This window comes from Cornus florida, unplaced genomic scaffold (assembly GCF_030987335.1).
Source record: "Cornus florida cultivar Cherokee Brave unplaced genomic scaffold, ASM3098733v1 CherokeeBrave_3.0.0_Hap2_Chr07, whole genome shotgun sequence".
Taxonomy (NCBI): Eukaryota; Viridiplantae; Streptophyta; class Magnoliopsida; order Cornales; family Cornaceae; genus Cornus; species Cornus florida.
The window spans coordinates 24,696,311-24,768,399 of NW_026775577.1; the positions used below are offsets into that span (position 1 = coordinate 24,696,311).

Below are 72,089 nucleotides of genomic sequence, written 5' to 3' on the forward strand. Positions count from 1 at the left end.
AACTTATAAATCAATCTATTAACATAATCCAAACATAGCCAATCAACTTTAATTGAATTAATAAACAAGGTTCATTAAATTTTATCTAATCTTTAGTAATAAAGAAATTCTTTTAATTGCGTCCAATTAAATTTCAGGCAATATCTTACGCAACTATAATAATCTAATCATAATTATCATTCAGAATAATTTTTTTTTTTCCACAGTTTAATAAAACATACAAATTAAGTTTTCAAGATTAATCATTAGCAAGTTACAAATATATATAAGAGTACAATGCAAGATTAACTTGCCTGGTATAAATAATTCTTCTTTCTACGCAACTTCCTGATTAAAACACGACGTCAAATCACTCTTTTTGGTCCCTTCTTCTCCCGTTATCGTACTAGTATCTCTTTTTTTTTATATAAATAAAACGTATTAGAGAGTTATAGAGATATAGGGAGTCTGGTGAGATAAATTAATTTTTTTATTATAGAGATATAGGGAGTCTGGTGAGATAAATTAATTTTTTTATTTAAATTTAAATTATTTAACAAACTTTATCACAATCACCTGTTTAAATTAAATCAGAGATAACTATTAAATTATATTAAGTAAATAAATATATGATATAAATATATATATGTATTTTACACGGGTCTTACACATTGATTCTCTGGCGTTATACTTTCACACCAAAAGTTGACTGAAGAGTCAACAATCAGAAACATAAAGCAGAAGATCGAGAAACGCAATTCCTCTTAATTTTCAGTGAATTGGGTTTTTGTTTCTGTGCAGAGGAAACACATATCGATGGCGTTGGAGCTTGTTGGAGGGGCTGTTTTGGGAGCAGTAGTTGGTGAATTACTAAGGGCTATTCTGGATGTGAAAGACCAAGCCATCAGCTTCAGGTCCAGACTCGAACGACTCGAATCAAGCGTCAAATCAATCGACTCTATTGTACGTGAGATCAAGGAGTTGGACAGAGAATTGGTTCTTCCGGTGGAAGAAACCAAAATGTTCACCGATCGGTTGAGAGAGGCCGTGAATCTGGTTCACAATTGCTCGACAACAAAGTGGTGGAATTTCATCATGAAGTTTTGCTACATGATGAAGCTCAAAGAATTGGATGAGACGGTTGAGAAATTCTGTCAGACCCTTGTGCTGCTGAGAGATAGCAGGAAGAATCTGGTGAAATTGAATGAAATGCAGTCGGGTGTGTATGTGGGTCCGTGTGGAGCTCCAGAAGTTTTAGAATTTATTGTTGGATTGGATGTGCCTCTTCAAGAATTGAAGACGAGGTTGCTAGAAAAAGGAGTACAGGTGGTTGTGCTTTCGGCTCCTGGAGGATATGGAAAGTCTACGTTGGCAAAAAAGCTGTGTCATGATGCTGAAATTAAAGGTGTTGATATAAATATTATCGCTTTGTTATATGTCTAATTTAATTTGGTGAATTTGATGTGCATTAGTAGAACCAGTGGTGCATTTGGATGAAAACTGATGTTAGTTAAGACTAGAGGTAGGGGAGATAGAAAAAAATGCCAAAACAACTTTCTTTTAATCTTAAAATCAGTTTTTAACTGCAAAAGATAAAGTTGTTGACAGACTCCCCAATCTTTGGTGCAGTACTTTTATGTGTGAACTTTCTAAAACTCATGCTAAAGTGCAAAAAAAATTCTGAATTTTGTTTGAATTTGTAAATATCCTCTTAAATTATATTCTGTGCATAAAATTTTCTAAACTATATCATTTTGTTGCAATACACTGCAACGATTATACTATATTTCATCAAATATATTTTTCTTATCTAAATAAATTATAAAAAAATTCATACTAATTTGATGATATATTTTTTATTAAATTTGTATAAGTTTATCTTTAATTTTTTAAATTAATTATTTAAATAACATTTTTAGTAGAATTTTTTTAATTCTTAATGAATATATTACATGAAATGAAGTTATTTTTTTTCAAAAATATCTTATTAATTTTTCATCAATATATTGTATGAAAAAGGATGATATTTTTTTATGATAAAAATGTTTAAATTGGTTATAATACGTTTTATTATAAATAATAAAGTTTTAATAATAAGTTAATCAATTCAGAAAATGGTATTTACAAATTTATTTATTTTTTACATTTTTATGATAAATTGATACTAATAATAAAATTAGGGTAAATAGTATAATTAATATTTACACAAGAGAAAGGATAATAAAAATAATTTAATAAAAAATAAAAAATTTTAATAAAAAAAGATAAAATAGTCTTTTACAATAGATTTGTCTTTAATTACAATAAATTGATAGTTAAGGAGATAGTTTTTAGTTTAGAGAAGTTAATTTACAAAAAGGCAAACAACAACTGTTGTTTTTTTTTTTTTCTTTTTTGGCTTGATCCTAAAACTTATAATGATGTTTTAGTTTCGTCCTTCTAGCGGGTTTTACAGAGCTCATTTTTTGACAGGCATATTTGCGGATAATGTTTTCTTTGTCACGGTTTCGAATACACCCGACCTCAGGGTCATTGTTGGAAAAATGTATCAACATTGTAAGTCTTTTCCGGTGCCTGAGTTTCTAAGTGACGACGACGCGATCAACCAACTAGGGATCTTGCTGCAAAGTAAAATAGGATTAGGTTCTGTGTTGGTGGTCTTGGATGATGTGTGGCATGAATCAGATTCATCAGAATCCCTTATTGAGAAGTTCAAGCTCGGGTTAATCGGAATACCAGGATACAAAATATTGGTTACATCAAGAACTAATATTACAAATTTTGTTTCATATAAATTGGACCTATTGAGTGATGAAGATGCTATGGCTCTTTTCTGTCGCTTAGCATTTCTGCCAGGTAGGAGCATCAACATGCCAGACAATCTTGTCGACAAGGTAGAATACAAACCTTTTTATAGTTGATTTATTAATTTTGTTGTTACTCGTACCTTAAAATTCATGTGTTTGCAATATAGATGTGCAGTTATGCTTGCATGTTACTCGTACCTTAAAATTCATGTGTTTGCAATATAGATGTGCAGTTATGCTTGCATGTTTTACTAGTGTATCACAATTTTTTACACAGGAAACTGTTCTAGAAGTATTTCTTTTTGCAACTGTTTATTGGATAATTTCATTTAATTGAAGTTCAAGAAGCAGAGCATCTTTTTTTTTTTCTTAGTTGGGTACTCACACACACCGCCTCCACTGAGGTTCGAACCCCGACCTCCTTTTGGGAGATAGAGGCCTTGTACCACTAGGCCACAGGCGTGTTGGTATTTAATTGAAGTTCAAGAAGCAGAGCATTTTGTTACTTGCCTGCAAATCTCCATTAGTTACATCCACTTAAGTGAAAATCAAGAAGTAGACCTTGTATTTACTAATCTGCAATTCTGCATAACTTTGTTTTCTTTGCAAAAAATTGCAACTGATTTAATTTGCAACATCAAATTGCAGATAGTGAAAGGATGTGGGAATCACCCACTGGCCCTTTCACTGGTTGGTAGATCACTCATTGGAAAATCAGAGGAGACTTGGAAATCCAAGGTGCAGCAATTGTCTGAAGGACAATCCATTATTGATTCCAACAGTCGTCAGTTTATTAGTCTCAAAACTAGTATAGATGCCTTGGACAAAAGCATTAAGGAGTGTTTCCTGGACCTAGGTTTATTTCCTGAAGGTCAAAGGATCCCTGTCATGGCTCTAATGGATATGTGGGCGGAACTGTACAACCTGGATGAAGACAGCAAATATGCCCTTGCCAACATTTATGAACTAGCCTCCAGAAATTTGGTTAATCTTGTGTTCACAAGGTATTCCCCATTAATATTTTGTATTATTTGCACAATTTGGCTGCTCTCAGACTTGAATCCGTGGTGTTACTTCATAGTTCAACTTTCTGTTAACTACAGTAATAATAATGTCCTTAGCTTATTTGACATGCTTGCAATCAACATATTATTATTATTGTAGTTTTTTATGAACTCTCTCACACATAAGGTAATATTTGGAGAGAATTTAATAAGAGGAAAGGTATTGGAGTTTTGAACTATTGGGATATTCCAGCTACTTTTTTATGTTTTTTTTTTTGTATTGTCAGTCATCTCTTGGATGCCTAATTTCTTTCTTCTTAGTTTTCCCCAAATTGATAGAGTAGGAATGGCTCTAGGATACTTGCTATTACTGTATGCCTAAAAAATGAATTTCTTCATCAGCAATCTGGTTTAATCCCATTCATAGGAAAGGTACAAGTGAGCTTGATGGCTACTATAATGACCATTTTGTCACGCAACATGGTCTGCTCAGAGACCTGGCTATCCACCAGAGCAGCCAAGGGCCCATAAAACACAGGGAAAGATTAATTTTGAACATAAGAGGAGATGACCTCTCCAAGTGGTCCATTGAACAAATACAACGGTCTCATGCCCGCCTCTTGTCTATCTCTACAGGTTTGATTATCTTATGTTTTTAATTTGACAATATTGTATTTATTTCTTTCACCCCCCAGTTCACAATGTGTGGAATATTGCCTGCAGATGAAACATTCTCCTCTAGCTGGTGCAACATGCTACTACCTGAAAAAACACTCTCCTCAAGCTGGTGCAGTTTTTCAACATTACTTGGTTGTTTATCCAAGCTGGTTCAGCCATCTTACATTCAACTACCTGAGGTTGAAGTTGCAATATTGAACTTCCGGACAACAAACTACAGCCTGCCCAAATTCATAGAGAAAATGGATCAACTGAAGGTTCTCATCATCACAAATAATGGTTTCCTCCCTGCTGAACTAAGCAACTTTGAGCTACTTGGGCATTTATCCCATCTAAAGAGAATCAGACTAGAGCATGTTTCAATTTCTTTCCTTAGTGAGTCCCAATTACCGTTCAGAAATTTGCGGAAGATATCTTTCGATATGTGTAAAATTGCCGAGACCTTTAGGAACTGTACCATCGAGTTTGCCTTTATGTTCCCAAATCTTATTGAGATTGATATTCACTGTTGCAGTGATCTAGTAAAACTGCCTGAGGGGTTCTGTGATATTATCCGCCTTAAGAAGCTCAGCATCACTAAATGTAATGACCTGATTGCACTTCCCCAAAACCTTGGAATGCTAACAAATTTAGAAGTGCTGAGGCTTCATTCCTGTACTGGACTAATGGGTTTGCCAGACTCAGTTGTAAGCCTCCATAAATTAAAGTTCCTTGACATATCGGACTGCCTAGACATAAGCGACTTGCCAGAACGGATAGGTGAGCTGAGCGGTCTGAAAAAGCTGGACATGAGAGGTTGTTGTAGACTGCATCAGTTGCAACCATCAGTAAAGGATCTTGGGGAATTAAGAGTTGTGATATGCGATGAAGACACTGTCGATCTTTGGGAACCTTTTAAGATTCATCTCAATAATCTGACGGTATCTGTGTTTAAGGAGGACAAAAATTTAAACTGGCTTCCCAGTCTACACCATTGAGAAACCCTAGTTTGAGAAAATTGTGTAGAACCTCAGGTATGTTTACTTGTATTCATTTTTTTTCTTCTGAAGAAATAAATATACAGACTGAATATATATATATATATACACATACATATATATAGATTCCACTATCACTTCACCTGCACTGTCAAGAGTCAAACTGAAAAACTATTCCCTACCTCTGTTTTCATGTTGAGTAACACCATCGCTTCTTATCATTGCGTGATTTCCTTGGTGCTAGCTGCCCACAACTTAGGATAAGTGACTTGATGCCTCCGTAGTCTGCTTGGGCATCTGTTGCTTTGTTGTGGATGACTAGTGGGTTTTGAACAGCTCTTGAAGTATTATTGTCGCTATTGTTATTGTTATTTTGATTGTTGTTATATATATGGGTAAATTAGTCATGCACCCAACTGACAAATACTTGCACAATAACCTTAACGAGATTTGAATCCTCTATTTTTCATTTGAAAAGGAGGATATACAACTTGAGTACCTCTTGAATTACGGTAAAAGTATTACTGTATATCTTTCATGAGGTTTTGTTTGACAGCACCACCATCAAACATATGCTCATCTTTTTTTCCTGTACACTCCACTTCAGCGGTTGTCATGTAAAACTCATGCTTTAGGAGAAATGTCATTTTATCCTCGTGTTGTAGAACTTTGTCATTCTGCTTTCTTGTGCTCCATTGTGAAAATTGTAGCTGATCATATCATGTGAAACACTCATTTCTGAAATATCCCAAGTCAGTCTTACCAGCTCCCTTTTGTCTTCTCCTTGATCCCATCTCTTTTTTTTTTCATAGTTGATACAATGATACTCACACACACATGCCTCCATGGAGGCTTGAACCCTTAACCTCTCTTTGGGAAGCAAGAGCCTGATACCGCTAGGCCACTGGCCGGCCCATTGATACCTTGATCCCATCTCATTTATTATCTCTTTGTGTAATCTGATTTGGGTTAGAATCTATAGTTCTTGCCATGATGCTGGGTCTCATTTGGGAAGCTAATTTTCAAGTTCTGTAGAAATTTCCGTTATTTTGAAACCATTAGATGTATAGTTATCCTTCCTTTATTTTTATTATTATTATTATTTCTTTCTTTCTTTATTTTTTGTTTTCTTTGAAACCAGCAAGATGATCCAAGTTATTAGTCTGTTCTTCCAAACTAGAGTGTGCTTGTGTTCCTAGCTGGAATCGAACTAGATAGATTACAAAACACAGCATGATATTACAGTATGCAGCTTGCAATTGATATCTATTCACAAAAAAGCTCAGTTATTATCATGCTTAGTTCTCAAAAGATCGAGCTAGGACATGAATAGGCTATCATTGTAGGACATGAGTAGAAATCTCTGTTTCATGCTCGAATACATGTTTTTTTTTTTTTACCATTACACTCCTTGGCTATATATTGCCTTCCCGAAAGGACAGAATATACCACTTTCCTCTGAAAGAACCCTAAACTAAGAGTCGTGGAAGAGAAATTCTACAGGGACCAGAGAGTAAAACTATTTTAGAAAACTAACAGGCAAGTGGAACTATGACCTATATCTAATATAATATGATTTATATTAGAGAGGTTGTATCCCAGGTTGATAAAGCTGATGACTTTGCTTACATGATACATCATTTAATTAGAATGCTGTTGAAATTGGTATAATATGGATCGGAGTAAACTTATTTCATAATATATTGAACCAAGATGTATCGTACAATTATTATTGTGGTATGGTACGAGTTGTTAAGAACTGTAATTGCTGAGCTGTGACACGCTCTCTTTTCAATGTTTCAGGTAAGGCATCAATGGAGTAAGATTGAGATTTGGGGGATGCTCGTCGTATTTGCTTTAGTCTTGTTTCTTTGATTCTAGTATGAGAGAATTGATTTGTGAGGAATAATGTAATTATGGACTTGTGTTTTCAACTTTTCACAATAATGTAATTTGGAATTTGTGTGTTTTCTGTTATTGTTGTTGTGGATGTTTTGAAGTGAGAGGAATAATGTAATTATGGACTCCTGTTTTACCTGTTATTGTTACTGAGAATGTTTTGAAAACCTTTGTGCGGGTTCATGTAAGGCTTGATTTGATTTAGTTATTTTAAATTAATCATTCAATATTTTGCAATGGATGGTGAATATGAAATTGGTCATGCCAGGTATGGTGTGGTGGGATGAGTAGTCCCATTGTAGAGATTAGGGCATCACGAAACATCTTCTCAAATTTAAATGACAGGTTCAATCTAGAACAACTGATATAGAAGTTTATTTCCATTGTTGTTTTGCTGTGTTTTTATTTATTTTTTGATTCCATTGTTTGAGTTCAAATGGGGAACCAAATTTTTTGTTTTCCCTTTCTCTTGGCAAAAATGAAATAGATTAACAATCGTTCAGAACCTTAATTTTGATTTTTAAAATTTTTTTTTCTCTGGTGACCAAGAGATATTAACTGTGCTAATTTCTTTACATTTTTTTTAAAAAATATACCATGTATACGGAGAAAGGAAACAAAGACATTGTGAGCTTATTGTTGAATAATATTGTTTCTGGAACAAAGATCATTAAAATCTAAGAACAATATTCATAAAATCAACTTTACACAGTGAAAGTGGAATGACAAGAATTCTCTATGTTTTTCTAGTAGCTGTCGGAATAGGAAGAAAGAAAGAGATGATATCTTGCTGAAAAACAAAAAGCAATGACGTCCAAGTACGTAACTAAGGCAACTTTTATTAAAAAGTACTATTCTTAAAGTTGTTTGGTGTAGGGCAGACTGTTGTTTGGTGTAGGGCAGACTGTTGCTTGGCAAACAGAGAGATCTAAAATATGACCTACACCAAATGTGACTTCCAAATGATCTAAAATATGACCTGTTTTTTTTAAAAAAAGACTAAATGTCAAATCCTAGACAATAAAAAATAAAATAAAATAAAATAAAGCCTATTATTATAAGATGGTCTCTGGGAAAGATAAAAAATGATAGGGCCCCACTATCTCTGTGGGCCAAGGTTGAGGTCGCAATGTATTAAAATTTTCAATTATAAGGGGATTTTTAAAAACAACGGCCTGTTAGGTGAAACGAGACTCAGGTGACGGTCGTCCGGGAGTCATACTTTTCAAGAGCTCAACGACCTGAGACTCACACATGCTCTATTGACTGATTCAAAATGACAATTTAATTCCTTTGAATTTTCTGAAATTCCAGAGGATACATTGATTCTCCGACATACTTTCACACCCAAAACTTGACTGATTCAAAATGACAATTTCATTCCTTTAAATTTTCTGAAATTCCAGAGGATACATTGATTCTCTGACACTTTCCCACCCAAAACTTGACTGAAGAGTCGACAATCAGAAACATAAACCAGAAGATCGAGAAACGCAATTCCTCTTGATTTTCAGTGAATTGGTTTTTTGTTTCTGTGCAGAGGAAACACATATCGATGGCGTTGGAGCTTCTTGGAGGGGCTATTTTGGGAGCAGCAGTTGGTGAATTACTGAGCGCTATTCTGGATGTGAAAGACCAAGCCATCAGCTTCAGGCCCAACCTCGAACGACTCGAATTAAGCGTCAGATCAATCGGCCCTATTGTATGTGAGATCGAGAAGTTGGACAGAGAATTGGACCTTCCGGTGGAAGAAACCAAAATGTTCACCGATCGGCTGAGAGAGGCCACGGAGCTGGTCCGCAAGTGCTCGCAGATCAAGTGTTTGAAGTTTTACAAGAGGCCTTCCTACTCGAAGAAGCTCATTGATTTCGAAGAATTGCTTTTGAAGTTCTTTCAGACCGATGTGCAAGCTATGCTGGCAAGAGATGGCAAGAAGACTCTGGTGAAGGTGAATGAGATTGGCACGAAATTGGATAGAATGTGGTCGGGGATGAGGAAAGGTGGGCGGGTTTGTGATCCCAATGTGTTCATAGGTTCGTGTGGAGCTCCGAGAGTCCAGGATTTTGTTGTTGGATTAGATGTGCCTCTTCAAGAATTGAAGATGAAGTTGCTCAAGGATGGTGTACAGGTGGTTGTGCTTTCGGCTCCCGGAGGATGGGGGAAGTCTACGCTGGCAAAAATGCTCTGCCATGATGTTGAAATTGAAGGTATTGATATAGGGATTATCTCATCTTCTTGGCTTTGTTGTTATGCTTATTTTTTATTTATCACACCCACTTCCCCCTAGGACCTAGGAGACTCAAAACTCTCAACCTTCTACTTTGAAAGATGAGAAAATACGACTAAGCGAAAGTTGAAAGCTTGGAAGATTTGGTGACACTTTACTATATAAACTTAAATTTTTCATTGGTGTTACATCATGTACTTCTAACTTATTTGAAATACCATGCTTGGACAGGAAAATTTAAGGACAATATTTTCTTTGTCAAGATTTCAAAGACACCCAACCTCAAGGTCATTGTTCACAACATGTTTCAGCATAAGAATTTTCAGGTGCCTGAGTTTCAAAATGACGATGATGCGATCGACAAATTGGGAAACTTACTGAGCCAAAGTGAAATAGGAACAAGTCCTAAGTTGTTAGTCCTGGATGATGTATGGTCTGGATCGGAATCCCTTATTCAGAAATTCATGTTCCCAATACCAGAATACAAAATATTGGTTACATCAAGATCTGTATTTCCTAGATTTGCTTCATCAACTTATAAATTGGAACTGTTGAATGATCAAGATGCCATGGCTCTTTTTCGTAATTCAGCATTTCCTCAAGATGGGAGCTCCAACATACCAGATGATCTTGTCAATGAGGTAGAATACAAACGCTTGTATGGATAAGAGCTAATATATTTTTCCATACTTGTCTGATAGAATTATGTGTGTGTACGTGCACACAGTAAAACTATGCTTACATGTTTTACTTCTGTGTCAGCAATTTTTTTAACGATCTGAAACTATAAAATATGCAGCCTTCAACACCATGATTTTTTTATTTTTTATTTTCTTCAGAGTTTGTATATCCAGATTATTTTTTTTCCATTTTCGTTTTTTTTCTAAATGAAAAAAATCATGGTTATTATATCTCATAGTTTGAATATTGTAATAGTTAGTGAAAACAGTCAGTTATTTCTAGCCAACAAGGGACGGAAACCTAGGCAAAAATTATCCTTTCAATTAAAAGTATGAATGTTAAATTTGTTTAATCGAACAAGAATAAGTAGAGCTTCTGTTTACTCATCTGCAATTCTGCATTAGTTCCACTTAATTGAAGATCAAGAAGTAGAGTTTATGTATACTTGTCTGCAACTCTGAATTACGTCTCTTTGCAAGAAACTGCAACTGATTTAATTTGCTGCATCATATTGCAGATAGTGAGCGGCTGTAGAGGATTCCCGCTGAGCCTTACAGTGGTTGGTGGATCACTATGTGGAAAACCAGAGTTGTTCTGGAGACGCATGCTGAAGAAATGGTCTGAAGGACAATCCATTTTTGATTCCAACAGTGAATTGCTTATTCCTCTCCAAACTAGCGTAGATGCCTTGGATGAAGAAACTAATGCCAGGGAGTGTTTCCTGGACCTAGTTTCATTTCCTGATGATCAAAGGATCCCTGCCACTGCTCTTATTGATATGGGGGTGGAACTATACAACCTAGATGAAGACGATGCTCTTGCCAACATCTATGAACTATCCACCCGAAATTTGGTTAATCTTGTGCTTACAAGGTATTCTAGATTCCTATTTTTCTTTAAAATGATCTATCATGGTTTGTTTGATGACGTCTTGTGTTTTAGGTTGCAAAAAGAGCCATAATGAAATGATGGTCCAGTCTATTCAAGGTGTTAGGAGGGGTGGACTAGATATAGGATATAAATTTTGCTTTTTGACCTTGTTTTTTATTTTTTTATTTTTTTTAATTTTTCTAAATCTCTTGCACAAACTAATTTCCTTGAACTCTAATATGCATTAATTTTTAGTTCTGTCAGTTTATGCATATGCATGTGCATGTTCTTATTGCTAAGTCCTAATATGAAGAATAAATGTATGTTTTGTTGAGAAGGCTTAGGTAGCACCAGTTAAGGGCTTTGAGGTGAGATGAGAAGAGAAAAATGACTATAGGGGTGAAAGAATACCAGGAAGGATGATGAAAAAAAGGCTTCATGACCTATTAGTTGATTAAAGACATGGCCCTAAATAGCGATGATCCGCAAAAGGATCCTTGTAGTAGACTCAAAGTGGTTACAAAAAAACATTTTATGGTTTAATGTTTTTATCATTATTGTCTTTTTTTATTTTTTATTTTATTTTATTTTTTTTTATGAAAGTTATCATTATGTTGTTATGTCACTTAACTCACTTTATAAATGACTATTAGGAATTGTGGTCCCCATTAATAGAGGAAATTGGGAGGGATGAACTGGAAATGTATGTGGCCTTTGCTATTCTTTGCACAAAAGGGTTGCTCTTATACTGAAAAATTAAAAAGTGTATGCAGTCAAACTCAAAAAACAGTTTCCATACTTTAGAGGTCAATTTTATTGATGATTATAGTTAGCAATGTCCTTACTCCTTAGCATCATCATCATCGTAATTATTATTTTGATAATTCTGTATGAACGTCTTTTCAGAGGGTAAATCACTATGGAGAACTGAATAAGAGGATGGAAAGTATAGGAACTTTGAATTGTAGGGATATTATAGCTGCTGTTTATCCTGATTTTCTTGTTAGGTGTCATACCGATGCCTGATTTTTTTTTTTTTTTTTCATTCCGAAATTGATTGAGTAAACCTGATTTACTACTCCCATTTGCAGGAAAGATGCATGCGAGTTTGATGGCAATGAGCATTTTGTCATGCAGCACCGTATGCTGAGAGAGCTGGCTATTTACCAGAGTAGCCAAGAACCTGTAGAACAGAGGAAAAGATTAATTGTGGAAATAAGAGGAAATGTTCTTCCCAAGTGGTCAATTGAACAAATGCAACGACCCTTCAATGCCCACCTCTTGTCCATCTCTACAGGTTTTCTTAGTTCACGTTTTCAAACTAAACCTTCAGCAGAATATTTGTTTTTTTTTTCTTTTTCCCCCAATTCACAATTTGAAATTTTGATTGCAGATGAAACATTCTCCTCAAGCTGGTGCAATATCCAACTACCTGAAATTAAAGTTCTAATATTGAATTTCCGGACATGGAACTACAGCCTGCCTGAATTCATGGAGAAAATGGATAAATTGAAGGTTCTGATCCTCACAAATTATGATTTCTGCCCAGCTAAGCTGAGTAATTTTCCTCTACTTGGTTCTCTGTCTGGTCTAAAGAGAATCAGACTTGAGAATGTTTCAGTTTCTTTCCTTAGTAAATCCACATTACAATTCACGAATTTGCAGAAGATATCCTTGATTATGTGTGAGATTGGCGATGCCTTTACAAACTGTACTATCGATATCCCCCATATGTTCCCAAATCTTTTGGACATTGATATTGACTGTTGCATTGATTTAGTTGAATTGCCTGAGGGGCTTTGTGATGTTGCCTGCCTTAAGAAGCTCAGCATCACGAAATGTCATGATCTGGAAGCACTTCCTGAAGGATTTGGAAGGCTAACAAGTTTAGAAATGCTGAGGCTTCATGCCTGTACAAACCTTTTGGGTCTACCTGAGTCAATCGGAAGCCTTCAAGAATTAAGAGTTCTCGACATATCTGACTGTATAAGCATGAGTGAATTGCCAATGGGGATTGGTGGGTTGTGTGGTTTGAAAAAGCTCAACATGAGAGGTGGTGAATTTCGTGAGCTGCCGCCATCAGTAAAGGATCTGTCACAATTAAAGGATGTGATATGTGACAAAGATAGTTCCGCTCTCTGGGAACCTTTTAAGACTTGTCTCACCAATCTGAAGATAAATGTGCTTAATGAAGACTTCAATTTGGACTGGCTCCCCAATCTTCGCTTCTGAGAAACCATAAGAAAAATGGTGTTTAACCCGAGGTCTGTTTATTTTTATTTGGTTGTTCTCGAGTAGAATTATTAAGTGTGTATATGTGTGTGTGTGTGTGTATATATATATATATATATACACATTTATGGTAGAGATTTAAAGAAAAATAAAAATGTTTTTGGTGATGGGACCCACCACCTCTTTTAAAGACAGGCTATTTAGGCCTCCCATTTTCTCTCGTCTTCCTCTCTCTCTCCCTTCTCTTTTTTTTTTTTTTTTTTTCACAAACTTAAATTCTTGATTTCTCCGTTTTCTTTTGGAATTTTTGGATGCTGTTTGTGGCAAATTGAAGAGCACGACGAGATCTATGATTTGATCGGAACCAATCTTCGTTTAGTGCACATTGGAATTTCAAAAATTAGGATTTGGATTGGGCAATTTTTGGGACTTTTCTCTCATTTGAGGTAGGGATGTCCTAATCCACAAAAACCCTTTGACTTTTACGAATTTTCTCTATAATTGAATGTATAGCATGCTTAATTGTGATTAACTGTTGAAAAATCGTTATATTGTTGTCAAGGATTTGTATATCTATGTGAAATTCTATGTATAGATGATATATGTGTAAGTGGTTTGTGGATTTGTTGTGAGAAGCATACTTATATGGATTTGTTTTCATATTTTTTGTGCTTAACATGATAGATTTTTATTTACTTGGAAGCATGATATGTTATTTGTGTTATTGTAAAGCATGTTAGGTGGTTAAGCTTAAATTAAAAGTATGATAATGAATATTGATATGGTATGAAAATGCATGATACATTCATGCATAAGCATTGGAAAGAAATGGGAAAATGATTTAAAAAGGAAAGAAAATGATTTCGGGAAAAAGGTTTTTGATGAATGGTGCGAAACCCGGTCGCCTAGGAGATTGCCTATGGGGCCGTGGCGTTAATATGACCTAGAGGGAACTTAGGAAACCCCTTAGCGCGGTTGAGTTAACTGGGCCCAAATTATGCCTTAGAGCTTGCCTTGTGGTCAGGGACAGTTAGCCAATCCTTCTCTCGTGCCGCCATGGAGCTGTCATGGGACGGGTTGCATTAACGATTTGGAAATGATGACTAAAAAGGTTTTGGAAATGGGGAGCGACATTGCATGACATTGCATTTCATGGCATGGCATGGTTCGTTTATGATTTAAATTATTGTTGTTGATGTTGTGGTTATATTTTTCCCGGAAATAGCATGATCCTGATTCTTTTCCTATTCCTTGTTTAGATTTACGGGGCTACAAGAGGTGTGTCTTAGGCATCACCTACTGAGCAATTTTGCTCACCCCTTATTATTAACATTTCTCAGATCATGGCAAATGAGTGGCGGATGACAATCCACCACCAGTTTAGTTGGGTTGACGGAATTGGACTCTTTTGTGCTTAATGTGTATATTAACCCTTTTTGTTGTAAATAATATTAGGAATCATTTTGTATCTTCTACAAGGTTAGAAATGGTCTTGAGACCACAGATGATATCTTGCGTCGCCATGAGTACCTAATTCCTATCTTAGGCCATTGATGTAACACGATCCGATTATTATGGTTTGATTGTTCATACTTTGGGAATTTAATAGTTTATATATTTTGATTACATGATTTTGAGCAATTGAGCCAACTCAATTGGTGTTTTAACAAATTAATAGTTTCTGAATAGTTACTACCTTATCTTAGATATAACTGTTTATAAACTGTTCTTAACCCATTCTTATTGGACGATATTTGGTGGAGCCCTGTCGGACATAAGAATGGAAATCATGTAATGGTATTTGGTGCGACCAAGCGTGTGCACAAAATAATGCACAACACTTAAGGTTTTGAAATAATGTCAAGTGGGCACCATATTTTATAATTAATAAAACCACTAAACACTTATACTATGGAGAATGAAGTGAGCATGGATCGTCCCAAGAGATCGAAACAATTTTAGGTTTTTAGAATTGAATTTTACTTAGTGCTTATGTGATCGCTAAAAAGGGTTTTGTTTGTGATTAAAACTAATTTTAAACTAAATGATGCAAATAAAGAGTAGAGTTTAAAAGATTAGAAAGAGACTTAGGGTGTATGATTCGCCACTAAGCACATTCCCTAACTCACTCACTTTCAACTAATTGAGGAAATAAAATGTATAATCTAAATGTGGCTAACAATTGTAACGAAAAGTATGAAGCATCAATTTAAAGCTTGAATCGTTTACCTAATGACAATTAACTAAGTGTAAATCAATTCACCAATTCAAAGCATGATCTATCAATTCAATTGCAATTTCAACTCACATAAATCTAGAGGATAATGTAATTGTGGCAAAAAGTATGGAATTCAAATATAAGTATGGGTGGTCTACTTACCTAATAATTAAATTGCAATTAAATTAATTAAACTTAAATTAAACTAATTAAATATGAATTTAAAACTAATTAGACAATAAATTAACCGAAACTTGTAGTGCCATCCATCAAATAGAAGTAATTTTCTATCAATTTGAAACACAATTACAACTAATCAACACCATGCATAGCCATTACAAGAATCAATTAACAAAGAATTCATGTGTAAAATTTGTTTATCAATCAACCACACATAAGACAATATGAGATTAATACAGATAATCAATTGAAAGAATTTAATTCATAATGTTCAAGACTATACACTAATTACATAAATTAATCCCCAAAAAGTTAAAAGAGAGAAATAATAGGTTACATGCTTAGGGTTTGTCCAACCCTAAGTAGAAGAATCAGCCACTCATGGTTGATGGATTCAAAGATAGAACAAGTTCCATCATCTGCTTCATCTTCTCTGAATTTTTCTTCTTCTCTGTGCTTTTTCCAAGAACCCTAGTTGTTTCTCTCTTCCGTGTTTTTCAGAGAGAGCGTAATATCACAATACAGACTAAAAATAAAACCTAAAAAAAATTCTCCTCAATTAATAAATATAAAACTCCTTAAATAAAATAAAAACTAACCCTAAACTAATGGCTCACTGGGCCTTAAGTAACAAACCTTATTAAAGCCCATAAGTTACAAAAATAATCCCAAAATAAGAAAATCCCGTAATGCTGCCAGGTACTGGGGGATTGATCCCACAGCCTTGGGGATCGATCCCCCAAGGGCATTTTTAGTTCTGTGAATAATGGGGGATCGATCCCCCAGAGTTGAAAATTCCCTTTAAGCCTTATTTAGCTCTATTTTGGCCTTAGGCTAATTGGTTTGCTTCTTCATCTTTGGGAACATCATCAAAGGCCCGAGATTGACCGCTTTTGAAGAATAAACACACTATACGAGTAATGGGCTGCGACCTCTTTTTGCCATTTTCTGAACTTTTTCTGAATGTCTTTGCTTGACTCCAAAAAGCCTTTAGTGAACCAAAATTAGTCCGTTTGAACCTTGTTGACCTGAAATTGACAAAAACATAAATTAGAACTAAAACATTAAAATAAGATAGATGCAATGACTAAAATACCCTAGTTTAGGTGCTAAAATGTGCAACATTAAGCACTTATCAGTATTCAAACATTTTTCTTGAATGAACTCTTTCATAATCTATGCTTAGGAAAGACGAGTTATACTACAACATTAGTTAGAAGTAGGTAGGCAGATAATTCGTGCCAACTTTTGATAGGTTATAGTTAGCTAATTTCAATGAAACCTCTTTTTTTAAAACCGAATTAAATGAATGTTATTGAGTTTAATTCATATGATATATAAATTGTTAAAATCCTAAGGTTGAACAGTTGACCATAGTAAGAGGATCGTGGTGAAGTCAATCCCTAAGTATCTCTACCCTTAATCTTTTCTTTTACTTTATTTATTTTCTTTTATATTATTGAATTGCAACATGACACACAAAATCACATCTCCTTTTTAATTAAAATAGTATTAATTAAAGACTCGATAAACCACAACAGTCCTTGAGGTTCGACACCCTCAACATAGCCCTATCCTACAAGGATTCGTTCTATTGTGAGTGGTATTTTATTATTGATAAATAAAAACACACATCACCACCTACTGAGCAAATTTTTTCACCCCTTATTATTAACATTTTTCAGGTCATGGCAAAGGAGTGGCGGACGACAATCCACCACCAGTTTAGTTGGGTTGACGGAATTGGACTCTTTTATGCTTAATGTGCATATTAACCCTTTTTGTTGTAAATAATATTAGGGATCATTTTGTATCTTTTACATGGTTGGAAATGGTCTTGAGGCCATCCATTTGTATTTTCTGGTCACATTATGATTTCAATATCCATGTAAGGCCTTAAGGCCATATTTTTTATGTATGACGGATTTGCTTAATTTTAATGGTGTATCGGACTTATGTATGGCCTTATTTGATTTCATTACTACCTAATTGTGTTAGTTTCATCATTAAATGGAAGAATTGGGACAGGTTTAGGCTTTGAGTAAAGTCACCAAGGGACCAAAGTAGTGCCAAAGTGCACAAGATCATAAACTTAGGCTGTTTGGGGTAATTTTAAAGTTCTAGGCATCTTGAACCGATTCAGCCCCATTGAACTGGTTCAAGGGGGGGTCTTTGGTTCAAGAATGGGCACACTGCCCATCTTGAACCAGTTCAGCCCCAGTGCACTATTTTACCTTCTTTAGTTATCAGTTGGAACTCTTGACTTCGTACGGTCATAACTTCTTAGTTCTGATCCCAAATAGGGTCATTCTTTTATCCATTTTCAAGAATTTTGAGTTAGCTTTTCAATGAGACCAAACTCATCTTCAAATTCTATTCATGTTGAGAGTTATGGTTGTTTTAGTGGAACAGTATCGGAATTTTCCTTGAACCGGGTAAGGGTACTTTTGGGAATTCATATCCGATAATCGTAGAACTTCATCGAGTTTCATGGAATGACTAGAATAATTGTTTAGACTTCATTTGACTAGTTTGAGGTCTTATTACCCTCTTATATTATAAAATGACCATTTTACCCCTAGTGTGTCCTCGGGTTTGGTTAAGGACCCGGTTAGCGATTCGAACCTACGGTTTTGGTTGTTACAAAAGAGTATGGATAATCTTACTGTTTGGCCTATAAAAAAATGGGGTCAGTTCCAATGGAACCGGGTGGGCATACCAGGAACTACAGTAGTTCCAAAGAGAGATCCAAATAATATTCTAGAAGGAAGACTGCGAAACCAGACGATTGTGAAGAGGTTTGGAATAAACACATTTGGGTTTTTTTTCCCTTTGATAAAGGACTTCGGGATGGTTAACTAGTTAGGAAGAACTACGTTACTTATGAAAGTAAAGGAATTATCTAATGAAAAGAAAAGTGCAAAACTAAGACTAATCATATTGAAAGTGCAGTGTAATGAAAAGTAAAATTGTATTGAAATGATGTGTTTGGCATTGAACAGGCCTTCTAAGTTATAATATCATGCCCTATTTATAGAATTTAGTAATGGTAGCTTGCATGTAACCGCTCGCTTCCTAGGCTGCCATATGTCCCATGATTTTACATGTAACCGTTTCTAACCGCTCACTTCCTTGGTAGCCAAATGTCCCAAGACTTTCCATTAGAACATCGTAGTACCTTTCCATTGGAATCGACTCGCTTCCTAGGCTGCCATGTGTCCCATGACTTTGCATGTAACCGCTTGTAACCACTCGCTTCTTAGGCTGCCATGTGTCCCACAACTTTGTATGTAACCGCTTGTAACCGCTCACTTCCTATGCTGTCATGTGTCCCATGACTTTGCATATAACCGCTTATAACCGCTTACTTCTTTGGCTGCCAAGTGTCCCAAGACTTTCCATTGGAACGTCATAGTACCTTTCCATTGGAATCGACCAGCTTCCTAGGCTGCTATGTGTCCCAAGACTTTCCACTGGAACATCGTAGTACATTTCCATTGGAATAGACCAACTTCTTAGGCTGCCATATGTCCCATGACTTTGCATGTAACCACTCATTTCCTAGGTTGCCATATGTCCCATGACTTTGCATGTAACCACTTATAATCGCTCACTTCCTAAGTTGCCATGTGTCCCATGACTTTGTATGTAACCGCTTGTTTCCTTGGCTGTCATATGTCCCAAGACTTTCCACTAGAACATCGCAGTACCTTTCCATTGGAATTGACCAGAGCAATCGTCCTCTGGAAAATGGAAAAATAGGGTGTAAACATTGCCCCCCAAATTTAATGTACCTGATATTCTTTGAAGAATTGTAAGGCATATCAAATTTTAGATGTGAGTGAGAATTTGCCATGTGATATTCCTATTGTTTTAGGAATTGAACAACTAAACTTTTCAATCAAAATGTACCATTGGTCCGAAAACTTTAAACAGCTTATTTAACTACGACGAAGATTTGAACCTTCACATCCAATTTCGTTGTCCTTCGAGGTCTGGAGGTTTACGGGGAGGATGAATTTGTACATCTTCAGGCCAAATACATAGTTGATTGGCCAAGTTTTACCCCCCAAAAATCACAAGATATGAATTTGGGACAAATAAAATAGTAGCAATTTTTTTCCAAAATTGGAAAAAAAATACTATGACCGTTATATTCTTCATGTGGAAGAATATACAACGATTAAAAAGTTTGTGCCATTTCTGAAGGAAAATCAGCTGGCTGTAGAAAATCTTCTTCCAATGGAAGAAGTGGTAACGGCTTCTTATGGAAATTTTTGTCGACCTTCCTCATGGCCAAGCCACAGTCTTGCTGGGAGAAGTCAGCACATTGGCTTGTATTTTCTGGCCAACTTTTGGGTAGGTTGGCCATTAGATGCCCCCCAAACACCACTGGAATTGGGTTTGGGTCTGCCAAAGGAATACTCTTCCGGCAGATTGAATTTACTCCTTGATCAGGAGGTTTCCTCGGAGGGCGTTGCTTTTAAAACGCCATTGGAAAAGCCATAAGTGGCCTTGGTGGTATGTTTGTAGGTTGCTGAATGTTCGAAAGTGGAACATTCTGTTGGACATGAAATTGAACTTTCTGGACTGCTGCTGGTAGAGGGTTCTACACCTCAAGTGGAACCTGCACATGTGATGGAAGTGGTTGAGCTACTGCTGGAGGAAGGTTTTACACCTCAGTTGGAACCTTTACCCGCGATGGAAGTGGTTGAGCTATTATTAGTGGAATCGACTTCACTATTGCTAAAGGGTACTGCACTTTAGGTAGAACCTGTATATGCGATGGAAGTGGTGGTGGAATCGACTTCACTACTGGCAGAATCGACTTCACTGCTAGTGGAATTGACACCACGGGTGGTGGTTGTTTCTGAGCTCGTGGAAGGGTTTTACGCGTTGTTGACACCTTTGCCATTCTCGGAATCTTTCCTTGTATTCTCAGGAAAATTGCTCACATTTTTCTTCCACCCTTAGGTACCTTTGGTAGTGCTCTTCACGTTCTTTGACTATTTCTCGGTAGTACTCGTCACGTTCTTCGTCCCTCATTCGGTAGTACTCTTCACGTTCAAAGCTCAGATATGCCACAAGAAAGATCTTTTATCGGTTGTCCCACCGGGCGTGCCACTATTTTTGGCCTGTAAAAAATCGGGGTTGGTTTCGATGGAACTAGATGGGCATGCCAGGAACTGCAGTAGTTCTAAAGAGATATTCAAACAATATTCCAAAAGGAAGACTGTAGACCAAGCGATTATGAAGAGGTCTGGAATGAACAACTCTGGGTTATTTTTGCCTTTGATAAATGACTTCGGGATGGTTAATTGGCTAGGAAGAACTACGTTACTTATGAAAGTAAATGAATTATCTAATGAAAAGTAAAGTGCAAGACTAAGACTAATCATATTGAAAGTGCATTGCAATGAAAAGTAAAATTATATTGAAATGTTGTGTTTGGCATTAAGCAGACCTTCTAAGTTATAATATCATGCCCTATTTATAGAATTTAGTAATGGTAGTTTGTATGTAACTGCTCGCTTTCTAGGCTACCATGTGTCCCATGACTTTGCATGTAACTGCTTGTAACAACTCACTTCCTTGGCTGCTAAGTGTCCCAAGACTTTCCAGGAACGTTGTAGTACCTTTCCATTGGAATCAACTCGCTTCCTAGGATGCTATGTATCCCATGACTTTGCATGTAACCGCTTGTAACCACTCGCTTCCTAGGCTGCTATGTGTCCCATGACTTTGTATGTAATCGCTTGTAACCGCTCGCTTCCTAAGATACCATGTGTCCCATAGCTTTGCATGTAACCGCTTGTAACCGCTCACTTCCTAGGCTGCCATGTGTCCCATGACTTTGCATGTAACCGCTTGTTACCGCTCACTTCTTTGGCTGCCAAGTGTCCCAAGACTTTCACTGGAACGTCGTAATACTTTTCAATTGGAATCGACCAGCTTTCTAGGCTGCCATGTGTCCCATGACTTTGCATATAACCACTCACTTCCTAGGCTGCCATGTGTCCCAAAACTTTCCACTAGAACATCGTAATACATTTCCATTGGAATCGACCAAGTTCTTAGGCTGTCATGTGTCCCATGACTTTGCACGTAACCGCTCATTTCCTAAGTTGTCATGTGTCCCATGACTTTGCATGTAACCACTTGTAATCGTTCACTTCCTAGGCTGCCATCTGTCCTATGACTTTGCATGTAATCACTTGTAACTGTTTGCTTCCTTGGCTACTATATGTCCCAAGACTTTCCATTGGAACATCGTAGTACCTTTCAATTGGAATTGACCAGAGCAATCTTCCTCTGGAAAGTGGAAAAATAGGGCGTAAACACTTACTGTTCAAAACATTCTTTTGCGAATTTAAAATTATACAAATCATTATTTTATTCCTTGAAGATATATATATTTTCCGTGTCTTGTTCAAATTTATTCAATTGAACATTAACCTACATGATAAAACTACATGTGTTGCTGTCCTTTTTGTGATTCAGCCGTCGAGACTGTGGATCATCTCCTGTGTACATGTCCATTAGCAATACTTGTTTGGAAACTCAGTCCCTTGAGAATTGATTTTTGCTCCCCAAATCCCACCTTTTGGCCAAAGAGGTGGACTAGTATTTGTGATAGGTGGAAGGAGTTGGTTAATGCAGCTGAATGCACCGGTTTGGCGGCTTATAACGGTTGGACAATTTGGAAGTGTAGAAATGATGTGGTGTTTAAACGCAAATGATGAGACCCATACGACGCTGCTCAAAAGGCTCTCCTTAATTTTCAAGAATTTTAGGAGATCTCTCGCTAAAATGGACTGCTCTCTATCCCTTCCTATTATGTTCCTTCTCCATCAGAGGTGTGGACTATGCCGGAGTCTGGGTGTTTTAAGCTCAACTTTGATGCGACTTTTAATCCTTCAACGAGATTATGTGGTGGTGGCATGCTTTTGAGAAATCTTCTGGGTTTCTCCATTAAGGTGGTTCATTTTTTTTTAGATAACATTGGTAGTCCTTCAACTCCGTGAGTCTTTGCTTCTCCTCAAAAGTTGGGGCTATCATAATGTAATAGTGGAAGGTGACTACAATCATGTGATGCAGTTGAATGTTTATGTGGAAGCTCAGAAGGTGGTTTTCTTGGATGTTCTTTCTCTTCTTCAGGTTTGTGTTGGCTCTTCCCTTGTGTGGATTCCTCGTGGAGGTAATGTTGTGGCTCATTTAATTTGTAAAAAGGCTCTTGAAGCCAGTTGTGGTGATTTGGAGTAGCGCATTTGGCCCTGATGTTTGTTAAATGCTATTCTTCCTGATTGTATATTTCCCTCTGTTTGAATGTATGATCTGTTTGTTGGTGAAAAAATTAAATTAAACCAAACATGGGTGTTATAAGTAGAATTGTATCACTTTAAGCCATCCTAGGTCGATTTCACCATCTGATTATAATATTACCCCAAAATTGAGCCGCAATTAGAGTTGTGCGCTTACTAATTTTGATTACAGTCAACGTCAAAAGAGTTCCAAAGACTCCAAATCCACCCAAAATGTGTCGGGGCAGAGTCAGATGACCGAAACTCCTATAGAACCCAATCAAAGGGTTCAAAACACGGTTTTGGATCATGATCAATCTAAATGTACTATTCAATTCAAAGGAACAGCTAATTTTGAGGATTTACAAAACAAAGATTTTCGAGCCTACATTGCTCATCTCGATTTTCCAAATCCCTGTTTTACCATTATCAAATTGATCTTTCCATGTGAAGTTCAAAACATTTCACTCAGACACTTTCAAATTCTTCTTTCAATCAAGCTACTTTTAGCATTGGGTCGCACAAAAATCACTGAAGTAGTCTGATTATAAGTATCAATTCTTGATTTTTCAAATCTCTATCGTCCTATCATTAACGTATTAAATTGATGATTATGATGAAATTCGGGTCATTTACCCAAAATACTTTAAAATCCCCTCTCATTAGCTACTTTTACCATTTAATGTTGACGAAACCTCTAGAATGGGCCGATCACAACAAAAACACTTTTAGAAGGGTCCAAATTTGATCAAAATTGAATTTTTTAGCTTAAAATCACATAAAAATGTGAAAATATAGGTTATTATCCTCAAAAACATGAATTCGGCATCAGCAAAATGAGGATGATAGAGGAGCAACATATTGGATTGCAGCCCAAAATGCGCTTGCAATGGGATTATTGCATTTCAAGACATGATAATAATAAAATAAAAAAAGAAAAAGAAAAAGGAATCATATAGTTTTGGGTTCTCAACTTCCCATTCGACTTGTACAAAGCTTCTATAAATAGTCTCTTCCCTCCATTAGATTTAAATTTAGGTGGTATTTGATAAAACTAAAATTAATTATTGAAAATTTTAAGAATTGAATTTTAAGTATTGAAGTTTTCATGTAGTAATTAAAAAATAAATTTTTAAATTTTTTTTTTTTTTTGAAATTTCAACATTCAGTAGTGATAAGTGATATTCTATCACTATCATGGGTCCAGAGGCCTTGTAGCCAGTAGTATATCCTCTGTCTCCCAAAATAGATGATAAGAATTTGAGTAATGTGTAGTGTGTCTGAGTTTATCACCAATAATAATAAAAAATTCTCTCACTTAAAAATAACGTTATCGAACAACAACTTACTGCATGCAATAAACCTCCCATGTGTAATCCCAAAGGGTTCTGAGCCTCCAAACGATCTCCAATCTTCCTCCACTCGAATTAGTGCCTCGCAATTTATTCATTTAATGATATATATCTAACTGTCGACTATGAATCATTTTTCTATGAAAGTTTTGATGTCCAGACAAGATCCACCTCCATTTTCACTTTCAAATTTAACTAAATTGCACTAAACCTTCTCAAAATTACCCTCTTAAAAACTCGTGTCAGTCACATGCCATCTTAAATTTGAAGATGTGACAATCCCTAACAGTGGTCCATTAACCGAGAATGGCAAGTGATTTTTTTTAGTGATTAGTTGGGGGAGGAGAAATTAAAAATAGGATTGTTTGGATAACACCACCACACCTTATTGGCAAGTGCTTTAACCTTCAGAAGAAAAAAAATAAAAATAAAAAATAAAAAATACTAATTTACTCTCATACAGAGGAAATATGCAAGTGAGCAAAGGAGTTGCCTAACTCGATTACAAGTCCTAACACGTTCTGCATCCGACTGTTAAGAAGAAGAAAATGCACTCAAGATTGCTCGATTTTGAACATCAATCATGGAAGTCGAGCATTTAAAGAATATTCATGCGTGATGAAGATACGAGCAAATTTCAAGTACCTTTACCAGAGGGTCAGTACCAAGTTAAAGATGTAGATACCCAAGGAAAGCATCAATCCAAGGTACGTGGCTTCAAATTGGATTACAGTGGCCCAAATCTATGTTCTTGAGTAGTATTCACCAATAGGTTATGGAATTTCAATACATTATATGTTTATTTTCTTCCCCTGGTATATAATAATGTATAAAGCACAGACTGCAGACAATATCAACTGTAGAAATGTGAGAACTGAAATCATAATTTTTCCTTATGATATTAATGAAGCCTTGGAATGTCATATTGAAGTTTTAAGTTATTGTTGATTGGTATCACCGTCCAATTGTAAATATCGTCCCAATTAGGCTTTGTTTGGATACACAGGAGAGAAAAGAAAAGAAAAGAAAAGAAAGGATTATAAGAGAAAAGAAAATAAAGGAAAATAAATGAAAGAATAATTATAATTTATATTCATGTTTGGATAGATATGAGAGAAAAGAAAGGAATTTGCAATATTGTTGTTTAGATAACACAAAGGAAAGAAAAGAAGGGAAAGGATAATAATGAAATTACTATCTTACCCTTTTTGGTAGGATTAGTAGGGCGAACTCATTTCAGCCTCTCATTGCCTCCATCTCTGATCCTCTCTCTCTCCCCAACTGCATATCGGCATATCATTTCAGATTGTTCCAAAAATCAAAACCCATATATTCCCCCCCCCCCCCCCCTCTCTGCAACTGCTAACTTGTATGTATGGGTTTTATTTTAAATTTTTTTCTAAAATCAACTAATCAAGGTCTGTAATTCTTGTTTTTCGGATGAATTAGGTTACCCTGGAGAAACAAATTCCATTATTTAATACCAATAAGACCTAAAATTCCATTATGATATTAAGTAATAATTTATTTCAACACTTTGGAAGTAGAAAATTTGTGAGGGAGAAAACAAACATAAGTCACCCGGATTTTCAGAGAGCAACAGATTAACAGAAGCTTCTTCCTTATTTCTTGGGCATGATTTACTTTGCGAAGAAAGAATGCATGTTCTTTAACTCCCTTTACACCAAAGGTCGAGGGCTCAGCTCCAACAGCAATCACAAGCTTGTCGTATGCAACTCTGAATCTGTTGGGCTCTTTAGGAAGTCCCACATTGCCAATTGCTTCACAGTACACCTGATTTCAGATTGTTAAAAAAATTAAAACCCATATCTATCAATTTCTATCACCTGCTATTCTAGTCCAGTTCAGTAGCTGTTCATAAATCAAAGCTTCAGCCGGCTGTCTCTCAACTCTCTTGCCCCTTCTGTAATTTGCTTCATTTCTCTCCAAATCCCTTCAAATTTTGTCAATTTTGGAGGAATTCCAAATAAGGGATTCAGAGGGATTGCTATCCTTCCAAATCTTTTCTTTTCTCTCATATTCCTCCCATCCAAACACACTCATCACTATCCTCTTTCTTTTATCTCCAAATCCCTCTATATCCCTCAATCTAAACGAAGCCTTAGAGTTTTCTGCTCACTAATTCTGATTTTGGTTGACATCAGTCACAAAGACTCCAAAGCCACCTCAAATGTGTAATTCTATCAGTTATTAACGTTACGAATCATTTACACATTGTGAAAATTGAGTCCCAATTGGGGTTTTTGGTCAGTTCGAGAAGACCTAAAACTCCTATAGAACTCAATCAAAGGGTTCAAAACACTAATTTTTAATCAAAATTCGTCCGGATCACATGGTGCAATCTTACCATCATTTACACATTGTGAAAATTGAGTCCCAATTGGGGTTTTTGGTCAGTCCGAGAAGACCTAAAACTCCTATAGAACTCAATTAAAGGGTTCAAAACACTAATTTTTAATCAAAATTCTTCCGGATCACATGGTGCAATCTTACCATCATTTACACATTGTGAAAATTGAGTCCCAATTGGGGTTTTTGGTCAATCCGAGAAGACCTAAAACTCCTATAGAACTCAATCAAAGGGTTCAAAACACTAATTTTTAATCAAAATTCTTCCGGATCACATGGTGTAATCTTACCGTTCATATCATCAAAGTATCAAAATTGATGATTATGAGAAAATGTGGGTCATTTTTATCCCAAATGCCTTAAAATTCCATCCGTTTGGACTACTTTTCCCATTTGATCTTGAAAGAAATTCTTGAGATTATTCGATTGGGATGGATCATCAAAAAAGCTTTTAGAAGGGTCCAAATCTAATCAGAATTTAATTTTAGTCAATAAAAATGCAAATATAGGCACAAAAATAAAAATAAAAATAACAATGAGGGTGCAAAATGGTACATCTTGAGGTGTGACACAATGGATTGCAGCCCTGAGCCCACAAATGAGCATGTAATGAAATTGTTGCATCTCCAGACGGATAATTTTTTTTTTCTCCAAAACTAAGTAGTTTTGGATTCTCTTAATTGCGATTGGCCCAAAACGTCTATAATTAGCCCGTTCCTCCACTATATTATAAACTAACATACAAAAGAGCCTTCAAACAGTCTTCAAGCCGCCTTCACTCAATTCCAACACATCCAAGACTTCTATCCCGTCCTCCACTCTTCCAAAATTTCTATCATTACAGATACAAGGCGGAACCCTATTCTATAATAGGGGGGTTGCACCAACATAAGGAATGATAAGTATTTCACCGTTTATTATGAATAATTTTTTTTTTTATAAAATTTTTAATGTTTGGACAAAGTGCACCCAAAGTCACACAATCTTTCTCAACGAATGTGGCTCTCACGTCCTGAACGCGTTCTCAATCTCATACTCCATACATGTTCTGACTCAAATTTTCACTATTTATTATTTAATTCTGACGCTCTTCCTCCCTCCCCATTTTATTAAAATTAATTATATTTCACTATCCCTAACTATTAACTTCTTGTAAAATACGTTCTTAATGTGTGAATCAAATGACATCCTAAAACTTGTAAAACATGATAACAACGAAATGAGGTCATCCACAAATTCACAACGGAGAAACACGCCAAATTTGTAATTAGTTTATTTTTTAAATTAACCTTTTTAAATGAAGGATGACACTTTTGTCATTTTAATATACAACTAAAGTCTGCGTCAAAGATTGATTTAAACGAATGGTCGTTAGTGGAAGTAAGACTCCAGGCGAAAGCGCGCGCGTGAGAACTCGGAAGTTTCGACCCCATTTCAAAAATCAAAACATGCTTTATTCACAGATACAAAAACACAATTACATTTCTTTCCTCTTTTTTTCATGATTTGAATTTCCTGGAAAAATCAGAGAAACTTCTCTCGCACACTTCCACACCCAAATCAAAAACAAAACACAATTCCTCTTGATTTTCAGTGAATTGGGTTTTTTCTGTGCAGAGCAAAAACACATAGATGGCGGCGGCGTTGCTTGGAGGGGCTGCTTTGGGAGCGGCATTTAGTGAAATTCTGAAAGCTATTCTTGATGTCAAAGACAAAGCCATCACCTTCAAGTCCAACCTTGACCGACTCGAATCAACACTCAATTCACTCCAACCAATTATGCTTGAAATTGAGAAATCGAACAGAGTATTGGATATTCCGGAGGAAGAAACCAAAATGTTCACCGATCGGTTGAAAAAGGCCGCCAAGCTGGTCCGCAAGTGCTCGCACACCAAGTGCTTGAAATGCTTCAAGAGGCCTTCCTACTCGAAGAAGCTCATGGAATTCGAAGAATTGCTCGTGAAATTCTTTCAGACCGATGTGCAAGCTCTGCTGACAAGAGATAGCAGGAAGACTCTTGTGAAGGTGAATCAAATTGATGCAAAATTGGATAGAATGTGGTCGAGTATGAAGAAAGGTGGGCGGGTTTGTGATTCGAATGTGTTTCTAGGTTCTTGTGCAGCTCCAAGAGTTATGGATTTTGTTGTTGGATTAGATGTGCCTCTTCAAGAATTGAAGATGAAGTTGTTGAAGGATGGTGTACAGGTTGTCGTGCTTTCAGCTCCCGGAGGATGTGGGAAGACTACCTTGGCCAAAAAGCTTTGCCATGATGTCGAAATTGAAGGTATTGGCCTTGTTGTTATGCTATACTTTTGTTAAATGTCATGTACTTCAGGAACTACTTAGTAATTTGTATATTGAATTACATTGAGTCATGCTATAGGCTAAATTTATCTTAGGGCTTTAGATTTGTGTCATGGTTGAAGACCATTGATTTGGAAGTTTCATTTCTTCTGGAAGTTTAGTAGCGTTGATTATATTTCAGTGGTTGCAAAGTGTTATGTGATGGAACAGATTAGTTCCAATTTTATAAATTAAAGAAATATGATCACAGTCCTGTTCTTAGTTTAGAGACCATTAGTAATGTGTGTGTGTGTGTGTGTGTGTGTGATACACTTGTTCAATTTTGATTTTTAGAGTAGCTTACCATACACCAAAATACATAAGATCATCGATCATATATATGTATTTCAGATTTTGGTTTTTCATTTGATTGGTATGTGTGTGTGTGTGTGTGTGTGTGTGTGTATGTATAATATATACACACTTACCAATCAAATGAAAAACCACACCAAAATACATAAGACCATCGATCATATATATATATGATCAATGCCTATATCAGAAATCTTAAAACTGTAGAACTGAGCTGATGATCAATTTGGTTTGATTTGGTTCCAATGGTTCGGTTAGGTTTCATTATTTCTGGAACATTTGGAATCGGTTTGGTCCTGTTATCCCAAAACCAGACCCTAAGAAGCATGGAGAGGAGAGGGATGCGGGACACGAACACGATAGGACACATATATACATCAAATTCTTAAAAAGTCTGACTCGGACATGGCTAATATAAATATAAATTTTTATTTATATATCTATTGAATAAGGAAATTATAGAGCTTTAATTACTTTATAATATCTATGCTAAAGTTACTTAGAAGGTGAAACTATTTGAATATCAAAAAGAATATATTTTATTATTTATGATATTACTATTTTATTTTCTCATTGAACATGTATCTATTTAACATGTATTTGGTTGATTCCTCACTTTTATTTGATTACCAAATTCTTACTTCAAAAGTGAAAGTTGTTACTGGACTTTTGAAAGCTTGGAAGCTAGGTGATACATTAATCTATGAAATATAAACTTTTAATGGTGTTACATTATGTACTTCTAACCTATTTGCAAATACCATGCTTGGACAGGAAAATTTAAGGACAATATTTTCTTTGTCACGGTTTCAAAGACACCCAACCTCAAGGTCATTGTTCACAACATGTTTCAACATAAGAATTTTCAGGTGCCTGAGTTTCAAAATGATGAAGATGCAATCGACAAATTGGGAAAATTGCTGAGCCTGAATGAAATAGGAAAAAGTTCTAAGTTGTTGGTCCTGGATGATGTATGGTCTGGTTCGGAATCCCTTATTCAGAAATTCATCTTCCCAATACCAGAATACAAGATATTGGTTACATCAAGGTCTGTGTTTCTTAGATTTGGTTCTACGTATAAATTGGAACTGTTGAATGATCAAAATGCCATGGAACTTTTTCGTAATTCAGCATTTCCTCATGGTGGGAGCTCCAGCATACCATATGATCTTGTCAACAAGGTAGAATACAAACGCTTGCATGGATAAGAGCTAATTTTTTTTTTTTTTTTTTCTTTCTTACTAGTCTGATAGGATATGTGTTTGTACACACAATAAATTTATGCTTGAATGTTTTACTATTGTATCACTAATATGTTTTAAGGATCGGTAAATATAAAATATGCAGCCTTCAATACCATGGTCTTTTTGACTTCATAGTTTGTATATCCGAATAGTTTTCTTCTTTTCTTTTTTTCAATGGAAAAATCATGGTTAGTATATCCTAATAGTTTGATTATTATAATAGTTGGCGAAACAGTACTCGTTGACTTCTGGCCAACTAGGGACTGGAACCTTGACCAAAATTATCCTTTCAAATTTGAAGTATGAATATCAAATACAATTAATCAAACAAGAAGAAGTAGAGCTTCAGTTTACTTATATGCAAGTCTGTTTTAGTTCCATTTAGTTGAAAATCAATAAGTAGATATTTTGTATACTTGTCTGAAATTCTGCATTACTTCTCTTTGCAAGAAACTGCAACTGATTTAATTAGCCACATCAAATTGCAGATAGTGAGAGGCTGTAGGGGATTCCCGCTGGCCCTTACAGTGGTTGGTGGATCACTATGTGGACAATCTAAGTTTATCTGGGAACGTACACTGAATCAATGGTCTAAAGGACAATCTATTTTTGATTCAAACAGTGATCTGCTTTTTTGTCTCCAAACTAGCGTGATGCCTTGGGTGAAAAAATTAATGTCAAGGAGTGTTTCCTGGACCTAGGTTCATTTCCTGAAGATCAAAGGATCTATTGGGGTGGAACTACACAACCTAGAGGAAGGCTGTGCTCTTGCCAACATCTATGAACTATCCACCCGAAATTTGGTTAATCTTATTCTTACAGGTATTCTAGATTCCTAATTTTCTTTAAAATGCCCAATCATGGTTATTTTGATGATGTCTTGTGTGTTTGTATGCAAAAATGTTGCCATAATGAAATGATGGTCCATTCTGTTCGAGATGCTCAAAGGGGTGGACTGGATATAGGCTGTAAATTTTGAGTTTTTGACCTTTTTTTAATTTTTTTAAAAATATTTTGCACAAAGTGATTTCTTTGGACTCCAATATGCATTAGTTTTAGTTGTCAGTTTATGCATGTGCACGTGCTGATTTACTACCATTCACAGGAAAGATGCAAGTGAGTTTGATGGCAGTGAGCATTTTGTAATGCAGCATGATCTGCTGAGAGAGCTGGCTATTCACCAGAGTAGCCAAGAGCCTGTAGAACAGAGGAAAAGGTTAATTATCGACATAAGAGGAAATGACCTTCCCAAGTGGTCAACTGAACAAATGCAGAAACCCTTGCAAGCCCACCTCTTGTCCATCTCTACAGGTTTGCTTATCTCACATTTTCAAGATGAAACCTGCTGCAGAATATTTGGTATCTTTTTTCTTTTTCCCCAAATTCACAATGGGTGAAATTTGATTGCAGATGAAACATTCTCCTCAAGCTGGTGCAATATCCAACTACCTGAAGTTAAAGTTCTAATATTGAACTTCCGGACAAAGAACTATAGCCTGCCTGAATTCATGGAGAAAATGGACCAATTGAAGGTTCTGATAGTCACAAATTATGGTCTCTGCCCAGCTAAACTGAGCAACTATCCTCTGCTTGGTTCTTTGTCCAATCTAAAGAGAGTCAGACTAGAGAATGTCTCAGTTTCGTCCCTTAGTAAATCCACGTTACAGTTCAGGAATTTGCAGAAGATATCCTTGATTATGTGTGAGATTGGCGAGGCCTTTACAAACTGTACCATCGATATCCCCCATATGTTTCCAAATCTTGTGGAGATTGATATTGACTGTTGCGTTGATTTAGTTAAATTGCCTGAGGGGCTTTGTGATATTGTCTGCCTTAAAAAGCTCAGCGTCACTAAATGTCATGATCTGGAAGAACTTCTTGAAGGATTTGGGAGGCTAACAAGTTTAGAAATGCTGAGGCTGCATGCCTGTACAAACCTTTTGAGGCTACCTGAATCAATCGGAAGCCTCCATAAATTAAGAGTTCTTGTTATATCTGACTGTTTAAGCATGAGTGAGTTGCCAATGGGGATCGGTGGGTTGTGTGGTTTGAAGAGGCTCGACATGAGAGGTTGTGAATTTCATAAGTTGTCGCCATCGGTAAAGGATCTTTTAAAATTAGAGGAGGTAATACGCAACAAAGAGGCTTCTGATCTCTGGGAACCTTTTAAGACTCATCTCACCGATCTGAACATAAATGTGCTTGATGAAGACATCAATTTGAACTGGCTTCCCAATCTTCACTTCTGAGAAACCATAAGAAAGTGGTGTCTAACCTGAGGTATGTTTATTCATATTCTTATTAAATATTTGGTGTTTGTGCGTCTCAAGTGGGGCTAAATTTTTTATATGTTATGCTCCATATACAAATGAATAATTATGAAAATTTTCTTGCAAATATCCCGAGTAAATTGCTGGAGTAGCTTTTTAGATTGTCTGTTTCTCTCTGGTTATGGCGGCTAGTTGCACAAATCTTATATTTATGGAATCCTTGTTTCATAAGCTTCCCATGCATATATTATTTGCAATTTTTGGATGTACGGTTTGTAAGATATAAATTTTTGAAGTTCGGATGAATTATTTAAATAAAACAGCAATAAGGGCATTTTGGTCCAAACATCCAATCTTTTAACCCCTTGGATAGTTGGAGGGGGTTATTTGGTAAGAAAATAGTCGAGGGGTTTACTGAAAAGGCCTATAGTCGAGGGAAGTTTATTGTACTTTGCCCTATATAATAAGATAGCAATAATTAGTATTCGATTGTCAAATGATCATGTGCATAATAAGACTGCGTTTGTTAGGATGTAAAATATTTTTTAGAATTTTTTTTTAAAAAATTTCTTGTGTTTGGTTGTCGTAAAATATTTACGAAAAAATAAAATAAAATCTAACCGACTCACTTCTTCCAATGGACTTGATCTTAAAAATAAAAAATAAAAAAAAAATATTTACGTCGAAACAAACCGATGTATAAGAAAATCATCACTATTAGGTGGAACCCATTCCATGACAACGATTGATGTACCGAAGTAATTTATAAAAGACAAAATTTTAATTCCTGATTTTATGCAAGATCTACTCACGGGTTCCGTTTGTTTGAGCGTAAAATATTTTTTGAATAATATTTTCTGTGTTTCTTATTCTTTGGTTGTCATAAAATATTTATGAAGAAAAAAATATTAAAACTTAACAAAAATAACTTATTTATCAATTTTCGACTAGCTGTTTTACACGTCCCACGCGATGGAGTCGACCATAACTTCGACCTAGATCTTTGCCGAACACCAAAATAATATATATATACACATTACCCGAAAAAAATACGTCGAAACAAATGGAGCCTTAATAAATATTTTTTAAAAAAAAGAAAAGAAAAAAGTGTCATTATACTTGGTTATTGAAATTTTATGGGTCTAGTAGATATCTCGATAGTCAAGTGAGTTTGTGCCTTCGTTGGATTTTGGAGTGCCAAGTTTCGACTCTTTGCATCTATTAATGTAACTTCTAACCCTTCTTACCTCGAAAAAAAATATAAAAAAATTTATAGGTCTATTGTTGCATTCGGCTACATTCCATTACTGAGGTAGCGCTAATCTTCGCAGCTCCATCCAGAGAGCATTCCACGTGAGCTAAAGAGAAGAAAAAACCTTAAATTGTACGAGTCAACGCTACTGTTTTGATTCAAACATTCTTTGTGGTGTTGTTAACGCCCCATACAACCTACACACGCTCTCCCCTCCAAACCACTTGCGAACACTTCTAAATGGCGTAGAATCTATGGCGAAGGCCGAAACTTTATAAACATGTGGCGGACACTTGATGAGTGTTTATATATTAAAAATAAGGGTAAAGTACAGTCACACCTCTTGAAATTTGGTAAAAAGACACTTAGATGAAACTTACTTATTTTTTAGACAAAAACACCCCTAAAAGTTCAAATTAGACAAAGACATCCTTTTACATTACATGAGAAATTGACCAAATTACCCTTTGACCGTCTATGAAACTTTTTTAACTTTACAATTTAATAAATTGGACCAATCTACCCTCATGAATAATTTATGCATAAAAAAAGTAACCAAAAAAAAAAAATTATATTTTCACTTTTTTTTTTTTGTTATTTACTGTATAAATGTCTCAACTTCTTAAAACTGTAGACGTCTAAAATAATTATTTGATCCAATACATATATTTCAAATAAATTATATTTTGTTTTTACTTCTTTTCTTTTTCTTTTTTATTTTTAAATTAAGATGCTTAATTATTTCATCTAAAAAAATTAAACTAATCTCTTTTCCTTGAAAATAAAAAATATGATACCAGTATAACTTTATGCATCTTAAATTATATATAAAATATTATGCATTTTTCAACATAAAAGTGAAAAAATAATAATAAAACAAAGGGGAAAAAATAATAATAAAACAAAGGGGAAAAAAAAAAAAAACAAAGGGAAAAAAATAATAAAACAAAGGGAAATAAAAAAAAAAAAACAAAGGTATGCATAAAGTTATACTGGTACCTATTTTCTTTTATATTGGGAAATGCATAATATTTGATACATAATTTAAGATGCATAAAGTTATACTGGTATTATATTTTTTATTTTTAAGGAAAAGAGATTGGTTTAATTTATTTAGATGAAAGTATTAAACATCTTAATTTAAAAATTAAAAAGAAAAAAAAAGAAGTAATAACAAAATATAATTTATTTAAAATATATGTATTGGATCAAAAAATCATTTTAGACGTCTACATTTTTAAGAAGTTGGGACATTTATAAAGTAAAAAAAAAAAGAACAATATAAAGTTTCTTTTTACTTTTTTTATGCATAAATTATTCATGAGGGTAGATTGGTCCAATTTATTAAATTGTAAAGTTAAAAAAGTCTCCTAAACGGTCAAAGGGTAATTTGGTCAATTTTTCATGTAAAGGGATGTCTTTGTCCATTTTTGAAACTTCAGGGGGTGTCTTTGTCCAAAAAACAGGTAAGTTTCCTCTAAGTGTCCTTTTGTCAAATCTCAGGGGGTGTGGTTGTACTTTACCCTAAAAATAATTTTTATTTTTTCAAAAACTTGACGGACACATATACTTAGTGGATACATTCCGAACATTCGACTAAACACATCTCACTTCTATCTTTAATAAAACTCCCACGTGACATTTCTAAAAATAACATTACTAGAACTTGAGAAGTATGAGACACCTTAAATTCATAATATTCTATAGGGAAACGTCTGCATCCAACTGTGGCGTCTCGCAATTTTCCATTTTTTTCGGTATTTTTCAAATTTATTCTTTTTCTCTCGCCTCGTTTTGCATGTCATGCACTGGTTAGTGTGCCACGTAGGCTCCGAATGGGGTTTGGGGAATTTCTTTGAGTTCAGGACTCTTAAAAATGTATTTTGAACCATTTAGGCATTTTTCAGAATTTCAAGTCGGGAGGTCTCGGGTGGGTCCCACACCAGGATTTTTCGTACTCGGGATCATTTTTCGGGGTCATTTCATTTCATATATTATTATTTGGAGTGTATCCATGTGCTTGTGTGTTTCATTTCACAATTGTAACATGTTTAGTATGTGTATGTGCATAAAGGGGCGAAATTGACATTTTAAGGGTCAAAGTGGACCCACAGTTGACCAAGGCATTATAAGGCCACATAACCAGATTTTGGCCCATTTTTACTTCCTCCTTCAGCCGAGGCCAACACCTTTCTCTCTCTAAACTCTCTCTCTAAATCTCTAAGTTCAAGCTTAGATTTCATCATTTTACTTTGGGAATTGAACTTTGCCATTGAAGGCAAAGTTGTAGAGCTTGACGAGAGCTAAGAATTGATCAGAGCGGATTTCCAATTGGATAATTTTAGTGATTTCGAAATTTGGGATTTTTGGGCTTTTTAAAGGTAGACTTGTCTAACTTGCATAGTCCTTCGATTTGGTAGCTAATTCCATGTTTTTCCCCTTCTTATGCATGCCAATTTGATGTCAATTGCATGTTTAAGTTCTAGGGTTTGATGTTTGAACTTTGTCAAGTTGGTGCGTTTTATGTGATTTAATGCCCATCTTGTGTATAAATTGTAAAATGACATGTTATCAACATATTATGGGATGGATTCAACGCTTATCTTTTGTCGTTGTGATGATTTTATCTATTCTCATGCTAAATGTTATTATAATGCTTAAGCATGCCTTATTTATTAATTAAGCTTGTTGTGTTCTTAGAATTATTTAGTTTATGATAGAAGCATGACGAATAAGAAAAAGGGGTTGTGTTTGAAGCATTTCCATATACATGACATAATAATGTTCGTGGGCATAAGAGTTGTGTGGGATGAGAGACGTGTGTGGATTTTGAAAAGTTAAAAATGTAGATTTGATGAGTTAGGAAAAAGGTTTTTTTCAAAACTCGGTAGTTAGGGAGTTATCCCTTTCCCACCGATGTTAACTAGTTAATAGGGATACGGGAGGTATCTATGAGTAATTTAGTGAACTGGGGCCCAAATGGTAATTAGGAGTCACTCTTTGCCAGGGACGACTAGCAAATTCTCCCTAGGAATGGCGGAGGTACCAATTCGGCTAGTTAGCACGTTTTCGATGTGAGTGTGTGCGGGGGTATGCAATGGTGTATGGTATGTGGTTGCATTGAGCATTTCATGCACTGCATTGCATGAGAATGATGATAGTGCGTACTTGATAATGGAATGGTGTATATGAATCCCTTGCATGATCCCTTTGCCTTATCTCTATTCTTTGTATGTAAAATATGTGATTATTTACCATGCTTGAGGAGATGTCACTTAGGCAATTTCTACTGAGCTGTTATTCTCAATCTTATATTTATCATTTTTCAAGAAACAGAAAGGATGGATGATCCGCAACCTCTACCATGAAGGCACCTTAATTCTTTTTGTAGATAAGATATGTAGTCTATCTTGAAATTGTAATCTTTATGTAAATGGGACTTGTAATGACCATGCAATTTATTTTGCTAGAAGCTTGCATAGGACTTTAATATGTATTTATTTGGCGGATAGAAATAGTTTTGAGACCATATTTGTATCTTTTGCGGTCCCATTATGATTTCTAGTCCATGTATGGTCGTATGACCATGTTAAGATGTAACCGGACTTATTTTGACCATCTAAGATGTATCAAACTTGTTTAATGATTATATGGATGTATGGACGATTAAATGTATGTTTTTAAGATAAGTTTTTACCATATTTAGATTCACAAATGAACCAAAGTGGGTGCCAATGACTTAGAACATAAAAATAGGCCTTAAAGGCCATTACAGCATAAACTAGTCGACGTGTGGGATTCCAGGCGTCGACCGGTATCTCAAAAATTAAGGCAATATGGTTTGGAACTGTGCAAAGCTTAAACGTCGACCGATTTGCATAAACCGGTCGACGTGTACCCTGCACACGTCGACCGATTCATGATGTCCCTCTAGTTTTGTTTTCTCTTACCTTTTGACCAATCTTGACACATTTAATGATGCTAAGGTGGACTTCAAAGACTGGTAACGCGTGTGAATCGTGTTTTAACATTAGAAATGACCGCAATGCCCTTAGATGACCTTGGGTTCGGTTAAGGACCCGGATAATGACTCGGACCCCTGGGTTTGGGTTGTTACGCCAACAACTAGCCCTTATGCTGGAAATAAAAACCCACAAATATTTTATCCCCAAACCAAGACTCATGGAATTACATCAACCCTATTGCTCCTGTTAGAGGAAGCATACTAGATATTTCTTTAGATGACCACAAGACTGGCCTAGAGCAGTTGAAGATTGGGAACGAGATTGTATTAGACAATCAATTGTAACTTTCTTTGACAATAGACCCAAGCTTTAGCGTATTGCTAAACACTGCTAAGAGAACCATTAGTGATTGATGGCAGGCTAATAAGACCCAAGCAATTAAAGAATATATCCTGATGCGTGACCATTTCACAGTACAAGGGTTTACAAGCTAAATCAAAAGAGTTTTGAATAGAGAAGATAGGTTACTACAAGAAACCCAATGAAAACAAATAGAAGCCTTACATAACTAAGAACAATTATAATATGTAGATCGGAATATATTTCGAATATCTAGTTGCCACAGGAAGAACCAATGATTTAAATCTCTTAGATAGATATTTACAAAAATTACCAAAAAGTATTGGAACAAAAATACGGGGAAAATGGCAAGAAAACCCAGATAGGAATAAGCATAATATAGGAGAACGAGTAAAGCACGTCTATGACATGTTGAAAATTAATTTTATTACACTTGTAGAGTCGAAGCAAATTAAAAATTAATTTTATTACACTTGTAAACAACTCGTCTTTCCACCTCAATATGGTTTGCACACCCCAATCAATGTATCAATATAATAAACCAAAAAGATATAACCTACGAAGAAGCAGAATATATAGACAATTTTGAGAAACTGGTAAAAAGAACCCTAGGCAATTTAGAAAAAGATCATGGTATAAGAAACAAAAAATCCCTCGTAGAGAAAAAATGTAAATGCTTGTTTGTGGAGACCCTGATCATATTAGACAAAATTGCCCACAAAGAATAAAAAAATGAGTTAGAAAGTGTTTACAACTCTGAATTTGACGATACTAATAGTATATATATAGCATAAAAAGCCTTAAAGAAGACTCGATGATGACCTAGAACGAGGACTACAGTCAATAGGAGATTGCGTTACCACAATAACCGATCCATGTACTTACACCTACCAAAAAATTTAAAAAACCCATGATTGAAACTATAAACTCCATCTATATAAACCAACAAGTCTCATCTAGTTCCTGGTAACAATAGAATTTAAAAATCAACCTAAAACAATTATAGCAATGCTTGACACGTACGCTTCTAAAAACTTAATCCAAAGTCATCTAGTTCCAGAAGATGCATTAATAAAACTTAATTATAAAATTAAAATGCATCAATATATACAATCAATAGACTCTTTCGACATCACAACGTATCCAAAATGTCCCCATTTTAATAAATAGCGAACGTTTTATTTTACCACAAACTTATGTAGTCTTGATCTATTTCTAGCACTTATGATTTTATATTAGGACTAAACTTCATAAATCCTCTTACCATTGGATTCCTATATATCCCGACCGGTTTACAATTTTTTTAAAAGGGTACCTTTATTCCATCCTCATCACCAAGTGCGCTACAGAAGCATGGTGGATCCATTACTTATATTAATTCATTACCAATAAAGGAAGACATCACAAATCAAATCACGAATCAACCTGAAAATATAAAAAACCTATTTGATGTTATACAATATATTTAAGAAGTAGCTGAAGCCTTGATGTTCTTAAGTCATCACATGAATGAACCTAAAATTTTCCTCAATAACAAAGCTATACTTAAAAATCCTAAATTAAACCTAGATAATCTCTCAAGACTAGCTAAAACAAGAAAAATAGTCGGAGAAGACCCTAAAAAACATTGGAATAAAAATAAAATTGAAGCAAAACTTCATATTATAAATTCCTATATAACCATTAAAACTCAAGATAATCCATGTACATTAGAAGATCAAGAAGAATTCCAAAGACAAGTTAATGAACTTTTTACAATTAAGGGTAATTAGAAAGAGTAATAGTAGACATAGAAGCCTGCTTTTATGGTACGCAATCATGCTGAAATAAAAAGAGGGAAAGCCCGCATGGTTATAAATTACAAGAGAGTAAATGATAACACCTATGATGATAGGTACAAAATTCCAAATAAAGATATACTGATTAATAGAATACAAGATGAAAAATGGTTTTTTAAATTCGATTGTAAATCCGAATTCCGGCAAATCCGTATGACAGAATATTAAGTCAAATGGACATCTTTTACATGTCTATAAGGATAGTATGAATGGCTAGTTATGCCTTTTGGACTTAAAAATGCACCTTAAGAATTTCAACGAAAAATGGATACAATATTTAATAAATATTCTAGTTTCTGTTGTGTTTACAAAAATAATATTCTAGTATTAAGTGAAACAGAAAAGGAACATAGAAAACACTTGAAAATAAGTTTTCAAGAATTTATTTCTCAAGAACTAATAATAAGTAGCAAAAAAATGCAATTAGAGAAGGAAGAAATTGAAATCTTAGGATTATACATAAAAGGGGAACATAGAACTCTAGACTTATATAGTATAGAAAATATTAAGTTTTCCTAATAATATGGTAGATACAAAATTATTACAATTTTTTTTAGAACTTTTAAATTATGGATGCAATTTTATTCCAAAATTAGTACAACTAGTAGGACCACTTTATTCTAAGCTAGGAAAAAATGGACAAAAGAATTTCAATTCCCAAGACGTCGAGTTAGTTAAACAAATTAAAACCCTGGTCACAAAATTAGAACCCTTATCTACCTTTAGAAAATAGTTATAAAATATTACAAACTGATGGGCAAGAATAATACTACAAAGACCCTCAAAGGAATCCCGAAAAGAAGATGAGCAAATATGTAGATATGCCAGCGGAACTTTTACAAAAGCTTAATCAATTTTACCATCCAGAGACCTCAAAATATTATGTATTATATATTCAATTGAAAATTTTTCAGATTTATCTTAATAAAGAATTTCTTATTAGAACAGATTGTGATAATGTTGTTAAACTTGCTAATAATGCCAAATAACAGAAAATGTCAGCCAAAAGATGGATTTCCTTCATTGATTGTATAACTAGAAAATATTTTAAACTATCTTTCGAGCATGCTAAAGGTAAAGACAATTATTTAATTGATATTTTATCCTATTTACTAACAAATTGTTAAACTTGCACGCATGGAGCACCAAAACAACAACAACTATAGTCTTGTTACAGTAACAACAAACGCCCTTTTAATAATCCAAAATCCAATTCAACAGTTCCACACTAGACATGAACCTTTTCCTCACCAGAGATCTATGTTACTTGAATTTAGGTACGAGTGTCGGACACATGTGCGTGTCTAGAAGTCGGATCCTTTCATCTTTGAAATTATTGGATATCGGGACTCGGCTAAAAGGGTCCAAAAGTTGGACACGGGCACTTGGACATGGTTGTAATTATTAAATAGGGTTACAAAGTATAGGTCTTTTATGTATTATTTGAGGGTAGGATGGTATTTTGAAATAAAAACAAGACAATCTTATAACATTTATTATTTATTTGAAAAGCAAGTAGTTGGAGTAAAAAGTAAATGTAAAAGTTAAAAAGTTAAGTAAAGGTAAAAGTTAAAATAGTTGCCAACAAGCTAAAGCTAGTCGAACAACATGGACTTGTCGAACTGTACAGAATTCTGTCCTACATTAGTCCCCTCTACTTCAAAAAAAATTCGTTCTCGAGTTTGGCTGCAAATAACATGAAGTATTGCCTACCACAAAATCATATTGTTCATTACCATGAGAACCTCCAATGCACAAACACCAAAGTATTTTCATTATCACCTTTCTGAATAAAAACTTATTCATTGACAATTTGCTCAAATATTGATACTTACTAACTTGAAGCCAGAATTCTTCTATACCATCTTGGACATCTGATTTGGAAAAATTATTAACCTGCTGATCATCAATTAATTCTGATGTAGGATAGAATTCTGCATAGTTCGACAACTCTGTTTTCGACAAACTAATAGTGTTTTTTTGGGTGGAAACGACAAATTGAGAGACATCCACTAGTTTTAGCTTGTGGGCTATGCTGGTTTTCGACTGAAAACCTTCATTTAAGACTCCAAAATTGTGCTTTATTGTGTTATAAGAAGGCCTACCAATTATTTCGGGATTTTTATTTGAGGCCTTAACGAAGTCCAATTGCTTTAAAATTTTAGATTTAGTATTTTTTATTTATTAGGTTCCTTATTCTATTTTTTCTAATTTTTTAGAGAAACTTTATTTTTAGTCTTATTTTTAGACTTATTTTCCTTTTACTATTAGATTTCTTTATGTTTTAATTTTTTTTAGAGTTAGATTTTCATTTATTATAAATACGTGTACTGCCAAGTGCAGAATAAACTTTTATTCATTCAATTATCAATACAAATATCATATTTCTCTGAAATTATCCTTTATTTTGTGGATTCAAAATACCCACCTTGTGGATTCAAGGTAAACTATTCCTCGTGAACAAATTTATCGCTTCCGCTTATGACAGTTAGTATCAGAACCTTGTCTTTTCCTAGACTGATGGCAATTGATTATTTTCGTGACAACCTTGCTAGCGATGAAGTGTCGTGACCCGAGTTTTTCAACCCTGGTACGTCATTGATGACCCTAAACTTGACCCGATAACGGATCCGAAATGCGGAAGTAAAAGGTAAACCAAGGCGTCTAGAGATATAAATCATCCTTAAGACACCAATGTGACCTTCCATGAAGTCACGGAACTCAAGGAAAAGCGAGTGAACAAACGAGAGTCAAAATGGGCAAAATTCGCTAATGAAGGGCAAAATGGTCAATTCATAATGAAGAGGAGAAATTTGACTCCAAGTAAGTCAAATGAGGTCCACACAACATATCCTAATCATTTCACAACATTCTAAGAGATTCTAAGAACTTTGGACAAGAATCCCACAAAACGCCCATTTCCGTTTTAAGCAAAAATTGACACCCTCTCACCAAAACATGAATAACTCCCACTGTGATTTGAATCTGAGAATGAAATTGATACCATTGAAAATCTGACTCAAAATCCATGAATTTAGGCTCAAGAATCACCCCATTTGGGTTAGAAATGAAGGAGATAAGATCGTTTGAAGTTGCAACTTCGGTACCGAAACTCATAGAGACATACTAGAATTCCTGATTTTTGAAGGTTGCATGGTTCGGTAAGCCGATTTGAGCCATCGGTTGACCGAATTGGAGTTTCGGTCGACCAAAACTCCTCGAAAGGCTGCTGAATGACCTGTTAAAAGTGAGAAAAGTTGAGGCTTCACCCAAGCCTCAAACCCCAACATGAAATTGGTCCAAAAACATGATCTTGAACTATATAAGTATGCTCACAAGTGTACTTTATACATTGAAACATGTTACAATGGCCCATGGCCTCATTACATCTCATTTACAAAATTTTGGCATGCTAAACCTCCATAGTTGATAAAAATACATTTTGATACAAAACATGGTGCCAAATGAGTACAAGTGCAATTACAAACATGTTTGGCCCTTGGCCTCATGTCATACATATCAATTACATTCAAATAAATGTACTTACGTACACATCACACATTTAAAATGAAAATACAAGTTTTGACATAGAAACTACAAAAGGGTACTTCATGCCAACATCTTCATAAGAATGATACTCCAAGTCTACGAAACTCCCATGGCATAGTGTGCATCCCAAATTAAGGTCCCTGAATCTGAAAAATGTCCCCACTACGTGGGTGAGTAACATAAAGCTACTTGTAGGAGATGAGCATGCATCGACCTAGCGTTTTACAATTATATCACCTTAAGGTGAAACATGTTAAAGGGGTTCATGCCACCTAACGTCTATGTCAAAGTGAGACTCAGGGAGCATCATAAGCTACTTATGCAATTTAAAGTGAATAACGGCATACAACTATACATGCTCAAGTATACTAAACAATGTAAAACAGGTTATACGACATACAAGCATACATTTCCAAGTATACTAAACCATATTAAGACAAGTCACACAATGTCTAAGCATATTACCCAAGTATACATTTTATATGGAAATCTCGTAAATCAAGCATACGAACACAAGTATACTAAGCTAAACAAAATGCACATAAGACAAGTATACATGGCACAAGTAAACTAAATGAAAGTTAAACTCACGGAGCAAGTATACAAGTTCAAGTATACTAAATAGGATTCAAATATCCAAAGCAAGCATCAATTCTCAAGCTACAAGTAATCCATGATTAACAACTTGAAATTAAATGCGAAATCAAATAGTGGAAAACTAAGACATGTGGTCGCTAGACCAAACAAGTATTTTCGGGTAATTACGACCCACAAGGTATCACCTAGTACGCACTTATGACTTAGAAAACTCTTGTCTCCGTACTAGAGCCAAACCCTAGCCATCATATAAATTATGTCCTCACAAGCTTTTCAAAACTAATAAGTTCAAAACTTGTATAAAATCAAATGCAAGTTATCACGTTCCATACACAAGTAAGGTTGAATTCACACAATTCATGTCCTAGAATTTAAGTCTAAATAGCATATAACATGTCATGTCCTCAATATGCAATTTATACATAAGCAAGAATATTTTACAACAATTGAGCCACATTACCATCCTAAGCCACAAGTACTAAATAGGCTATAATTTTGTATCAAGCTTTCAAGGTAAGCAATTGTAATATTCTAACAAGCTATATATTTACACAAGATATATTTAAACAAACTTTTCAAGACAATGATATCACACATCATGCTAAGTCAAATTACTATCTTTAAAGACTACAAGTACTAATTCTATACCAAGTTAATAGTATGCTCACAAGGTAATTAAACATATTCCATTTCAAGAAATTATCAACCTAACATGAAAAGTCTCTAGATTTCAAGTCAATTCCAAATAGGCTCAAATTAATATATGTTAAAGGTCATAACATGGTATTTACATATATTATACCCAAAATCAATTTAAGTAACTACAACACTTAAAATAAAATTAATTAAGCTAATTAATTTAATTTTCCTCTAGATTTTCAAACATACCCAAATGTCCTCAATTTAATATATGTTAAAGAACTCACCAAGGCCTACTTAAATATCACATTACAAGTTGATTTCATGCTTGATACAACTATGTGAATTAATCTTTCACTAAAGATAAATATTAAATAAATTTTGCAATTCTTAATCAAATGCTCCCAATTTAATATATATCAACAAGTATACCAAGGCCTAATTTTCTAGCATGCCACAATTCGATTCTAAGTTACACAACATCATGAGAATTAAATCTTATACAAAGAAATAATTAAATTAAATTTCTAGAACTTAAACAAGGCATGCTTACAAGTTATATATGCTCATAAAACCATCAATACAACTCAAATAAAAACCTATAACATCCCCTACCTTATTTTGAGATGAAATCTCAAATCCCCACTGAATTGAAATTGTTCCGAATCCGACGAAACTCCTAGGTTTTGTCGGGGCCAACACGATCTACATGAACCCCCAAGAAGCCCCATCAAAATCACAACTTGACTTCAAACCCGAACTCAAGAAATGGTCAGAAATGAATTCTAATAAGGGGGAAAGGTAGAGCACGCCGAGGGGAACGATAAACGTTAAGGAAATCAAGTGGAGGAGAAGAAAGAATGAAGGCAGCCCCTTGGGCTCCCATGGCTGCCGGCCAAGAGGGTGAAGAAGATGATGGAAATCTGACTTTTTGACTTAAGACCTCCTATTTATAGAAAATCTCAAAAAGTGCCCTAAAAGGGCCCCGCCGGGTCCGGAAAAGTGGAATTTGAGCAGACTCGTTCAAACGGCAAAACTCTGTGAACAAAAAGATTCAAAATGAGAAAATATGAATAACGGAAGAAACGGCGTTAAAAACTGAGTCCCGAGCAGAGAGATATGCCCCAAACAAGTTCGGCGGCAATCGGGTTCAAAAACCCTGAAACTGGAAAAAAACGATCAGAAGGAAATTCTATGAGTACACGACTCGAAGAAATGTGAAAATGAATCCCGTACAAAGATCCAGGCTCAAAATAAGGTATTTTGCAATAACTTTCGTTAATTATACAATGGCCTCTACAAAAAGGGTTAACTGCAAAACTGTCCCAAAATAAAAATATCTTCCAAAAGATATTTTCTTAGATACCCCTAAAATAAAATATCTTCAAAAGATATTTATGAAAAAAAACCCAAGAAAAGAAAAAGTTTCCAAAGAACTTTGCATCCATGCCCCTATAGACACCGGGCGCAACCAGAGTACTTTTCTACAAAAGTAAAGATACGTATTTCGTGAAAATCACTTAGGATGAAGATATATGAAGTCAAAAACCAACTCTGAACACAAGGAGTGAGGTTATGCCAACCCAGTGACAAACGGAGAAAAGACAAAATAGGGAAGAGGACAAAACAGGGAAAAGGACGAAAAGTGAATAGTGTTGAAAAATGAAAAATGTGGAAATGACTCGGTCCTCAAAGGAAGTTGTCAATCCAAAGGAAAGAGACTCAGAAACCATTTATAAGCACTCGAGACGACACTAAGCGACGAGAAACTGAACTCAGACAAGAAATTTCAACGAAAAAAAATTCATCCGTGAAATTCTGAAAAAAAAGAAAAGGAAGGAAATGACCGGGTCATCACAACCTTCCCTCCTTAAAGAGATTTCGTCCCCGAAATCAAGAGCATTCCCAAAAGAACCGAAGAAGGACCGTACACAAGGTCACACGAAAGAACAGATCATAAAGTACCCAAGGACAACTCCAAAGGCCTCAAGATCAACGAAAAGACACGAAACCATGAACTGTGAGACACCTCTCCAACGAATTGACATACTAACCCAATGTTAACCACCCAAAAGAGATCAAGGCAACTGCACAACTAAACAAGGAACACAACCAGAAGCAACATGGCAGCACGAATACTGACTAGAACTTGCCCACAACGTACCCAAGGTGTGGTAGCATCGACAGCATCAAACACCCGCCCACACTTCCATTACTAGCTAGGTAATGCAAGGTAGCATCGACAGCAACTAGCACTCGCCCACACATAACTTGTACGGTAGCATGATAGTATAAAGCCCTAATTCGTCACCTGCCCCCAACAAGCTTACCCGTGAATCTTATCGATACAAATGACATCAATGTCAAACAATCATTACCAAAAGCACCACAGAAACCAGGCATTTTATGAAAGTTGAGATATGGTCCAAAGATGTCCGGCCGGACCATCCTGGCCAATCCCAAAACTCTGACAATAATACCATAGGTACCGCTATGCTCAAGGCCTTAAATCCTCAATACTGGAAAACTAACAACCCCAAGTCTCAAAACACTATTGTCAACCACATCAGTCACGAATCCAAAGCCTGACAAGTCTATGCCCTCAAGCCAATGGATCGGACTTTACAAAATCAAACAGCATCACCATCGCCCTAGCCACAACGACTCCCAACAAGATAATGCACCCAAAATCCTCCATGTCATCCTAAAGCTGACCTACTACAAGGCTACGCCTAAGAATCAAGACATCAGATCAAGCTCACACAGACACAATCCCGACAACCAAGGTCATACAACCCCAAGTACAGTGCGGAATGATAAAAGAAATAAACTAATAAAGCAATTAGTCATGAAACATACACATATATATACACAAGTATATATTCACAAGTATAATAAACAGTATTAAATCTATGGTAAACAAATATACAGGCTCTAGTATACTAAACCAAAACGAAATGAAATAAACAACATACAAGTATACATTCACAAGTATACTAAACAGTACTAAATCCATGGTAAACAAATATACAGGCTCTAGTATACTAAACCAAAATGAAATGAAATAACAACATGCAAGCATACTAGGTACAAGTATACTAAATGCAAATAAAAGTCCATGCACCTTACAACTAAACACATAGTGTACAAGGGCAATCAAATATACTACCTATTACATAGGGGTCAAGCATCAGAGACATACTACATATCACCTATGACGCTAGCATGACAAGCAGATATAGTAAATGAAAAACACATCATCTATGTCCTTACATAACTACCAAATTGTCACGTTCCTTAAACATGTTTCTAAGGCATACTCAAAACAACAATGCATATAAACATGTAAGGATGACTATGAAAATAACAATCCCACAATATCAAAAGCAAGAAGGGATGAAATGCCTCTCAAAAGGACAACTCACCAAAAGGGAATCTCAAAAACCTGGATGAGTCCGATCTTTCACCACGAGGAAATGAATCATCTCCTAGAATGAACACTAAGGTCCCTGAAACAAAGAGCCTACAAGTCTTTCCCAAGACTGACTTAAACAAAAGGTGGAATCCTAACGCCACACAAAACAAATAACAATGTATCGGATAGTTCCAACTCTAACTATCAAGAGACACCAACAATAGGACTCAACTCAAGACACCAATGAGTTCGATAGGAACTCTACAGGATCCTATTGGAACCTTAAACATAACCCCAAGACTCCAATAACGAGGGAGAGTAATTGGTTGCACCAATGCATTAATTACACAAAAACACTCACACCCCAACCTTAGCTCATACGAGCTGTCCAAGGCAAGACAAGAAGAATTCTTGGTCAACACACCTATCAAATCTCTAACCATCATTCTAAGAAGAAAAGACACATGAACCCCGTCATTGAGGCTCAAGAAAATAAACCTCCCAATCCCAAAGGAATGACTTGAGTCATTCGACCTATTGTCCCATGACGCTAGAAACAAGACCCCAATGACGTCATCACATCAAGGTCACCATAAAACCCCAAGAGACGATGCCTTATCATCAATCTCTACTAACCAGGATGGAACAACCCACAATGCCTAAACAAGACACAAAAATAAACAGTGAACATGTAACACAGCAATGAATTACATACTTACACAAGTAGTAAAGAATCACATAAGGCACGTCAATGTAAGCATCATACAATCATGCTAAGAATAATAAGCACACACAATACGCTAAAACGAACAAGCATAACCCTTATGCTAAGCAGACAAGCGTAAATCAACATACTAAAACAGACAAGCACATACAATGTACTGAAGCCAACAAACATATACAGTATGCTAAGGCAGACAAGTACATACAACAAGCTAAAACAAACAGACATATACAATGTGCTCAGACAGACAAACACACACAATATGCTGAGATCTACAAGTATATACAATGTACTCAGATAGATAAGCACATACAATATGCTAAGGCAACAACCATGTAAATCATGCTAAGATAGTTAAAGTAAACTTCTAAACATACATCCACATAAGCACGTAAACATGTTATCAAGAAGCAACTAAACACATAAAGCATGGCAACACAAACATGATATGCACCTAAAACCCGTCGTCCTAAGGTTTTCAAACCTAGGAGCTCTGATACCATTTGTCGTGACCCGAGTTTTTCAACCCTGGTACGTCATTGATGACCCTAAACTTGACCCGGTAACGGATTCAAAATGCAGAATCAAAAGGTAAACCAAGGCTTCTAGAGATATAAATCATCCCTAAGACACCAATGTGACCTTCCATGAAGTCACAGAACTCAATGAAAAGCGAGTGAACAAACGAGAGTCAAAACGGGTAAAATTCGCTAATGAAGGGTAAAATGGTCAATTCATAATCAAGAGGAGAAATTTGACTCCAAGCAAGTCAAATGAGGTCTACACTACCTATATTAATCATTTCATAACATTCCAAGAGGTTCTAAGAACTTTAGACAAGAATCCCACAAAACGCCCATTTCCGTTTTAAGTGAAAACTGACACCCTCTCACCAGAACATGAATAACTCCCACTGTGATTTGAATCTGAGAATAAATTGGTACCATTGGAAAGCTGACTCAAAATCCATGAATTTAGGCTCAAGAATCACCCTATTTGGGTTAGAAATGAAGGAGATAAGATCGTTTAAAGTTGGAACTTCAGTGCTGAAACCAAATCTGGAATACTAGGGTATGAGGGCTATTTCGGTCGACCGAAATAGAGGACCGAAACTCACCGGAGACATACTAGAATTCCTGATTTTTGAAGGTTGCATGGTTCGGTAAGCCGATTTGAGCCATCGGTCGACCGAATTGGAGTTTCGGTCGACCGAAACTCCTCGAAAGGCTGCTGAATAACCTGTCATGAGTGAGAAAAGTTGAGGCTTCACCCAAACCTCAAACCCCAACATGAAATTGGTCCAAAAACATGATCTTGAACTATATAAGTATGCTCACAAGTGTACTTTATACATTGAAACATGTTACAATGGCCCATGGCCTCATTACATCTTATTTACAAAATTTTGGCATGCTAAACCTCCATAGTTGATAAAAATACATTTTGATACAAAACATGGTGCCAAATGAGTACAAGTGCAATTACAAACATGTTTGGCCCATGGCCTCATGTCATACGTATCAATTACATTCAAATGAGTGTACTTACGTATACATTACACATTTAAAATGAAAATACAAGTTTTGACATATAAACTACAAAAGGGCACTTCATGCTAATATCTTCATAAGAATGATACTCCAAGTCTATGAAACTCCCATGGCATAGTGTGCATCCCAAATTAAGGTCCCTATACCTGAAAAATGCCCCTACTACGTGGGTGAGTAACATAAAGCTACTCGTAGGAGATGAGCATGCATCGACCTAGCGTTTTACAATTATATCACCTTAAGGTGAAACATGTTAAAGGGGTTCATGCCACTTAACGTCTATGTCAAAGTGAGACTCAGGGAGCATCCTAAGCTACTCATGCAATTTAAAGTGAACAACGGCATACAAGTATACATGTTCAAGTATACTAAATAGTGTAAAACAGGTTATACAACATACAAGCATACATTTCCAAGTATACTAAACCATATTAAGACAAGTCACACAATGTCTAAGCATATTACCCTAGTATACATTTTACATGGAAATCTCGTAAATCAAGCATACGAACACAAGTATACTAAGCTAAACAAAATGCACATAAGACAAGTATACATGTCACAAGTATACTAAATAAAAGTTAAACTCACGTAGCAAGTATACAAGTTTAAGTATACTAAATAGGATTCAAATATCCAAAGCAAGCATCAATTCTCATGCTACAAGTAATCCATGATTAACAACTTGAAATTAAATACCAAATCAAATAGTAGAAAACTAGGACATGTGGTCGTTAGACTAAGCAGGTATTTTCGGGTAATTACGACCCACAAGGTACCACCTAGTGCGCACTTATGACTTAGAAGACTCTTGTCTCCGTACTAGAGCCAAACCCTAGCCATCACATAAATTATGTCCTCACAAGCTTCATGTTATTCGCAGCAAGTTTTTTTGAAGTAGAGGGGATTGATGTAGAACATAATTCTGCATAGTTCGACAAATAGTTCGACAAGTTCGTTTTCGACAAACTAACAGTGTTTTTTCAGTGGAAACGATGAATTAAGAAAAACCTACTCGCTTTGTTTGTAGGCTATGCTGGTTTTTGGCTGAAAACTTCTCTTAGGGCTCCAAAATCGTGTTTTATTGTGTTATAGGAGGCTTGTTGGTTATTTCGAGAATTTTATTCGAGGCCTTAACGAAGTCCGAATGCTCTGATATTTATATATAGTAGTATTAGGTTTCTTTCTCTATTTTTTCAGATTTTTTAGAGAGAATTTATTTTTATCCTTATTTCTAGGATTAGTTCCTTATAGGATTAGATTTTAGTCTACTCTTCTAGTGTTATGTTTTCTCTATTATAAATATATATGTATTACAAGAGCAAAATTTAATCTTTTATCAATAATATTTCATAATTTTTTATCAATTTATCTCTTATTTTGTGGATTCAAAATACCCTAATTTATGGATTTAAAGTAACTCGTTTGATGTGAACAATCTATCGTTTCCGTTTATGTCAAATTCTTGGTGCTTAGTTTCAACATTGAACCCCTTTGTCACCATCTTCTTCTTTTGTTATGCTAAAGCACTTTTCTGCATCTACCAACTATTGCATAAGAATTAATGTTTTCACATCCTTGACTTCATCTTTTTCAACTACAATAGGTGAAGTGTAATACCCTTAATTTTAAAAAGGATAGTCTCGGCATTTTTATTTATTATTTTATTTTATTTTCGTAGGATTATTTGCGTAATTGCTTAATTAATAAATGGTTGTATTCAGTAATTAGTTTGACTTAACTGTTTTAATTGATTTAATTGATTAATTGATTTAATTATTTAATTGATTTAATTAATTGATTAACTGTTGTAATGATATTAATTGATCAACTGTGGTAAGTATTTAATTGATTTAATTATTAGATTGTTTTACTTATCTTAAGTTAGGGTTTTATAATGCAACGTAGCCGACTTAAGGTTGGTGTAGGATTAGAATTAGGGTTTTGTCTCTAATTTTACACGGAGTAGGGTTATTGTTTTGGAGCCTATAAATATATAATGTTACTGTGGTTTAGGGTTTAACTAATTTAAATCTTAATTCTGTACAACGACTATAGAGAGTTGAGATACAGAGAGAAGCAGAGAGAGATAGGTGAGGAAGGCTAGGTTTTGGTCTAGACTAAGGTTGGACCAAGGAAGAGGAAAGAGAGGTTGTTCGTAGGTGAAACCAAGAGCAACAGAGGTGGAACATCAGTCGGGGATTTCGTCAAAAAATTCAGAGACTGTGGTTTAGAGTTTCAAGCTGAAACTCAAGGCAAGTCTCTGTTCTACTCTTTCCCTTTAATCTGTGTTCTGTGCATGCCTAGGTAGACTCCAGGGATTAAACTAAAGCTTAAATACATCTTTTATGCATGTTTAATCGTTATGTAATTCCATTGAAATAATCTATTCTGAGTTGCTTTAAAAGTTCAGTCTGAAATCTTGCTGCCGTTGCTTAAAAACTGGTATTTCAATTCAAGTCTTGGTTGCTTAAAAACTGGTATTTCAATTCAACTATGTTAGCTGGAGGATAGTATGTACCAGTATGGGATGGTGGCATACTAGGTATGGATTAGTTCAACACTAAGTCCTACCTAAAATGGATTGAGGTGTGGATTAACCATAAAGGTTAAGTCCGACTCCTATTGGTGTCAAGTCAGTAAATAACTGAATGACATAATTTGGTTTTTGGGATGGATTGTTATACATATATCAAGCCACTATACCAGATGGATGATATTTTGTATTAGGAGGACACGGACTTTATATACTTATGATATGGTGCCATGGTAGGAGCTTGAGTCTCAGGACCATGGTTAGGGTGCGTATATCGCCTAGGATAGATAACTGGACAGAGGTGTTGTTCCCTGGTAGGTCTAGGTACACATGACCACATTATGTACGATTTGCATGGTAACTCTACTTAGGTTGAGACAGACCTATTGGACTAGTGAGCGTCCTATAGTGTGTACTTATACATATATAAACTACTCTAGATATTCTTGAGTCTATCGTAGGATGTATCTGCATATCAGATTCCTGTTTGGATCGTAGTAGAATAGGATTTGTATGTGGACCTGACCCACTCTCTTATTTTTCAGGTGCTCGTCGGCTCCAGGGTTAGAGCTTGATTGTGCAGAGCAGATACAGACTTCCATTCCTCCGACTACGTAGGAATACTATCTTATTTAGCTTTGGATTTAGATTACAGTTATTTCCTTTTCAGTTTGAGATTTATTATTAGGGGTCCATTTGAGGGATTCCCGAGTTGTTAACTTTATGAAGTTATTTTGGAGCTTGGATTTTAATAATTATATTTTGAGGATTTTCAATTAGAATTCGTTTCAACCATTTATTATTTATTTCTTATTATTTCAATTTGTATTCTATGTTCATTAAATATTAATTGTTTGATATTTTCGTCGAGTTTGGGCTTGGGCCTGGGCCTAATCAACCCGTGTCTCAGATCTGAGGGGTATCACAGTTGGTATCAGAGCACTCCAGGTGCAAGTGTCTTTAGGATTCTAACGTATAAGACTTTCGCGTAGCGTTTATCTTATTTAGAGCTTAAGTTTGGGATTCGTTGTATTCCTTTACGGTTCGGTTAATCGTATTGATGTCTATTTTTCTGTGTTAACAGAATGGTTAACGCTAGAACCAGACAGAACAATTAGCGGCGAAGGGAGGAGGCATGTAGGTAGCAAGAATGCCTACAACATCAGCAAATGGAGGAAGAACAACAAATGCCTGGGTTTCAGGATGATGATGGTTAGTTTCAGGTGGGACGGGAGGAAGTTCAGCAGACTCGGGATTAGGGAGGAGATCCAGAGTATCCTCCTCATATCAATGACCTCATTGCTCGGGCTATAGATGTAGGGGTGATAGCTGCACTCCGGAATCATCCATAGGTTCAGTAGGCACCTGTACCAGCTCTAGTGGTTAAAACGGATACCTGGGAAAAAGCTAGGAGTTCTTTCACAAAGGGGAGCCCACCTGAGTTTTCTGGCTCCACCGATGTGAAAGCTGCTCACCAATGGAAACATGACATCGAGCGACATCTTCGTTTGGTTCAGTGCATAGAGGTTCAGAAGCAAATGCTTGCTACCTTCAAGCTAGTTGGGGATGCACTACAGTGGTAGGAGTCAATTACCACCGCAGAGGAGAGGATGGCATTGACTTATGATCAGTTCAGTGCACGATTTGATGAGAAGTACTTCCCTTATGCAGTTAGGGCAGCTATGAAGACTGAGTTTCTGAATTTGCAGCAGGGGAACATGACAGTGGCAGAGTATGAGCAACAGTTTACGCGCTTGTCACTTTTTGCATCGGAGGAGATGGATACAGAGGAGAAGAAGCGCAATAGTTTTGTTTGAGGGACTGATGTGGTCTATCAAAAGAGCTATTACTGGTAGTCCAGCCTATACTAGCTACGCTCAAGTGGTAGACGTTGCTCTTTAGCAGTGTCAGTTGGCCGTGGACTTTAGATAGGCCAAGGGTGAGAAGCGGGGTGACCGGGACTCTGCTAATCAGTAAACTGAGAAAGGGAATGGGAACGGACACCGACAGAATGATAAGGGCAAATTCCAGGGACAGCAGCCTTGGAAGAAGCACAAGGGTGGTTCAGATGCTCACAGGGATGGGGCGCCTATTCAACAACAGCAGAATGGGGGACCACAGGCAGGACAGAGTCAGCCACAGGCTAACCGACAGAGGAGGCCATTTGGTATTTTTCAGGGTAGTTGTTATACTTGTGGAGAGTATGGTCACACTTCCAAGCAGTGTCTTACAGCAAGACAGGAATAAGGACAGGGACAACATGTGCAGCAGGGACAGAGAGCGCCAGTGCCTCTAGCAGCTTCACAGGTTCCACGGATTCAGGGACAGACATATCCGGCTTTACCAGCACCGGGGCAGCCTCAGGGACAGGCACCGCAGCAACTACATTATGGTAGGGTGTTCAACCCCATGCCACAGGATATGAAGGCACCTCAGGCTGTTGAGGGTAAGTTTCCTATTCATGGTTTATATAGATGTGTATTATTTAACACGGGTGCTACACATTCATTTGTAGCTAGATCTTTTATTGCTTTGTTTGGGATGACGACTTGGGTATGCAGTAGACTTCAAGGTATTTTTACACCGTTGGGCAATATAACCATTCTTTATGAGAGTGATGGTCCTGTGACACTAGATATTGGTAGACTCAGATTTCTAGCCAAACTTTTGGTCCTGAACATGCACACTTATGATGTGATACTTGGGATAGATTGGTCATCGCATTACCATGCCCAAGTTGATTGTTATAATAGGTTAGTGGTTTTCACAATACCTGGTCAGGACATGTACGTCATCAATATGCCGCGTTCTAACGGGGTCACTAGCACCTATTTGTTCCATGTGAAGGAGGAAACGGAGGAAGAGGTTTGTGATACCCCTCGGATCCGAGACACGGGTTGATCAGGCCCAAGCCCAAACCCGAGGGAATATCAAACAATTAATATTTTAACGAACATAGAATACAAATTGAATTAAAGAAATAAAAATAATAAGCTGAAAGAAATTAGAATAAAAATCCTCAAAACATAATTATTTAAATCCGTTAATCCAAAACTCCATAAGTTTACAACTCGGGAATCCATCCAGTGGACCCCTTATTAAAACCCAATAGAAACTAAAATATCTGAAATAGTATCTAAAGCTAAACATAGAAAAGATTCCTACGTAGTCGGAGGAATGAATATCTGTATCTGCTCTGCACGTCTAAGCTCTAACCCTTGAACTGACGGACACCTGAAAAATAAAGAGTGGGTCAGGCCCACATGTAAGTCCTATTCTACTATGATCCAAGCAGTAATCCGATACGCAGATACATCCTAGATAGCTCAACAATATCTATCTAGTCCATACATAAATATATCCACACTAAGGGACATTCACTGGACTACAGTAGGGGTTTTAACCTGAATAGAAGGCAACATGCGAAAACGTACCTAAAGGTGGGCATGAGTACTTGGACCTAATAGGGTACACCTCAACCTACTTTAACCAGCTACGCATCCACTGCATATACGCACCCCAACCAACGAGTCTGAGGCTCAAGCTCATCTCGTGGTACCATAAACATATATATAAAGTCCGTCCAAAACCAGGGTATGTCATTCAAATACTTATTGAAATGACATACAACATACAAACTAGTTAGTCACTCAACTTATTCAGTTGATATGACTTAACTACCATTCATTAATCCAGGAAGCCATTCAACTTAGTCGCAATTGATCTGACTCAATCACAATTTGGATTCAATATTTTTCAATCCATCCTTTAATCCATTAGGGTAGGTTTAAGCGTTTTGAGCTAAACCGTCCTTAGTATGTCACCGTCCCATACCGGTACATACAATCCTCCATATCCATGTAAATTACAAAATATAATAATAAGCTAGTAATTTACAATCAAAACCATTATCCATATCATTGCAGAAAAGTATTTAAAATTTCAGCAATATAAATCCCAGCATTAATTCATGTAATTGAACAAGAGAATTTGATATTCCAACAATTAACATCCAGAGCATGCATAGTTTAAACCTTAAACATAAAATGATCTATCATGCATCCAATATAAGATTTATAATCTTATTATAATCCATTATGTTACCCAAAATTTAACTAAGAAATTTGGTTCTTTCCATCCATTATCAGTATGCTAAGTTGTATGCTTTTATACTGATTCATCCTTTAAATAATTTATAAAAATTATTTACATATCCGTATTGTCAAATTTCCTAAGCATAAGAAGCGTATTATGCATTTTAGAACCATCCAAAGTCCATTTAACCCATTTAGATTACTTAAAATAGGTTCCAAAACAATTCTGGGCAATTAAAACGAGGATCCAGGTCGTGGTCCAACTGAGCCGGCTGAACTGCCAACTCAGTCGGCTACTGAGTTGCCAACTCAGTCGGCTGAGTCCCCAACTCAGTCGGCTGAGTCCCCAACTCAATCGGCTGAGTCCCTAACTCAATCGGCTGAGTTTGTGCTGACATCGTCTTCTCCGTCTGTTCTCTGCCTGTTCAGCCTCTGTAAACCCTAAAACTCCATTGTTAAGGCCTCTAAGCTTCAACCTAAGCCCCATACATCCATAGTAAGTTATTTTAAGTATTTTAACATGCAGAGAATTAAGTCAAAACACAGTTCATGCATAAAGATCAAGAAGTAAAGAAAACATGAACAGGTATGTATAATTCTACAACCCTCTATTTTAGTTTGATTAAGCATGCATAATTAATTTGTTTTAACATTAATTAAACTCCTGGAGTCTAGCTGGGCATGCACAAAACACAGATTAAAGGGAAAGAGAAGAACAGAAACTTACTTTGAGTTTCAGTTTTGAAATTCTAAACCAACGTCTTTGAATTTTCCGTCAACGTCCTCGGCTGTTGTTCTACACCTCCAGTGCTTCCATCCAAAAGCAACCACGTTCCTTCCTCCTTGAACTGCTTTGTTAATCACCCAAATTCCACTCTCGGTTCCTCTCTGCCTCTCACAACCTTACTCTGTTTTCTCTCAATATACTAAGTACGTGAATAGGGTTTTCTCTAACCCTAGCAGACATGTTGCTCTATATATATATAGGCTTGAACCAAAACCCTAATCCCTGTATGATTAGAGACAGAACCCTAATGTAAATTAAACCTAGCCGGCCCATTTATGTAATCTAAAAGGAATTAAACTCCAACTTTTAATATTAAAATTGTTACTCATTTAATCTAATTACACACGTGAGAATTTCAAATAAAAATAATATAACCCTACACTAACATATATAGAAAACAAAACACAGACAACAGTTAATTTAAACAAATAATTATCAAATATTAAAATAGCCACATAAGCACATAATTAAACAAATGTCAGTTAAATACAATAAATAAAACAAATAAAAAACAAATAAATAAACCACATAATTCAATTAAATTAGCAAATAAACAAATAAACAAAAATAAATGCAATTTAAACAATTTATTAAATACAAGGACTATCTTTCTGAAATTAGGGGTATTACATTCTTCCCCCCTAACAAAAGGAATTCCGTCCTCGAAATTCGCTCTTACCTTCTTTCAATATTTCAGGAACCTGCGAGCGAATGACATCCTCCCGCTCCCAAGTGGACTCAGCCTTATTGTGATGACTCCACTGAACACACACCAAAGGAATAACCTTATTACAAAGAATTTGATCCCTATGGTCGACAATACGACATGGTGGCTCCAAATAAGTTGTATCCGACTGCAACTCGATCTCCCCAACATCGATATGCTGACACCGATCCTCATCTCGCAGAAATTTCTGCAACATGGAAACATGAAACACGTTGTGTATGCGATCCAAATTATCTAGAAGTGCCAATCGATAAGCGACATCTCCAACTCGATCCGTAATCATAAATGGACCGACAAATCGCGGAGACAACTTCCCTTTCTTCCCAAAGCGCATTACACCCTTCATAGGAGCCACTTTGAGGAGAACCTGATCCCCAACCTGAAACTCCAAAGCACGAATGCGACGATCCGCATAACTCTTCTGCCTACTCTGAGCAGTACGCATGCGATCCCGAATAAGAGTAATCTTCTCAGAAGTATCCTTAATGAACGCAAGACCCAAGAATCTGCTCTCTCCAACCTTCATCCAACAAACAGGCGATCGACATGGTCGACCGTACAATGCCTCAAATGGTGCCATACCAATAGTCTTCTGGAAACCATTGTTGTATGCAAACTCCACAAGTGGCAAGTAATCCTCCCAATAGCCCTTAAAATCAAGAACACACGGCCGAAGCATACCCTCCATGATCTGATTCATCGCTCAGTCTGTCCATCAGTCTGAGGATGATAAGCAGTGCTAAGATGTAACTTTGTACCCAAAGCCTGCTGGAAACTCTTCCAGAATCCAGACACAAAGCTCGAATCCCTATCCGAGATAATAGACAATGGAATGCCATGCAACTTCACAATCTCTGAAATGTAAAGCCTCGCCAACTGCTTCGAAGTGTAGTCAGTGCGAATAGGCAAGAAGTGAGTTGATTTAGTCAGTATATCCACAATGACCCAAATGAAATTATGACCCTTGAAAGAAATGGGCAATCTTTCCACAAAATCCATAGAAATGCTTTCCCATTTCCACTCCGGTATTGGTAGTGGCTATAAAGCTCCTGATGGCCTCTGATGATCAACTTTAACCATCTGACAGGTACTACACTGAGAAACACAAAGAGCAATGTCCCGCTTCATACCTGCCCACCAAAACTGCCGCTTCATATCCCGATACATCTTGTCTCCTCCTGGATGAACAGAAAACTCAGAATGATGAGTCTCAGTCATCACGTCCTTCCTCAAATTGTCAGTAGAAGGTACCACTAAGCGTCCCTTGTACCTTAAGCCTTCGTTAGTCCCAACATAGTAAAATGGAACCTCCCCAGCAGCTATCTCTGCAACCTTGTCGATATACCGCTGATTCGTGAGTTGTGCTTGCAAAACCTTGCGAATGATGGAAGGTGTAACCACCATGCAAGCCATAAAAACATCCGATAACTCATCCACATGCTTCAAGGCATTCCATTCAGTGGTGAATAAAGCAGAAAGACTACCAACAGGTCGGCGACTGAGTGTATCCGCCACCACATTTGCTTTCCCTGGATGATACTGTATAGAAAAGTGATAGTCTTTTACAAACTCCAACCATCTGCGCTGCTTCATGTTCAGCTCCCACTGAGTGAACAAGTACTGCAGACTCTTGTGATTACTAATAACCTGAAGGACTCACCCAACGGATAATGCCTCCAAATGTGTAAGGCAAAGACCACAGCTGCCAATTCTAAATTATGCGTGGGATAATTAAGCTCATGAGGCTTAAGCTTCCGAGATCTATAAGAAATCGGTCGCTTCTCCTGCATCAAAACATATCCAAGACCCTGCAACGAAGCATCCGTGTAGACAAGATACTCTATCCCGCTCTGTGGAGTAGCCAGAACCGGTGCAGAAGTCAACTTCCTTTTCAGCTCATCAAAAGCTCGCTGACAGTGCTCATCCCACATGAACTATACACCCTTCTTGGTCAGCTAAGTAAGTGGTCCTACTATCTTGGAGAACCCCTGGATGAACCGACGATAATATCCTGCCAAACCGAGAAAATTCTGAATCTCGGTAGGTGAAGTAGGCTGTCCCCACTCAACCACTACAGAAACCTTGGCTAGATCCACCGCTATTCCTTTTTTTGACACCACGTGACCCAGAAACTTCACCTCCCGCTGCCAAAATTCATACTTCTCGAATTTGGCATACAATTGGTGTTCACGAAACGTCTATAAGACTATCCGAAGATGTCTAGCATGATCATCCTCTGACCTCGAGTAAATTAAAATGTCATCTATGAAGACAATGATAAATTGATCCAAGTAAGCCCTAAAAACTCGGTTCATTAAATCCATGAAGACCACTGGTGCATTAGTCAACCTAAACGGCATCACCCGAAACTCATGGGATCCATATCTAGTGAGAAACGTTGTCCTCAGAACATCCTGCTCCCTAACCCGAAGTTGATGATATCCAGACCGCAGATCAATCTTAGAGAAGTACGTAGCTCCCTTCAACTGATCAAACAAGTCATCAATCCTCGGCAAAGGATACTTGTTACGAATCATAACCTTGTTCAACTCATTGTAATCTATACACAGGCAAAACGAACCATCCTTCTTCTTCACAAATAACACTGGCGCTCCCTAGGGTGAAGTACTCCTGCGAATAAAACCCTGGCTGAGTAGCTGCTGAATCTGATCCCTCAACTCGCGCATCTCCACTGGTGCCATCCTATAGGGTGCCTTAGCAATAGGCGTAGTGCCTGGAGCTAAATCTATCACAAATTTGATCTCGCAACTAGGTGACAACCCTGGAATCTCCTGAAATACATCCGGGAAATCCTGTACAATTGGTATGCTATCCAATGATATAATAGTCCCCTCCTCCATTTCCTCCTCTACATGGAACAGATACGTGCTACTGCCCCCATTAAAACGTGGCATAGTGACGACGTACATGTCCTGACTAGGTATGGTGAACACAATAGACCTATCATAACAATCAACTTGGGCATGGTAATGCGATAACCAATCCATCCCAAGTAGCACAGCATAAGTGTGTATGTCCAGGACCACTAGATTGGCTAAAAATTTGAGTCTGCCAATATCTAGTGTCACCAACTAAACTATCCAAACCAAAATGCTGACTACTTCGTAGAGCAAAACATGTAAGGTAACTAAAATACTTCGAAGCTACTCCCTTTTAGATTATCGTGCTATCCTGGAAATTCATTATTCGGGAACAAAACTACCATATCGACTTACACAAGTTCGTTTATAAACTCCTTGGTAATCGTCATGTCTCAACACAACATACATATAAACAAATATTTGTTTGTTTATCCAAAACCAATCACTCCACTGTGATAATCCTTTATTATTGCAACAAAAATAATAACAAAAATAGTTCCATAAACTATTTATCGAAGAAATCTCCACATACTTTAAACCATAAGTTGTCAAATGCATAATAATAAAATATTCCTTAACATATGACTAGTGTGTGTGATTAAATCTGTACCACACTCTTATTAATACCTCCACCACTAAAAATAACTAAAATTACTTCTAAAAGAACCATCCTCTTTGTGAGTCGATACCCTCCTGCTTGGACGGCCAGGTATCTCCTCGTTTGGGACACTGCTTGAAAGTGTGACCCATCTCCCCACAAGTATAGTAAGTACCCCAAAAAGTACTAAACAGTCTCCTCTGCTGGTTAGCCTCCTATTGATCACATTTTGCCTGTGGTCCCTCATTATGCTGTCTCCGAGCGAACCTAGGACATTGTCTGGCTGTATGCCCATAATTGCCGCAGGCATAACAATGTCCTTTAAACACATTCTGCACCACTGGTACTACTTCTAGTGTCTGCTGAACGTATAGCTGATTCTAAAGTGCAGTTGCTACCCCCATTGCTACAGCTTGAACAATGGTGTAAACTAACTGAGGAGTAAACTCTAGTTTCCTGCTTTGATTGTAGCCCTGTTCCCGAGATTCCTGAGTTAGTTGTTCGTCCTCCTGCTCGATATACAACTGACCACCTTCCTCATGCTCCTCCTCTTGAAACCTAGGCAGTAGCTGTTCTTCCCCCATTTGCTGACGATGTAGGAAATCTTGCTTCTTACGTGCCGCTTCCCTTCGCTGCCTACGGTTCCGTCTGGTTCTAGTGTTAACGATTCTGTTAACACAAAAGACAGACATCAGTAAAATTTAAATGGACCGTAACAGAATACAAGGAATCCTAAACTGAAGCTCTAAGATAAAACGCTACGCGGAAGACTTAATACGAAACACCCTAGAGACACTTGAACCTGGAGTGCTCCGATACCAACTGTGATACCCCTCGGATCTGAGACACGGGTTGATCAGGCCCAAGCCTAAACCCGAGGGAATATCAAACAATTAATATTTTAACGAACACAGAATACAAATTGAATTAAAGAAATAAAAATAATAAGCTGAAAGAAACTAGAATAAAAATCCTCAAAACATAATTATTTAAATCCGTTAATCCAAAACTCCATAAGTTTACAACTCGGGAATCCATCCAGTGGACCCCTTATTAAAACCCAATAGAAACTAAAATATCTGAAATAGAATCTAAAGCTAAACATAGAAAAGATTCCTACGTAGTCGGAGGAATGAATATCTGTATCTGCTCTGCACGTCCAAGCTCTAACCCTGGAACTGACGGACACCTGAAAAATAAAGAGTGGGTCAGGCCCATATACAAGTCCTATTCTACTACGATCCAAGCAGTAATCCGATACGCAGATACATCCTAGATAGCTCAGCAATATCTATCTAGTCCATACATATATATATCCACACTAAGGGACATTCACTGGACTACAGTAGGGGTCTCAACCTGAGTAGAAGGCAACATGTGAAAATGCACCTAAAGGTGGGCATGAGTACCTAGACCTAATAGGGTACACCTCAACCTACTTTAACTAGCTACGTATCCACTGCATATACATACCCTAACCAACGAGTCTGAGACTCAAGCTCATCTCGTGGTACCATAAACATATATATAAAGTCCGTCCAAAACCAGGGTATGTCATTCAAATACTTATTGAAATGACATACAATATACAAACTAGTTAGTCACACAACTTATTCAGTTGATATGACTTAACTACCATCCATGAATCCAGGAAGCCATTCAATTTAGTCACAGTTGATCTGACTCAATCACAATTTGGATTCAATATTTTTCAATCCATCCTTTAATCCATTAGGGTAGGTTTAAGCGTTTTGAACTAAACCGTCCCTAGTATGTCATCGTCCCATACTGGTGCATACAATCCTCCATATCCATGTAAATTACAAAACATAATAATAAGCTAGTAATTTACAATCCAAAGCATTATCCATATCATTGCAGAAAAGTATTTAAAATTTCAGCAATATAAATCCCAGCATTAATTCATGTAATTGAACTAGAGAATTTGATATTCCAACAATTAACATCCAGAGCATGCATAGTTTAAACCTTAAACATAAAATGATCTATCATGCATCCAATATAAGATTTATAATCTTATTATAATCCATTATGTTACCCAAAATTTAACTAAGAAATTTGGTTCTTTCCATCCATTATCAATATGCTAAGTTGTATGCTTTTATACTGATTCATCCTTTAAATAATTTATAAAAATTATTTACATATCCGTATTGTCAAATTTCCTAAGCATAAGAAGTGTATTATGCATTTTAGAACAATCCAAAGTCCATTTAACGCATTTAGATTACTTAAAATAGGTTCCAAAACAATTCTGGGCAATTAAAACGAGGATCCAGGTCGTGGTCCAACTGAGCCGGCTAAATTGCCGCTCAGTCGGTTGAGTTCCCAACTCAGTCGGCTAAGTCCCCAACTCAGTCGGCTGAGTTTGTGCTGACATCGTCTTCTCCGTCTGTTCAGCCTCTGTAAACCCTAAAACTCCATTGTTAAGGCCTCTAAACTTCAACCTAAGCCCCATACATCCATAGTAAGTTATTTTAAGTGTTTTAACATGCAGAGAATTAAGTAAAAACACAGTTCATGCATAAAGATCAAGAAGTAAAGAAAACATGAACAGGTATGTATAACTCTGCAACCCTCTGTTTTAGTTTGATTAAGCATGCATAATTAATTTGTTTTAAAATTAATTAAACTCCTGGAGTCTAGCTAGGCATGCACAGAACACAGATTAAAGGGAAAGAGAAGAACAGAAACTTGCCTTGAGTTTTAGTTTTGAAACTCTAAACCAACTTCTTTGAATTTTTCGTCAACGTCCTAGGCTGTAGTTCTACACCTCCGGTTCTTTGGTTCCTCCCAGAAGCAACCACGTTCCTTCCTCCTTGAACTGCTTTGTTAATCACCCAAGTTCCACTCTCAGTTCCTCTCTGCCTCTTACAACCTTACTCTGTTTTCTCTCAATATACTAAGTACGTGAATAGGGTTTTCTCTAACCTTAGCAGACATGTTGCTCTATATATATATAGGCTTGAACCAAAACCCTAATCCCTGTATGATTAGAGACAGAACCCTAATGTAAATTAAACCTAGTCGGTCCATTTGTGTAATCTAAAAGGAATTAAACTCCAACTTTTAATATTAAAATTGTTACTCATTTAATCTAATTACACACGTGAGAATTTCAAATAAAAATAATATAACCCTACACTAACATATATAGAAAACAAAACACAGACAACAGTTAATTTAAATAAATAATTATCAAATATTAAAATAGCCACATAAGCACATAATTAAACAAATGTCAATTAAATACAATAAATAAAACAAATAAAAAATAAATAAATAAATCACATAATTCAATTAAATTAGCAAATAAATAATTAAACAAAAATATATGCAATTTAAACAATTTTTTTTAAATACCAGGACTATCCTTCTGAAATTAGGGGTATTACAAGGTTACTGTATCTTTAGATAATATACCAATTATACAGGATTTCCCGGATGTATTTCAGGAGATTCCAGGGTTGCCACCTTGTCGCGAGATTGACTTTGTGATAGACTTAGCTCCAGGCACTACGCCTATTACTAGGGCACCGTATAGGATGGCACCAGTGGAAATGCGAGAGCTGAGGGATCAGATTCAGTAATTACTCAGCCAAGGTTTTATTCGCAGGAGTACTTCACCTTGGGGAGCACCGGTTTTGTTTGTGAAGAAGAAGGACGGTTCACTTCGCCTGTGTATAGATTACAGAGAGTTGAACAACGTTACTATTCGGAATAAGTACCCTTTGCCTAGGATTGATGATCTTTTTGATCAGTTGAAGGAAGCTACGTACTTCACTAAGATTGATCTGCGGTCTGGATATCATCAACTTCGAGTTCGGGAGCAGGATGTTATGAGGACGGCGTTTCTCATTAAATACAAATCTTATGAGTTTCGAGTGATGTCGTTTGGGTTGACTAATGCACCAGTGGTTTTCATGGACTTAATGAACAAAGTCTTCAGGGCTTACTTAGATCAATTTGTCATTGTCTTCATTGATGATATCTTGATCTATTCTAGGTCAGAGGACGATCATGCTAGACATCTTTGGATAGTCTTGCAGATGCTTCGTGAGCACCAGTTGTATGCCAAGTTTGAGAAGTGTGAATTTTGGCAGCGGGAAGTTAAGTTTCTGGGTCACATGGTGTCAGAAAGGGGAATAGCGGTAGATTTAGCCAAGGTTTCAGCAGTGGTGGAGTGGGGACAGCCTATTTCACCTACCGAGATTTGGAGTTTCCTCGGATTGACAGGATATTACAGAAGGTTCATCCAGGGGTTCTCAAAGATAGTGGGACCACTCACTTATCTGACAAAGAAGGGTGTACGGTTTGTGTGAGATGAACATTGTCAAAAAGCTTTTGATGAACTGAAGACTAAATTGACTTCTGCACCGGTTTTGTCTACCCCACAGAGCAGGATAGAGTATCTCGTCTACACAGATGCTTCGTTGCAGGGTCTTGGATGTGTTTTGATGCAGAAGGAGCGACCGATTTTGTATGGATCTCGTAAGCTTAAGCCTCACGAGCTTAATTATCCAACACATGATTTTAGAGTTGGCAGCTGTGGTTTTTGCCTTACATATTTGGAAGCATTATCTGTTGGGTGAATCCTTCAGATTATTTAGCGATCACAAGAGTCTGCAGTACTTGTTCACTCAGCGGGAGCTGAATTTAAGACAGTGCAGATGGTTGGAGTTTGTGAAAGACTATCACTTTTATATATAGTACCATCCAGAGAAAGCGAATGTGGTGGCGGATGCACTTAGTCACCGACCCGTTGCTAGTATTTCTGCTCTATTCACAACTGAGTGGAATGCTTTGAGGACAGTGGATGAGTTGTCGGATGCTTTCATGGCTTGCATGGTAGTTACACCTTCTATCATTCACAAGGTTTTGAAGGCACAATTTACGGATCAGCAGTGCATTGACAAGTTGCAGAGATAGCTTATAGGGAGGTCCCATTTACTATGTTGGGGCTGATGAAGGTTTGAGGTACAAGGGACGGTTAGTGGTACCTTCTGCTGATGATTTGAGGAAGGATATGATGACTAAGACTCATCACTTTGAGTTTTCTGTTCATCCAGGAGGCGCCAAGATGTATCAGGATATGGAGCGACAATTTTGGTAGTCAGGTATGAAGAGGGGCATTGCTCTTTTTGTTTCGCAGTGTAGTACCTGTCAGATGGTTAAGATTGACCATCAGAGGCCGCCAGAAGCTCTACAGCCACTGCCGATACTGGAGTGAAAATGGGAGAGCATTTCTGTTGATTTTGTGGAAGGGTTGCCAAATTCCTTCAAGGATCACAATTCCATTTTGGTCATCATGGACAGATTGACGAAATCAGCTCATTTCTTGCCTATTCGCACTGATTTAACTTCGGAGTAATTGGCGAGACTTTACATTTCAGAGATTCTAAAGCTGCATGGAATTCCGTTGTCTATTATATCGGACAGGGATTATTTGCCACTTGTGGAGTTTGCTTATAACAATAGTTTCCAAAAAACTATTAGGATGGCACTATTTGAGGCGTTATACGGCCGACCGTGTCGATCACCTGTTTGTTGGTTGGAGGTTAGCGAGAGCAGATTATTGGGTCCTGAGTTCATTAAGGATACTTTTGAGAAGATTATTTTTATTAGGGATCGTATGTGCACTGCCCAAAGTAGGCAGAAGAGTTATACCAATCATCGTACCCGAGCGCTGGAGTTTCAGGTTGGGGATCAGGTTTTGCTCAAAGTGTCTCCTATGAAAGGAGTGATGCGCTTTGGGAAGAAAGGGAAGTTGTCTTCGCGATTTGTTGGTCCTTTTATGATTACGGATCGAGTGGGAGCTGTTGCTTATCGGTTGGCACTTCCGGATAATTTGGATCGCGTCCACAATGTGTTTTATGTTTCCATGTTACGGAAATTTCTGCGAGATGAGGATCGATATCAGCATATCGATGTTGGGGAGATTGAGTTGCAACCGAATGCAACATATTTGGAGCCACCGTGTCGGATTGTTGACCATCGGGATCAAATCCTTCGTAATAAGGTTATCCCGTTGGTACGTGTTTAGTGGAGTCATCACAATGAGGCTGAGTCTACTTGGGAACGGGAGGATGTCATTCGCTCACAGTTTCCTAAAATATTGGAAGAAGGTAAGAGCGAATTCTAAGGACATAATTCCTTTTATTAGGGGGGAAGAATGTAATACCCCTAATTTTAAAAAGGATAGTCTCGACATTTTTATTTATTGTTTTATTTTATTTTCGTAGGATTATTTACGTAATTGCTTAATTAATAAATGATTGTATTTAGTAATTAGTTTAACTTAACTGTTTTAATTAATTTAATTAATTGATTAACTATTGTAATATATTAATTGATTAACTATTGTAATTATATTAATTGATTAACTGTTGTAATTATATTAATTGATTAACTGTGGTAAGTATTTAATTAATAATTATTTAATTGGTTTAATTATTGGATTGTTTTACTTATCTTAAGTTAGGGTTTTATGACGCAACGTAGCTGACTTAAGGTTTGTGTAGGATTAGAATTAGGGTTTTGTCTCTAATTTTACACGGAGTAGGGTTATTGTTTTGGAGCCTATAAATATATAATGTTACTGTGGTTTAGGGTTTAAATAATTTAAACCGTAATTCTGTACAACGACTACAAAGAGTTGAGATACAGAGAGAAACAGAGAGAGATAGGTAAGGAAGGCTAGGTTTTGGTCTAGACTAAGGTTAGACCAAGGAGGAGGAAGGAGAGGTTGTTCGTAGGTGAAACCAAGAGCAATAGAGGTGGAACATCAGTCGGGGATTTCGTCGGAAAATTTAGAGACGGTGGTTTAGAGTTTCAAGTTTAAACTCAAGGCAAGTCTCTGTTCTACTCTTTTCCTTTAATCTGTGTTCTGTGCATTCCTAGGTGGACTCTAGGGATTAAACTAAAGTTTAAATACATCTTTTATGCATGTTTAATCATTATGTAATTCCATTGAAATAATCTGTTCTGAGTTGCTTTAAAAGTTCAGTCTGAAATCTTGCTGCCGTTGCTTTAAAATTTTTTTTTAATTCAAGTCTTGGTTGTATACTATTATCTTATGATCAATTTGGAACTAGGATAGACCTTAAAACATGTAATAAAAATTACTACAGAGGCCTGGAAATCACCGGAGTCTAAGAAGACGAAGGGAGGACGGAATACGGCTCTTAGGGGTGAGAGCAGGCTCCAAAAAGGGAGGGAGCCTGCTCCCACAAAGCTAGAGCCGACTCTCTAAGGTTGAGAGCTAGCTCTCAACAGCCTAGATCCGGCTCCCAAGGGGTGGGGAGCCTGCTCTCCTTGCCTAGGAGCAGGCTCTCAGTTTTGAGAGCCTGCTCTTTCCTTAAATGCACTAAAATCAGTTTTTGGGGTATCTTTGGCTGAACTGGGTTTTTCTAAGGCTGTCTATATGCTACTGAATGGTGTAATTCATTGCTAGAGACTTATAAAAATGTTGGAAAGCATGCTTACTGTGATGACCCTGTGGGCGGGTGTGCTGTGGGCAGGTACGAGAGACATTATTAGGCTACCACACTGGCGAGCTACGGGTGCACAGTCCCACATCGCCTGAGTAGAGGAAAGGTGAAGTGCTTATATGTAAGTGTGTCATCTCCAATTGGTACGAAGCCTTTTGGGATGAAGCACAAGAGCAAAATCGTGCGGGTTTCATGCCCAAAGTGGACAATATCATACCATGTGGTGGAGCGGGTCATTACAAATGGTATGAGAGCCTGACCCAGCCGGAAGTGTGCCGACGAAGACGTCGGGCCTCCAAGGGGGTGGATTGTGATGACCCTGTGGGCGGGTGTGCTGTGGGCGGGTGCGAGAGACACTATCAGGCTACCACACTGGTGAGCTATGGGTGCACAGTCCCACATCGCCTGGGTAAAGGAAAGGTGAAGTGCTTACATGTAAGTGTGTTATCTCCAATTGGTATGAGGCCTTTTGGGATGAAGCCCAAGAGCAAAACCGTGCGGGTTCAGGCTCAAAGCGGACAATATCATACCATGTGGTGGAGCGGGTCGTTACACTTACATTTAGGTATTGAGGACGTAATTAACATAAGGTTAAACGATAAACCAGTATATGGAAGTTTGGATAATTAATTTATCTTGCATACTATTTTAGCATTTTGATTTCTCTGCATGATCTTAAATTGTGAATCATGTTTTTAGCTGTGATATAAGCATATAGTAGTTTAAATATGTGTATGGTTAGATGGATTTAACTGATGTATTAAATCTGCTATATATTGCATCAGTTATGGTACTGTTTGGAGAAGTAAATTGCGTAATCTTACTTTATCAATTTAAAAGACTAGAATTGGGATTCTAAATCTTTTATTGGATGCATAATTTAGTTATATACATGTTAAACTGTATTTATGCTTATTTTGGGATGTGGTTGATAACTATTTATACTGTTTTTGTCAACTATGTTAGCTGGAGGATAGTATGCACTGGTATGGGACGATGGCATACTAGGTATAGATTAGTTCAACACTAAGTCCTACCTAAAATGGATTGAGGTGTGGATTAACCATAAAGGTTAAGTCCGACTCCTATTTGTGTCAGGTCAGTAAATAACTGAATGAAATAATTTGGTTTCTGGGATGGATTGTTATACATATATCAAGCCACTATACCAGATGGATGATATTTGTATTAGAAGGACATGAACTTTATATACTTATGATATGGTGTCATGGTACGAGCTTGAGTCTCAGGACCATGGTTAAGGTGCGTATATCGCCTAGGATGGATAACTGGACAGAGGTGTTGTTCCCTAGTAGGTCTAGGTACACATGACCACATTATGTACGATTTGCATGATATCTCTACTCAGGCTGAGATAGACCTATTAGACTAGTGAGCGTCCTATAGTGTGTACTTATACATATATGGACTATTCTAAATATTATTGAATCTATCGTAGGATGTATCTGCGTATCGAATTCCTGTTAGTAAAATAGGACTTGCATGTGGGCCTGACCCACTCTCTTATTTTTCAGGTGCTCGTTGGTTCCAGGGTTAGAACTTGATTGTGCAGAGCAGATACGGACTTCCATTCCTCTGACTACGTAGGAATACTATCTTATTTAGCTTTGGATTTGGATTATAGTTATTTCCTTTTCAGTTTGAGATTTATTATTAGGGGTCCATTTGAGGGATTCCCGAGTTGTTAACTTTATGAAGTTATTTTGGAGCTTGGATTTTAATAATTATATTTTGAGGATTTCCAATTAGAATTCGTTTCAGCCATTTATTATTTATTTCTTATTATTTCAGTTTATATTCTGTGTTCATTAAATATTAATTATTTGATATTTCCCTCGGGTTTGGGTTTGGGCCTGTTCAACCCGTGTCTTGGATCCGAGGAGTATCACATGAAGCAACATATTTTTTCTCTTGATCAACCTCGATAATATCAGTCGTTGCTTCAACAAAATTATTATTATTCTTAGTGCCATTATCCTTTTTGTGAATCTTCTTTGTAGACTTTTTGACATGTGGACTCTCTTTCCGACAATTCTGATAGTTTTAAAACATCAACTTTTCATAATTTGATGGTAGAAATTTTGCCATGAACATCCGTTT

At 36.5% G+C, this 72,089-nt stretch overlaps 2 protein-coding genes and 1 pseudogene across 3 annotated transcripts; all 3 read left to right on the top strand.

Annotated features, from left to right (window-relative positions):
• The first annotated feature begins 653 nt into the window (after window positions 1-653).
• Window positions 654-7,511, top strand: LOC132266823 (probable disease resistance protein At5g66900). The gene is made up of 6 exons (XM_059767806.1): window positions 654-1,384; window positions 2,452-2,873; window positions 3,435-3,790; window positions 4,218-4,426; window positions 4,514-5,481; window positions 7,249-7,511. Exons 1-5 carry the CDS (start codon window positions 796-798, stop codon window positions 5,443-5,445), a joined length of 2,508 nt encoding a protein of 835 aa, XP_059623789.1. The 5' UTR covers window positions 654-795; the 3' UTR covers window positions 5,446-5,481; window positions 7,249-7,511.
• An 808-nt stretch (window positions 7,512-8,319) lies between these two features.
• LOC132266824 (probable disease resistance protein At5g66900) lies at window positions 8,320-17,697 on the top strand. Of its 2 annotated transcripts, XR_009468724.1 has the most exons (6): window positions 8,320-9,551; window positions 9,803-10,212; window positions 10,770-11,125; window positions 12,214-12,419; window positions 12,516-13,800; window positions 17,438-17,697. XR_009468724.1 is itself a non-coding variant. In XM_059767808.1 (5 exons), exons 1-5 carry the CDS (start codon window positions 8,900-8,902, stop codon window positions 13,352-13,354), a joined length of 2,463 nt encoding a protein of 820 aa, XP_059623791.1. In that variant the 5' UTR covers window positions 8,320-8,899; the 3' UTR covers window positions 13,355-15,128. The 2 variants fall into 2 exon arrangements, 1 of the variants encoding a protein (XP_059623791.1); XM_059767808.1 differs by lacking the exon at window positions 17,438-17,697 and having other exon boundaries at window positions 12,516-15,128.
• Window positions 17,698-28,157: 10,460 nt separating this feature from the next.
• On the top strand, window positions 28,158-35,124 carry LOC132266825 (probable disease resistance protein At5g66900; annotated as a pseudogene).
• Window positions 35,125-72,089: the final 36,965 nt, after the last annotated feature.

Bases quoted from the DNA above. Each gene is read 5' to 3' on its own strand.
- LOC132266824 (XM_059767808.1), top strand. From the start codon at position 8,900: ATGGCGTTGGAGCTTCTTGGAGGGGCTATTTTGGGAGCAGCAGTTGGT. The intron at 9,552-9,802 runs GTATTGATATAG...ATGCTTGGACAG, and splicing joins CCATGATGTTGAAATTGAAG to GAAAATTTAAGGACAATATT. The intron at 10,213-10,769 runs GTAGAATACAAA...ATCATATTGCAG, and splicing joins CAGATGATCTTGTCAATGAG to ATAGTGAGCGGCTGTAGAGG.
- LOC132266823 (XM_059767806.1), top strand. From the start codon at position 796: ATGGCGTTGGAGCTTGTTGGAGGGGCTGTTTTGGGAGCAGTAGTTGGT. The intron at 3,791-4,217 runs GTATTCCCCATT...TCCCATTCATAG, and splicing joins GTTAATCTTGTGTTCACAAG to GAAAGGTACAAGTGAGCTTG. The intron at 4,427-4,513 runs GTTTGATTATCT...TATTGCCTGCAG, and splicing joins CCTCTTGTCTATCTCTACAG to ATGAAACATTCTCCTCTAGC.